The following is a 72,089-nucleotide window of genomic DNA, read 5'->3' on the forward strand; positions in this document are numbered from 1 at the left end:
ATTTGGGGGCTCATGGGCTTCTGATTACTAAACTCCTCTCCCCATCCAAGGAGTTTACCCCCCAAATGAGTCATATAACAGCCCTGTATGCTGTCTTGTCTGTCTTGTCTGTCTCCCTACTCAACCTACCTCCCCAAATATACCTACTATCCTTTCCCAACATCTCACTCTCACCTTAGAAAAAAAAAAAAAAAAGAGCAATCTGTCCCCCCCAAAAAAATTGTTGCCCCATACATAGCTGTCCATTTTGCTCACATGTCCTCACCCCTCTCTAAGGGGTTTGAGTGTCCAAATAATCCTCCAAATTCAGTATATATGCACAGCTGTCACTGTAGAGGAAATGGACAGATACGGACCTTCTTTACACCCATCCTGCACATCCCTAGCTATCGTTCATATTGATTTTCCCTCTTAGTGCCCCTTTTTCACCACTTTCCTATCACCCCTTTTTTTCTTTTCTTTTAAAGAAACTAGAGCGGGGGTAAACAGGACAAAGCCTGCTTGCACAGTGCTAAGTGATGCCTATACTGATTAAACACTTTTAAGGCTGTCTGTCAGCATAGTTAACCAGACGTTAACATTGGTTGCTACCATGCAAACCTGCTTACAACTGCCTTAATCACTCTGTATCAAACAGCCATTGTTCTTCACAGAAGCATAATAATCAGCCCTAGCACGTATTAAACCCAGGACCCTGTGCACCAAAGCCACAGCAATTTAGCACTCAGCTATCTGAGCTGTATGCAAGTAGGATGTTTTTTCAAACATATCATTCAGCACAGTCATTCAACAGTAGAGAGAAGGTTTGTTATCAAGTTTTGTACATATATATATAAATGTATATGTGTATGGAGATGCATATATATGGAGATGCATATATATATATATATATATATATATATATATATATATATATATATATGTGTGTGTGTGTGTGTGTGTGTGTGTAGTGCAGTCAGACATAAGATCCACACTGACTCTCTTACTGCAACAAATCTGTCCAAAGGCCTTATCCCTTCCTCCCCAGCAGCAACTGTTCTGCCTTGCAACAAAATAAGTCCTACCAAGTACCCTACAAACTATCACCAAAGCAATGTACCATTATACTATCTGCATTCCACAAAACAGTGATTATTTTCCAAACATATCAGTTACTACAGTCATTCAACATTAGGAAAAGGAGTCTGTAGAATCAGTCAATTCTCTACATATACATCTATATATGTACGGCATGCATATATGTGGACAAATATATATATATATATATATACATGTATATATATATATATATATATATATATATATATATATATATATATATATATTATATATATATATATATATATATATATATAGAGAGAGAGAGAGAGAGACATCTAAATTTATATCTACATATATGCATACACATACATATATATATATATATATATATATATATATATATATATATATATATATATATATAACGGCGAATAAATACACATATATATGTATATATATATATATATATATATATATATATATACACAAATATATGTATATATATATATATATATATATATATATATATATATACATAAATATGCATAAATATATAACAGCTAAAAACACATGCAGTGCTGCTGCATCCTAGAAGTTTAAATCTGAAAATACACTCACTGGAAGTATTCCTTAAAATGGGGAACAATGACATCTGTGCTGTAACAGAGACCTGGTTAAAGACAGCAGGAAGCACCCCTGCATTACCAGCCTATAACTCATTCCACACCTTTCGTCTGCAGATCCTGGGCTGAAGTTCGAAAGGTGGTGGTATTGCCATATTCATTAAGGATGCACACACCTCCAGAGTGGTAGACCAACATTATGCATTACAGATCCTGCAGGTGTAACTAACATTGAGTAAGACAGTGGTTCAGGTTGTAGCCTACTACAAGTCCCCAAACATGTCCCATGACTCACACTTCATGACCCTAAACACCCTGCAGAATGTTAGTGTCCATCCTAACACTCTCATACTGGTTGACTCCAACTACTCCATCATTAACTGGTAAAGCTACTCGTACCAAAGCACATACCCATCACATCGACCTGGTCCTTGCTAACATGGGCAACTGTTGTTGTACACCAATTTTCAACCCCTCCCCTGCTATATCTGAAAACAAATTAGTCACCTTTAGAAATCCACAGCCCATCCACCCTGGCTCCACAGGTAACCACCATAAAAAGCCTTTTCAAATCTGACTATGGCCTCCTAAAATCAGAGGTGGCTAACCTCATGGCAGACATGCAAATGGAGACTAGTTGCATGACTGCTGAATCAAACAACAATGCACTATGAACACGTACACAAATCCATGGATACCACCATACCCAATAGAACCAGGATCCTCACCTTCAAAAAAAGGAAGCCAATCTTGTGATCCTCAGCAATAAAGAAACTGTACAACAGAAGGAGGGAACTGATATGGAATAAGGTGGAGTCCCAAGACTGGAAAAAAAAACCCCTTATCAGCCTCAATTAAAAGTTGAGATCTCTCATCAAATACTACAAAGGTAGCTGTGAAAACAGAATTGGAGCACATAGTAGAGACAACCACAAGGCCTCATACAGTTAAGTAAACAATCTCCATGGCAATACCAGGACTGGTAGACAATAGTACCTCCTAGACTGAGCCAGCAAATATTGCCAATATACCGGCTGACGTTTTGAGTGCAAACTTTACCCCTCCACCCAAAAGGACCAATCACAATACCAGTACACTGCCAGGCACCCAATATTACTGCTGCACAGGTTAAAATACCACTGTCCAAGGCCAACAATACAGCTTCTACAGGACCTGACAATATCCCTGACTGTGTTCTACATGAACTACAGAGTGACCTGGCATCTCACCTGTGTGCCCTGTTCAAGCACAGCCTCACCTCAGGCTTTGTCCCTACTGAATTGTGCACTGCTACTGTCACCCCTCTCCACAAATGAGGTGCAACTACAGACCCTGGAAAATACTGCCCTAACTGCCTGACAAGTCTGTTATGCAAAGCTATTGAATGCATCATCATCATGCACCTAATAAACAGGGATATGGGAATCTGCAGACTCAGGATCCCACACAGTTTACTTTTGTGAAGGGTAGATCATGCCTGCTCAATCAACCTGATCAACTTCTTGAAGTCAGTCACCTGAGCTGTGGATGAAGGCAAGGTGGTACATACAGCCTACCTTGATCTGGTTGAAGCCTTCGATAACATTCCACACTCAGGAATCATGCAAACACTCACTAAGCTAGGCATCAACCCCCATATCACTAGGTGGGTTGCAAACAGATTTTCCCATCATAGTTTTTTGTCTGTTCCTCCTGAAATTTGTACTTTTCTGGTAAATAGCTGAGGACTAAAGTCATCAAATAATGGCAAACACTTGAGGTTAAGACTTCACATCCTTAAGAATATTCACGGTAATGCAAAATGTATTATTCTACAAACTTCCTAGGTTAGTAACAGGAATATTTAAAGTCTGTCCCTATTTATCCCCCCATCATTTTAGGTTTTGTCCAGATGTGATGCTCTAAGAGGTTGTGAGGTAGGATCACAGCTCAGGAGCCTTACTCACCCTGGGAAAGAACAGCTCACATATGACAAACACTGGGGTATCTGTCAAACAGTTGTGACTGTGCCACTGCTAGCCCAGTTAATGGGATGTTGTCCATATCCATATGTCACCTGTGAATATGAGTATGATACATGTTTGTCTTGTAAAGCTAAGAGACCTATATAGGGCATGTGCATAGTAACATACTACTGCAGATGTGTGTGTTGAACTGCATGTGATATATTGAATTGATAACATTCAACTGTACAGTGTTCTGCTGGACATTAAGCACATTTGTGACTGACATTTGTAGTCACATATGCATATACTTGTGTTATGTCAGCCAAAACCATTGGCAAGACTGTGAGCAATGACAATGTAACATAATAGCCTACTTATGACTGTTGGACCTTATTGAGGTTATCACAGTGATAGCAAAGCCTACTGTACAATCAACTTACTAATATATGGTGCAGCTATATCAATACAGTATCAATACTGATGTCTTTTTTGTCACCCATTTATGTATGCCATTGTCCAGACATGCTGCTATAACAGGTTGAGAAGTATGATTGAGCAGTAAGATTCTGGAGCAGATTGGGAATGATAGGATGCAATTGCAGACAGATGCTGAAGCATGAACAACATAATTTGGATTTCATTGCAGAGTGGAATGTTAGTCTATCAGAGTGAGTAAACACATATATATGTGTGTGTGTGTGTAAATGCCCACAGCAGGATACATCTGAAGTATTCAGGCTCAAATCCTGTACCTTGGGTACAGGTAAAAAGGAGCCTAAAGTCCCTAGCCACCATCACTTGTGAGTTTATTTCTCACATGTTTGTTCTGTTCCTCTGGTTTGCAGGAGTGGTAAAACCTTTTATTCTCACAATTTTCTAAGATTATAAAATCAGTATTTGAAATGTGTCCCTATTTGGGGGCTGTATTCCTCCATTATTGGCTTTGTTCTGTATTTTTGTGCTAAGGGGTTGAGAGCTATGGTGAGAAGTGAGAACTGAATTCACTAAATGATATGATAGCCATTTAAGTTTGTCTTCCTGTTTTTCAAGAAACTGCTGGTTTAGCTTAGTGGTATGTTTCTCTGACTATAATACACAGGTTTCTGGGTTCAAGACTAGGCAGTAAAATGCATGGTAATAGCAGCATTTTATGCAAGCAAAATTATACACACAATGTTTAAAATGTGTCCCTGGTTTTCGGCCTTTTGCCCCCCCCAATTAAAAATAAGTTCAAGAAGCTGTGCAACATGCCTATGGCTTACACTCTACTGTGATTCTGTATTTATATATTGCATGTAGAAGTAGATTACTGGTGCATGCATTTTGCTTCATTGCCTACTGGAAAAATGTTCAAACAATAAATTTAAAATGCAGTTGTGTATGGAAGTAGACTTATCATGGAAATGTTTTGAATAGGGCAGTTTTGTCATTACTGGTGAATGCATTTTGCTTCATTGCCTACTGGAAAAATGTTTAAACAATGAATTTAAAATGCGCTCTAACTTAAGTCTAACAAGTGTGCTGTATTAAACAAGGAATGCAATTTAATACAATCAGGAAGGTGAATCAAGGAATGCATGCATGTATGCATGGCCCTAAAAATGTGTTTGAAAACAGCCTAGAGGAAAGTGTGAAAGGCGCAAAATCGTGGGCAAATTTTAAGCTTTACGCTTGTTACCAAAGCTCACAGGATGCAGGCGATCAAAACAGGGGAAGAGACCAGTCACCAATGGAGTCCCCCAGGGTTTGATGCTGAGACTTTTTCTGTTCGGCAAATACATCTCAAAAGTAAAAGGAAATACCAAAGAGCTTTGACCAGCTAAGTTTGAGATGACTGCAAGCTAGGAGAAGTTATTGAATCCCCAAATGACTTAACCATCATGCAGGAAGTTTTGTCCCAAATAATAACTGGTGTCAAAATCATGATAATACCCTCTGCGAACTAATCCAATTGTTTGGCATTTGGGAACTTGTGTGTACAGTGACCTAACTTTTGACCAACATGTGCCCAGAGTCATAAGAAAGCCTTTCTATATTGCACAGCTTATAAACAAATTAATTGGAACTAGATCTAGAGATTATGTTGTTCCCCTTTACAAAGCTCTCATTATGTCAATCATTTTGTATAATGCCCGCTTTAGGATTTATCTGTACAGCCCCATGCAACAATTGAAATACCTTCAGAGATACCTTACTAAAAGGATACAAGTCCTAAACAATAGGTCTTGCATGGACCACCTCAAAGATTTATTACTATACTCAGGATCCTGCAGAGTGCTTAGAGGTGACATGTCTGGCATACAAAGCATCCTCCAACATAATACAGATGGACCTACTGAACATCAACAAATCAAATGGCATCAGAAATACTCAGTCCACGTATCTAAACTGAATGTTGTGGACAGATGGATATATATCACAGAGGCTACCACTGTTCTGGAACAGACTATCCATAAAAATAAAGCAAAGCTCATCCATCCATATTCAAATGCAACTTGGATCTAAGGATGGGTAATAGAAAATCTACTCCAGGATTTCCCCTCATGCCACTAATGGATAGATGCAGTTCCTAAATGTTGCATCCATTACATGGTCCCCTCAAATTATCTATGGTAAGATCACAGTTGTTCTCACTAGGGCTAATATACAATTGTTAGCCATTGGGATAGCTCATACTGCCCCAGTACAGGATGCAACAACCTTGACTTGTGCTGACTACTTAAATATGGGACTGTTATTCATTCACAGTTTTCAATCCCTGCATGGTGAGATCTACACAGGATGTAAACAACATGGAATGCAACATGTCAGCAACCCCCCCTCCACACACACACACAAAGGTAACCACCTTGCAATAACCTCTCCAAAGCTGACTTTGCAGCCATGAAAACAGGGGTGGATGACTTCACTGCACCCATGGCAATGTGAAATAGCTGCATGACTGTCGAATCATACACATATGCACTGTACAAGCAGGTACATGAATGCATGGTACTAGCCAGAGCCAACAAAACCCAGACACTGTCCTCCAAACACTGGAAGAGAATTTAATGGTCCCCTGCCATTACTAAAGTGTATAACAGAAGGTGGACACTGTTGCAGAAAAAGTTAGTTTCCCATGAATGTTGAACTCCCTTATTAGCCTCCAACACAACTTGGGATCCCTCATGGAATCCCCTACAGGCATCTATGAAGGCAGACATGCAGCAGACACTAATGGCAATTGCAACAGCTTTTGATAGTTACATCATCAACCTCCTCAGCATTAAATAAAAGTGCTGTGAGGTACTGTACAATGCTAATACCTATTGTGAGACAACAAATATTGTCCAGAGTCTTAGCAACACATTCACTGCCAGATTTACCCCTCTCTCCCCCCAGAAGTGAAGTGCTGAGAGTGAATTTGTTCTCACATGCTTTATCCTATTTCTATTCTAGGCATCTGTGTGTCACCAGGATGTGGCCCTGCAGCAAGACCAAGGTGTATGGTAGTGTGGTAACACATCCACCATGTGTTAGGCAGGGTACAGTTGAATCTGCATGGATTTCCCAGGTCTGTAACACAGTGATTGCATATGCCTCACATATTATAGGGCTGAGGGTTGTACATAGGTATATGATGATTTACAATATGTATTGTAGAATGGAGAATGGTACATGCTGTGGTTTGGGTAAATCTCTGATTGCTAATAACCACAGCCACAGGGGATATTCATCAACCAAACACAATGAGATTATTATTCACACACACACACACACACACACACACACACACACACACACACACACACACACACACACACACACACTCACGTACACATGCACACACACGCACACATGCACATGCGCACACACAGACACGCACACATGCACACACACACACACACACACACACACACACACACACACACACACACACACAGACATACACACACACACACACACACACACACACACACACACACACACACACACACACACACACACACACACACCCTTGCCAGTACTGTGATCAATAGGTTCATTGCTTCATAGGTGTGTAGTAGGTGAATAGGCCTGAAGGCTCTACAAGGCTAGCCCAATACCCTGGCATCAGGCCACATGACAATAGTCCCCATTGTGGCTCAGGAGTATAGTCACTGGAGTGGTCCTCAGGGTGAGCATTGTATTCCCTATCCACTCATCCAGATTTCTATTGTGGGTGGCCAGTGATGTCCACTGCTTCGCATGTATGTGATTTATATTCCATAACATGGACAGTGTCTGAGTTGTGCACCTGTCCCACAAGCATGTCCTTTGAAGTGTGGAAGTATGCTTGAGGTCTGTGGAGCATGTTGTGTGGACAGATTGGTATCTTCAGATGTAGCATTCCTGACCTAGTTTCGTGAGACATGGCTGTGCAACTGAGGTAGTAATTGCACCTACATAGACAGTATGAAACTGGGATCCATTGGAGTTATTGGAGTCTGTCCATACAGGACATGTTATAAGGCATGGCATTCCCTTTGTGAGGTATGTTTGGAGACTCTACAGTTGTTGCAAGTGTCCAGTGGGGAACATGGCAAAAGGACCACTGTACTCATTGATTGGGCTACCGAGGGGGTGGTACAGGGTGATCATGTCCATTTACTTGCTGGATGACACACAGTCAGGAGATGTAACACATCAAAGTACTTTCTGATGTCAGTGGCACTGTTGTGATCAACAGGCAGCTGACTGTCAACCTGTGTTCCCTATTCTGTTATAACAACATCAATGTTCAGGTGACTACCACCAATGTATTACTTCATGTGAGCCATGGTGTTCCCAAAGGTAATGGGGGAGCATCCCTTGGCATTGAGGTAATGTCCAGGGTTCTGACAACAATCATAGATGTCAAGTGGCCTTTGTGCATGATGTCAGCATCACATGGATTGGGAATGCTACCACCTACCTTACTGTTGTATGCAAATATTTTCAGCCAGGGTGCCTTTGTGTTCTCCTGCACCTCAGAAGGGTAGATCCCAAACATGAGAGGACATGGGTCCATACCCTGTGTGACACCAGTCATGTCTGGTCATTGGTTTGACATGGAGTCCACTGCAATCACACAGTGGGTATTATCTGTGAGGCAGTTTGCAGGAGAACTACTGATATAGTGGCTGATGCCTAGCCAAGTGTGTTTGTGTATGATTCCTGGGTTGAGAGGGGTCTCTGAGTATTAGAAGGGTTGCCTATATTGTTAACTATTCCATACTGTCACATAGTCATTGCACATGGCACTACACATTTAGGACTGTGGATTGTCTACACCAACCTCTATGGTATTTGACAACTGTTGGCCTTGTAATGTGGACATTGAGATATATACTAGGTCATCAATATAAAAATTTAGCAAAACCCACCCCCCAGTGGATCCTGTTATTACACCAACACCCACACAGGATACTGATGACAGACAGGCACACTTGCCAGTGCTGAGTTTCAAACCCATATCTTTCTATGTATTGCTACAGTGTTACACATTTATCACACGTACCACTAAGCTTATAGGATGGATGTTGTCCCAAGGTACTTCTAAGGTGAGGAACATCACCAGCCTTTGTAAATATTGGCATTGGGTGATGTAGAGGGCGAGCGATTTCCTAAAATACTTTACCCTACACACACATTTACATTTGCCAGGAGTGAGGTTCAAACCTCTATCAAACTGTGTTTGCAGACCTTTATGTCATGCATTTACCACACCCACCACTGACCTTACATGGTTTAGTATTGCCAACAGGTACTTCTAAGGTGAATAATATCTATAGGACTGCTAAAGTAGGGCACTGAGAAGTGTATTGGGTGTAAATGGGCCCAAAACCTTTAAAGTATGAACACATTTAGATATAGATATATATATACACACACACACAAACACTTGCCAGGAATGAGATTCAAACCCCTACATATGTAGTTACTGCTACTACATTGTTACACATACAGCACACATGCCATGGAGCTTATAGGTTGAACAGTATCCATACATCCAAGGTGAGTGACATCAGCAGCTGTTGTAAAGAATTACACTTTGAAATGTACTGGCTGTGTATGGACACAAAATACTTCAACCTACAGATATACGCACACATACACTTTTACAATTACCGGTACTGAGATTAGACCTCCTACCTAAGCAGTGTTTTGTACTACAGTATCACACAGTTATCACAAGCACCACAGAGCTTACGTGTGAGAGAGCTGTCCAAAACTATCTTTGAAGGTGAGTGACATCAGCAGCAGTGTTAAAGGAGGGATAAGGGAAGTGTAGCAAGTGCGAATGGCCTCAAAATCATGTCTCTACAAAGACACACACACTCTCTCATACAAACACACACATTTTCACACTCTCTCATACAAACACGCACATTTACACAGTTGCCAAGACCAGGATTAGAATTCCTACCTAAGTAATTTGCTACACTATAGCATTACCCAGTTATCGTAAGCACTACAAAGCTTATATGTTGGAAAGCTGTCCAAAGGTGTCTTTGGAGGTGAGTGACATCAGCAGCAGTGCTAAAGGACGGGTAATGGAAGCATAGTTAGTGTGAATGGCCTCAAAATCACATCTCTACAAAGACACACACACACTCTCATGCAAACACATACATTTTCACAGTTGCCAGGACTGGGATTAGAACACCTACCTAACTAGTTTGATATACTAGAGTATTACACAGTTATCGTAAGCACCACAGAACCTATATATTGGAGAGTTGCCAAAGGTATCTTTGAAGGTGAGTGACATCAGCAGCAGTGCCATATGAGGGGTAAGGGAAGTGTAGTGAGTGTGAATGGCCTCAAAATCATATCTCTAAAAAGATACACACACTCTCTCACAGAAACACACAGATTTTCACAGTTGCCATGACCAGGATTAGAACTCTTACATAAATAGTTTGCTACACTATAGTATTACACAATTATCACAAGCACCACAGAGCTTACATGCTAGAGAGCTATCCAAAGGTATCTTTGAAGGTGAAAGACATCAGCAGCAGTGCTAAAGGAGGGATAATGGAAGTGTAGTGAGTGTGAATGGCCTCAAAATCATGTCTCTACAAATACACACCCACTACCTCACACAAACACACACATTTTCACAGTTGCCAGGACTGAGATTACAACTCCTACCTAACTAGTTTGCTACACTATAGTATTACACAGTTATCACAAGCACCACAGAGCTTACATGTAGCAGAGTTACCCAAAGGCATCTTTGAAGGTGAGTGACATCAGCAGCAGTGCTAAAGGAGGGGTAAGGAAAGTGTAGTGTGTGTGTGTGTGTGTGTGTGTGTGTGTGTGTGTGTGTGTTTGTGTGTGTGTGTGTGTGTGTGTGTGTAGTATCAATGGTGTACAATTTGGTGTGTGTGCACAGACATCTGTGAATAAGAGATATCTATAGTCCACTGTGTTGTCAGACATGGGCTTCATTTCTCTAAGAGCAGGAGCATGCCCAGTATGACTTTATATATTGAGTGTGTACATCCATTTAAGGGAAAGTTGAACTCCATTTCAGGGTTTTGTGTGCTACAGCTATACCTAGCAACCTGTTTCTGCAGGATATCTGTAGCTAGGTTGCCAATATGGAGACACAGTGGGCATAACATATGGTGAATACTGTAACTATTGCTGTCTGTGGTACTTGTGTAACATGGTTGGCTGTAGCATAGATTTTCTGACATATGTACTGTTTCACACTGTGATGTATCATGTTATCAACTACTGACAGATATTCGTGGCTCACAGTTATTTACCAGGGAAATACAAGATGAATGAAGCTGAGACCAATATTCTGAGGCATATAGACTGCACATTTTGGCACACTCCTGCCATTGTGGAGGGGTAGCTACAGACAATACACTGCTGGTTCTGTGTAAATGGTCCAACACCTTGGTAGTATGCTGCCTGGTGATCCCCTTCTTGTGCTTTTCTCAACTTAATAGAATAGGCATATCCTGCTGGGGCCATACCTCTCAGTTGTATAGATGCACACAGGTTATCCACAGACAGGACTCATGTATCTGATCAGTTTACCTTCACATTGTGGTTTACAAGCAGTTTGTGGCTATTTATTCATGGATTTGCAGTCAGGGAGTAGTATGGGCAGATGTTAGAGTCTCAGACTTTACACACTCCATGACATCCATGCTTCTAAATCCCCCTATGTTATTCTCTCCTCTTCCTAACATTATGTGAGAAATATCTCTGAAGTATCCCTATAGTTGGGCATGGGGAGGCATGCTACTGGCATTTGTCAGTATGGTCTTGCATTTCTTTTCTGTTTACTGTGTTAGGTTGTTAGTTAGGACCCCCTGACATTCCATACATTGGCACTATGGGTGAGGCATGGGCCTTTGCCAGAGGGCTTTTAGCCATTTGAGAGTGCTGCAGGCCATCTGTAGCAGGCCAGTGCATTATGTCACCCATACGCTCCCAGGCTGCAAGCCAGTGGATTATCTAAGGGTGATAGTGGTAAGTGGTTGAGGTGTTCCTGTCAATCCTTCCTGTTCATATTGATCCACGAGTCTGGATGTGGTCAGGTTGCTGCTTACAGCTAGGGACACACCTGCATGGGACACCTATTCAGCATGCATCATCATGTATGTATTCCCATACAGAGATGGGTTCATGCTGTATTCATTCCCTACAGCAAGGATATGACATGTAATAAACCTGTAGCTGATGGTGGGGTGAGCTGGGTGCATGTGTGATATGGAAGAAACTGGCACCTGACTCACAGATATACCTGGCACATTCCCCTTATGCTGGCTTGTGTGTGAACATAGACAGCCTGTCATTACTTTATAACTGTGCCTTTTGTGGTCTGCCAGTTATTGACCAGACTACCAGTATTCCATACTAGAGGGACAACTAATGTGATGCTAACCTCTATGTATAATTCCAAAGTTGTGTGCAGTTGACAGTTATTTTAAATGCACTCTGTGTAGGTTACTTCCACCTGTGTACTGTTTCTATGTATGGGCCCCCATTCATGGCATGTTCAGCTTTCCGATGGTGAAAGATATTGACATCTGGACAGTGACTATGTACAACTGCTGACATGGGTGCAGCTGAGAGGCAGTATGGTTGGCACTGCAGTTGTTGGAACATGGCCCTGTCGACCACTGTACTGTACCTATGCCACTGAGACACAGCCATCCAGGCCCACATGTTGACCATTTCCAGGCAATATTAAACACACAGCAAACTTACCACACTGACCCCTACATATTGTACACATGCAACAATGTTGATTGGGACAGCTCTGACAGTCTGTGTTCCAGTTATATTACTCCTCAAACTTACATGTTACTACCTTTCTACATGGGACTAGGGGGGGGGTGCACATCTGCAGACTTTGAACATTTTCAATGACTGTACTGGTATTTTGGTTACTCTGTTGACTTCCATTTCATATTGTATTGTGACCTATCATGCAGAAAGGAGGCATATCAGTAGAGTGCACATGTTAGATTTTAATGGCATAAATTTCAGTTTCAGACTTCTTACCCTCCAAAACTAAAATGCAACTGCCAGACCTGTTGTGGTATGTCTGTGTAGGTCTGGAGGGGGGGCTGTTCACCATTGCCTTCTTTTGAGGGCCTTAGCCTTGCCTTTCTTTATGGTCATCTACACCTGTCCTGCTGAGTGAGGCTGGTGGAAGGTATGTGACCCTCAATGACATCCATGTGTGTGACCTATCGACACCCACAGTTATTTGGGCCATCACATGTACTGCGGTGGGACTTGTCACCTTGTGTAGTACTGCCATTTATATACCTTCCCCAATTAATCAATCAACCTTTAATTAAAACTAAAGAAACAATTAAGATTAAAAAAACACACATTATTTATTCATAGATTAGTACTAAGCTAATTGCCCTTCCGAGCCATTCTAAGCTTAGCCAATTATCTCTTGTGAGAATCAAACCCTGCACCTTGTGCTTGTAAGGCAAACACCTTAACCATTTGGCCACCCTCCCAACCAACCATTAGGCCACCCTCCCAACCCAAAACAAATTCAACATTAATACAGTTGATTTACTCTAATCATATTCCATCTACAGACCTAAAATTCTCTATATAAATAGTAATAAAAAAATCTTAAAAATATGAAAATATAAACACTGAATTCTACACAGTGATAAATTAATTCAATTGGCCTAAGATGTGGTCCATTTTTAAAACACTAGATATACTTATCATTTCATTGATGCTTGGATACTGAGAGGCATTTAAATACAATTGCCACCTCAGTTCCAGTACCTCCAAATGAACATCCAGTATACCTCCCTGCTTGTCTTTAAGTAATTGTTGAACCACCAAAAATTTGAATTGGTGGCCCTGATGTTCCTGTGTGTGTCTATACAGGGCACTAGTGATTCTACAGTGCCTAATGTCCGCCAAGTGCTCACCGATCATGACTTTAAATTTCCTAGATGTTTTGCCTATATAAAATATGGGACAGTTTTCACACCTGGCCATATAAATGAAATTACAGCTGTTACAATTATAGTGCCCTTGGATGTTAAGAACCTTCCCATTAATTCTGAAATTTTCCTTAGTCTCAAATATAAATGGATAATATACACAAGCATTGCATTTGTAATTACCAGTCTTTCTATTAGTTTTTCCATCCTTTTTCACACCCTCCAAGATGTTCTTTAGGGATCTATCCTTCCTAAAAACAAACCTAGGGCCCTTTCCAACCTTATGTGCAATATTACCATCAAACTGTAAAATCTTCCAATTCACTTTAATAACCTCAATGATGGTATTAAATTAAATTTTTTTGGTGGTTCAACAATTATTTAAAAACTAGCAGGGAGGAATATCGGATGTTCATTTGGATGTACTGGAACTGAGGTGGCAATTGTATTTATATGCCTCTCAGTATCCAGACATCAATGAAATGATAAGTATATCTAGTGTTTTAAAAATGGACAACATCTTAGGCTAACTGAACTAATTTATTACTTTGCAGAATTCAGTGTTTATATTTTCATATTTTTAAGATGTTTTTATTACTATTTATATAGATAATTTTAAGTCTGTGGATGGAATATGATCAGAGTAAAACAACTGTATTAGTGTTGAATTTGTTTTGACAATTAATGTCTGTTTTTTAATCTTAATTGTTTCTTTAGTTTTAATTGAAGGTTGATTGATTAATTGGGGATGGTATATAAATGGCTGGGTGTTGTGTGCATATTGTTCTGATGAAGTCTCTTTAGTGGAGTGGAAAGTGCTCAACTCGAATAAAGTGGTTATCCCATTTGGATTTGTTTTTCTTCTTGCTGGCTTTTGGATTTATTGTTTTCTTGTCTTTTTGACCTTGTGTAGTACTGCCTAGTATATTGACATCAGTATTTGTTATGGATTTCTTGCTGTCCCATATAGCTGTCAGCTGTCTGCTGCTATCCCATTCAGCCACCCAATTCCCTTGCATGTTTGCATCCATACCATGCATTCAACTACCATAACATACTACATTCAGTAATTGATAGGAAAGGTGACTTACCTTGTTGCTGGGCCAGTATTAAGGATGGTGCTCAAGGGCTGACTATGTCAGATGCATGTAGTACACTCCCAATACATGGTAAAGCACAGGTAATGTCATGTTTGGCATCCCTTTTACTGTATGTGCGAGTTGAGAGAGGTATCAGTACCTAGGTCCCTACAGTGTCAGTGTGTGTGTGCTATGCATTGCCTCTTTGCCAAGACCTGGGCATACTGGGCATGCCTCCTTCTGCCTACAGGGGCAGGCTCAAGAAGTTACTCCTCTGAGTCCCTCTGTGCCTGTGCTGGGCTTGGCAATGGTGGGGGGCTGTGTGGCCCTGCCCCATGCTGTTCCTGCTGCAGCTGTTTCTGCAGGATCATATTGTGTAGCATGGCACATACTATGAACATTTGTGTACATGTAGCTGAAGAGTACTGCAAGACTCCACTGGATATGTCAAGGCATTAGAACTGTGACTTAAGCATCCCAAACACATGCTCTACAATGATCCCTGGTTTGGGCATGTGCCTCATTATGGAGTTCTTTTTCAGGTGTGTATATATTTCTGATGGGTGTCATCAGCCATCGTTCCACTGCATAGCCAGCATCCCCCACTAGATGGCCATATGGGATGTCCCCCCTGACAAACTCCTGATATAGCTGTGAGCAATGCCAGATGTGGTAGTTGTGATAGCTTCCAGGGTTGCCAACACATACATTCATGATAATGCCCTGGGCATCGCATATGACCTGGCAGTTGATGGAGGGGAAGCCCTTGCTGTTTATGTAGACCCTACCTCACTCATCAGGTGGTGCCTTGAAGCAGATGTGCATGCAGTCTATAGCACCAGCTACCTCAAGGTATTCTGCAGTATGGTGGAAGAGACGCATACTTCTGGTTAATGCCTCACACGTGTTGAGAAAATATATGTGCTCATTGGCATGTGGTGCCATGGCATCCAGGAATTCGTGGAATAACCTAGATGCTGATGCCTGTGAGACCCCATGATATCCCCAGTTGGTCTTTGGAAGGTACCTGTGGCTAGTATTCTTAAGCCTATACATACCTTGGTATCCACTGGTATGTGTTCCCACTGTTGGTTCTGTGTGTGAGGCGGGGATGGCATAGCTGGATGATTTACTGTAGAATGTCTCTGTCCACCCTATTGAGCTCCACTATCTTCAGCTCATGTAGGGCCTGGAAGGTTACCCTGGGTCTTGACACTCTTCTCCTCCTCCTCACTGTGGGTCGGTTGTCAGCATTCTCCTCCTCACCACGCTCAGTCTCTAGCACATATTGATGGAATAAAGCAGCAGCAGCCTCTAACATTTTTAGTTAGTTTTGCCAGTTAAAACTCCCCAATCTGTGTACACCGGTGGTGTAGAGTTTTGTGGGAAAAACAGTCTGAAAGGTCTTTGCATAGTTTATAGTAGTGTTCTGGGCTGGGCTGGGTTACTGCATGTGTAATTGGCTGTTTCTGATACATTCCACTTGCCAGCTGTGCTAGTTCTCCTTGATTGTCTTCCTACTGCTGTTTCCTCTTCCCAGTTTCTCCCTATTTAAGCTCTGAGGTGCGCCACACATACCTAGTGCTGAAATGTAAATAGTGCTGCCATTTCCTATTTTTCTTTGTTTTGTTTATGTTTAAAACACGGTGCGTGGCGGGCACATACGTTTAGGCTACATACACAGTGCTCAGGCACATCTGACACACCTTCTTCCTTAGCTGTGCTTAGCTAAGGGCAAACATGGGCCACAGAGCTCCAATGAGCTTACAGCAAGCATGACACACACCCTTATGAGGTCATCCAGCTCTTAGCCTTGCACTGTTGTATTGCTGCACCTACACGGTTAGGTACAAGCTGACACTTTGAAGAAATATGTGATTCGGTATAACTCCCCTCATTTCCATACCCCAGTGTGTAGTTCATTGGTTACTGCACTAAAACGGACCCTTTCCCCTTGACAACCAATGCTCCCTTGTATTGTTTACATTCTGCATGCCATTGACAATAATGGCAAAATGCAGATTTAACTTACAGTTGAGTTTTCCAATTTCTTTTTTATTTTCGGCACAATCCCATTTGCGTGCCACTATCTTATGCTTAAACGGCTGAAATCGGCGGAAAAAAAAAGTTTAATTTTCATAATAATTAATCAGTCTTTCATACCAATGGCCTTATATTTTGCCTTTGGCATGTCTAATGTACATAATACATGCTTTTTTACAGCTGTGATGCCTCCGTTTTGTCAGTTGCAGAAATGTACTCAGTTATTTTCTGAATACATTTCTGTACTGACATTGTTCTAGCATGGAGACCCGGCAGCTTGTTGAATCACTAAATCACCTCATATGTATGGGTTTCACCAGCAAATTAGGTGATTTGCATGTTTTCTGGTTTTCTGTGCTGGAATGGTGTAGGGCCACTTGTGCACATGTAAACGACACTATCCTGAATCACTCGGCAGCCATTTTCTGCACAGGAGCTCTTACACTGTTCTTGCACTGAATTTTAGGCCAGGTAAAGTCAAGAAATGGAAGGTGTATGCCATGGATAACACCAACGTTTCTTGCTGGGTGTGCATGTGTGTGTGTGAGCGCCAGTAAACCCGAGTTAGACAGTGTGAGCGCATGTAAGTTGTGTGCATGCGTGTAAGCTTGAGTAAGCATATGTAAGGCTGTGTAAACAGTTGTAAGCACATTTGTGCCGGTGTGCACGCGTTTTAACAAGAATAAGCAGGATTTTGTCCGTGTAAGCATGTGTGTGTACGTGTTAGCTGGTGTGCGCGTGTTTGCGCTTGTGTGCGTGGCACCCCCCCCCCCCCCGAGGAAACAGAAAGGAAAAAGGAAGCACACCAAATAGTAGGGAAGTTACCAGGGAGTACTAGCAGAGCTAGCAGGTGAAAACAATCAGAATCAGGCAATTACCCAGGCAGAACACTAGCCCAGCCCAGCCCAGCCCAGCACTTAAAACACTGCAAAAAACAGTCCATTATGTTTTTCTCAAGAGACACTGCACACAGCAGTAAGCTAATAGCAGTGAAAACTAAAAAAGCTGTACTGAGGCAAAAAATATTAGGGGCTGCCATTGCTGTTATAAGGCAACATATACAACATGCTGAGGGTGGTGATGATGCAAATGCTGCTGGACAACCCACAGTGAGGAGATGGAGAAGAGTGTACAGGCCCAAAGTAACCTACCAGGGGCTACATGAGCTGGAGATAGTGGAGCACTATAGAGTGGACAGAGACCTCTTGCAGCAAATTGTTGAGCTGTGCAGGCCACGCCTCAAACACAGAACCAACAGAGGGGAACCCATCCCAATGGAAACTAAAGCATGTGTTGGCCTAAGAATATTAGCAACAGGTACCTTCCAGAGACCAACTGGTGATATGATGGGAATATCACAGGCATCAGCATCCAGGGTACTGCACCAGTTCCTGGATGCCATGTCAGCACATGTCGGTGATCATGTATACTTCCCCAATTCCTGTGAGGTATTGGCCAGCAATATGCATCTCTTCCAGCAAATAGCGGAATAGCCTGAGGTAGTGGGTGCAATAGACTGCACGCACATATGCATCAAAGCACAAGCCGGTGAGCGGGGTAGGGGCTACTTCAACCACAAGGGCTTCCCCTCCAACTGCCAGATCTTGTGTGATGCCCAGGGCATAATAATGAATGTGTGTGCTGGCTGCCCTGGAAGCTACCATGATTCCCATATCTGGCATCTGATGCAGCTGTACCAGACATTTGCCAATGGGGACATCCCACACACCTAGTGGGGGATGCTGGCTATGCACTGGAGCCGTGGCTGATGACACCCATCAGAAACGCACACACACCTGAACAGGAAGGCCATTATGAGGCACACGCACAAACACAAAATGTAATCGAGCGTGTGTTTGGTCTGCTCAAGTCACGGTTCCGGTGCCTGGACACATCTGGTGGAGCCTTGCAGTACTCACCAACTACATGTACCCAAATTGTCATGGTATGTGCTATGCTACATAATATGATCCTGCAAAAACAGCTGCAGCAGGACCAGCATAGGCCTGGCCCAAACAGCCCCCCACCATTGCCAGGGCCATCACAGGCAGAGCGTGACTCAGAGGAGGAACAGCCTGAGCCTGCCCCAGTAGGCAGAAGGAGGCATGTCCAGTATGCTTTGGCCTTGGCAAAGAGGCAACGCATAGCACATACACTGGCTCAGTAGGAACTCTGGAAACAATACCTCTCTCTGACCCGCACATATAGTAAAAGGGATGCCTACGTTGACACTACCTGCTGTCAAACATGTATAGGGAGTGTAGTATGTGCATCCGACATATGCAGCCCTGCATCAACACCTGAGGCATGATTGCCATGTGTTAAGCAATATAAAGCAGTGCTAAACAGCATTTACCACAGTAACTGAAACCTGGTTCAAGGCTCCTGAGAGCACCCCAGCCCTACCAGGTTATACCTCGTATCATGCATTTCGGCCCCAAAACCTGGGCCGAACCACAAAAGGAGGGGGAGTGCCCATATACATTAAAGACACCCACACCTCCAGGTTAGTGGCAATGCACGAAGCATCAGAGACCATCCATGTGCAGCTAACCATAGGCAAAACTGCTATACAACTTGTAGCATGCTACCGACCACCCTCGCAATCTCACAAACTCCATTCAGCCTTCCTGAAGACACTGGAGGATATGAATGTCTCACCAAATACCATCATATTAGGAGACTTCAACTACCCAAACATAGACTGGGTACATTACTCAAGCCCCAACACCCTAGCTCAAAGGTTCCTGGAATTCATCAACTCAAATGCGATGGGACAGCAAAGATGATAATAACCTGCAAACAGTATCAGCAATAAACATTGTGCATCATGAACATTTTCATAGGTTCAGAGGTTGATACTAGGCTATCTGCCCTAGGGCATGTTCAAGCATAGCCAGAGCGTTTCTGGCTGCTGTTACCCAGTCAAATCAGAACACTGTGCCCATGAATAGTAGGTCACACAAGCTAGCCCATTTATGTTTAGTGTATTGTGCCTCTGTCTAGCAGGGACCCAAAAGATATCCCATGGGTACACATACGATCACCCATCCACTTGTCAAGATGTCACCTGTAGGTGGTCAGTGGGTAGCTCTGCTTATGCAAAACTGGGACTACACTCTGCAGTGAGTGGAGCCTTACGGATAATAATCTGTCCCCCCAGCATGTCCTATCAACATCTGTGCAGAGGTATATGTCCCTGGAGTGTGTAGCTCCAAGGGAGTTGGATATCCTGAGGTGGAGCATGTCCATTAATTCTGGGTCAGATATTGCCTTAAACTATAGGCACACAACACATCCGTGTAGGTGGTAAGTGACTGAGTAGAGCTGGAGTTACTGTATCTGAACTGTGCAGGGCATCCTTGTGAGTCCCTACATCTGCTTGATGAGTAACATTTGTGGCCATTACAGTTGCTGCAGGTGTCGGGTAAGGCACAACCCAAATATGGCATAGTAACCAAGCATGGTTGTGATAAGTATAGGAGCACAATGACCACACGTGATCAACATGTGAAACCATGTGGGATATGGTGGGCTATGCAGAAGTACTGTCTAACCACTTTGGCAATGTGATTGTCGAAGGTGAAAGTACGAACAGGTTGTGTCCCCAAACCCGTAATAACTACTACCGTATGTAATGGATTACTACCTATGTGATAATGTGTGGGCATATTGTCATTCTCAAAGGGGATGACTATGCAACTAATGGCATGTAGCCATAGGCCATGGCTCAGGCACCAGTCATCCTATCTCTGTGAGACCCTGTATGAGTATGCATGTGCCAGCTGGAGAGTTGATTATGGCACCCAGTTTGCAGTCATCTGAGAACATGGGCAGCCATATCCTTCCTGTGATAGCCTGTACATCACACAAATATATACTGAACAAGAGAGGTCCCAGGACTGAGCCTTATGGGATGCCATGTGTAACAGGTGTGTAGTCAGACATGGCACCTACAACACTGAGCATGTAGGTGCTATCCCTGATCCAGGTAGCAATCCATCGTGTGAGATATGTGTCAATACTGATGCCGGTGAGCCTAAGAATAATGACCGTGTGGGGTATTGTGTTGAAGGGTTGTGCAAGGACCAGGCAGGCTGTGTGGACAACCGTCCCAACACTGATGGACCTGGTAACTGTTTAAAGAATACAAACAGGTCCAACAGGCAAGATCTGCCCACAACAATGCTGTAATGTGTAGGACCAAGTGTCTGTAGGTTTCCCATGTCTATGTGCATGAGTCCCATTACAATACGCTCCATAGCTTTGCAGAACAGGCTAGTTAGCCCTATAGGCTGATATTGTCTGTGGTCTGTTATGGCAGTATTCAGTGGAGCGGGACCACTATCGCTGTATGCCATTCCATGGGTACAAATCCTGCAGTAACCCTGATATCGAACAATGACGTAATGTGAGGGTTATGTCTGTCATGAAGGCCATGTACAACACAGGCCAGGACACTGTCTGGTCCCATTGATGCTGTGTTGTCCGCTGCGGGGAGGGCAGCACTCACCTGTTTATTCGTGATATCAGGGAGGTTACATTCTGTTGGGATGGACAGTACCACCTTAGGGGGGATGGGGCGGAGACATTTGCATTGAACCTGTTTGCCTGGATGTTGGCAATGTATGTGGGTTCAAGGTATGTTCAGTCAGTATGCAGTAACACACAGCATATCAGTGAGTATCCAGCCAGGTACCTGAATTAACTGAAGAAGGCCTTGTGAGTGTCTGATGTGTCTGATGCAATTATCCATTAGAAGTGGGCCTGACATAAATACACGAGTGATTGTAGCTGTCTGCTAGTACAGATCACAGATGCCTTCCCTGTCTGGGACTGTGCTCTATCATGTAGTAGCTTCCTCCTTTTATTGTATAGCGTATTAATGGCTGGGGTCCACCAGACAAGTCCTCTGCCATTGGAGGAGTGAGTCCAGGTGTTATTTTGAATAGCACGATCCATGCAGTCCACTAGGTGTCCATAGACTGTGTATGTAAAGGATTCAGCAGTCTGAGCCATACTTACCACTGACCCAGGGTCTCTGAAGGATACCACCATGGTATGGAGAAGTGTGATGTTTGCTTTTGGGAAGTTCACCAAGATTACCCAGGATGGGTGTGGGGACGGGATATGGATGTCCAGTGAGATAAAGTATGTTCTGTCCTTACCAATGAAGGGTATATCACAGGTGTGGAACATAGAGTCCCCATGTTGGTGATGATCATGTCCAATATGTTGTCCCCTCTTGTGGGTGTGGTGACCGGTTGTGCCATAGCATATGAGTTTACAAATTGTAGCAACTGTTGGACAAGGGTGTTGGGGCCTGAGTACTATCCCCAGTCAATGTGTGTGTATTTGACGTCACCCAATATAATGGTGTTTGGGGAGACCGTCATATTGTCCAGTGTTCCCCGGAAAGACGAGTGTGGTTGCTGAGTTTGTGAGTGTGGTCTGCCGCAGGCAACAAACCAAAAGGCAGATTTGCATAATGTTAGGTGCATATGTATGGTCTGTGATGCTTTGTGCAGTGCTACTAACCCGGAGGTATGTGTATCTGTGATGCATATGGATACTCCCCCTATTTGCGTTGGCCATTCCAAGTTATGTGGTCAGAAAGCATGATACAAAATATAACCTGGTAGTGCTGGTGTGCATGTGGGAGCCTGAACCATGTGTCTGTTAGTACACAGATATTGCTATTCTCCATACTGAGGAGATTCCTGAGTATGGTCAATGTGAGGGTAATACATCTGGTGTTGAGCAGCATTACCATCAGTGTCACATACTCTGTAATGTCTATGGAGGTGGGTCTGTCTTTTGAGCCCCACTTAAATAAGGCAGTATGGTGGCAGCAAGTGCCTTAGCCAGTATTCAAAAGTCCAAGGGTGACAGGTGCAAGCTGTCCATAGGGAAGCTACGTGGCATGTCGAGCATGTCACCCCTGGCTGACAGACACTGTATCCCCTTTGAATAACACCAATATGTTAGCCAACTGTTAAACATGATCAGTTTGTTGGTATACTGAGACATCATACTTGGTGAGTGTAAGATGCTAGACAAGGTCAGGGTCATACTGGCCTGGGCTACATGATCAGAGAGTTCCTCTATGTATCATGTCATGTGGTCCAGGGAGGAACGTCTGAGGTTGTACACACCAGCATGGACAATGATGGAGCCAGTCCTGGACTTGCTTGGAGTGACCTGAGTGCATGTGTTATGTGGCGGATCGTGGCACCTGAGAGACACCTCAAAGTGGCTATTCCCTTGTTTGGCCCGGTGAGTTTGACCTCAGTGTGTCTGACATTAAGTGTCACCCATTACAAGTGTATCAGGTGTGTTGTTTAGCCCGAAGGGCAGTGACTGTGTGGCACACTGACATTGTGAACTATGTGATATGTGGGTATTGTAGTGGGGTAGCAGTTGTTTGTGTGACTGCTTTGGAGGTCTCTGCTGCTTAGGCAGAGTGTATGTAGAGCCACCGAATATGTGTATGTGTGATAATGTGGTTTGTGTGCTGTCACTATCGGTGTATGTGAGACTGATATGTGGTGTGTGTGGTCACCTTCACCACCTGATAGACCATGCCAGTCATGGGTCGAGAGAGCTCAGCCTCCTATATGTCAATATTGTTGCATCTCTCACATATATCTGAGTGTGTTGGGAGGAGGACAGGGTTGTCTGTGTACACGAGGCAGATGTGACATTGTGTCATAACCACAATATTCATTAGCTGGACTAGAGAGTACACACAAAACCGACCCCTGGACATGTCAGTATATTATGATGACATACTCTGTAGCCTGAACACAAAGGATCAGTAGGGTGTTAAGTATGTAAAAGAATATAACCGGGATTAGTGCTCAGGTTTGTTGGTGTTTTATAAAGAGTAGCTGAGAAGGAGTCCAGACTGAGAATCATGACATGTCCTTCAGCTATGTCATAAATAGTAATGTACACTCATATATGTCCTGAGTCAGGGCCAACTGTACCTTACTGACAATGCCGACATCCTGTCAGACAGGCCCATATATACATAACCCCCTCCCACTGACGATAGTCCCTGACATCATACCAGGAGATATCACGTGTAGAATGGCTGACCAGCTCCCCCAAAGCCAAAAGCATGGCAGCAATTGGATTACAATGTTTCCCAATATGTGTCATGCATGCACTACAAAACAAACAGACCCTGCACTTGAACAGTCTGTTGAGCCTCACTTACTCCACAGGGTCTGGAACCATCAAATGTGTTACAGCAACGTATGGCACTCCTCACAAGTGTGGGTGCACAACACACCATGGGAAGTATAGTCCAGTAAGTCTATAAAGTCTGATCTGCAAGGCCATGGAGTGCATCATGGCTGGAGTCATAAACAGAGCTATTGGAAGCTGACAAACACACAACCCTACCAACTGTGGTATGTTCATGTGCAGATCATGGTTCCCAAACATGCTACACCATTTGCAAGGCAGCCACCTAGGACATACATCACTGAACAGAGCTACACATGTCCTACATAGACTTTGCATAGCTCTTCATAAACATCACAGACACATGTTGTATCCACAAAACCAACAATCTGTGCATAGATATGTGTTGACATATGAAGGGATGTCAATGTGTCCACAGATAGATAACACAAGGTGCGACTCACAGGGTCCTGTTCAAGCTGTTGATACCTGCCGGCCCACATGGATCATTCCTAGGATTGCATAAAAGAAAGTGCACACACATTCCCATGTCCAGTCTGATGATGTCAGCATCCTACAAATATACCAGGAGAACAAACGCCACCCAATAAAGCATGTCGCACACTGTGTTAATGCATATTTTTTTAGTGAAACAACATGGTTAGGTAGGGGTTTGAATCTTGCAAGTGCTGACGGTGTATGTGTGTACTTTCCTTTGAGAGGAGTAGCCTTTTTGGAGACTGGGAAAACACATTAAAAGAGGCACATCCCTCTTTGGAATGTCTGTTGATGTCAGCATCCTACAAATATATCAGGTGAACCGAAAACGTGTAATAAAGCATATAGCGTGCTGCGCTAATGCGTGCTTCTCTAGTATAATAACATAGTTAGCTAGGGGTTTGAATACTGCAAGCACTGACAGTGTATGTGTGTGATTCCCTTTGAGAGGAGTAGCCTTTTTGGAGACTGGAAAAACACATTAAAAGAGGCACATCCCTCTTTGGAATGTCTGATGATGTCAGCATCCTACAAATATATCAGGTGAACAGAAACCACCCAATAAAGCATATAGCGTACTGTGTCAATGTGTATCTCTCTAGTATCATAACATAGTTAGTTAGGGGTTTGAATCCTACAAAAGCTGACAGTGTGTGTGGGGGGTTGTATGTGTGTGATTTCATTTGAGAAGAGTAGCCTTTTTGGAGACTGGGAAAACACATTAAAAGAGGCACATCCCTCTTTGGAATGTCTGATGATGTCAGCATCCTACAAATATATCAGGTGAATAAAAAGCAACCAGTAAAGCATATAGCGCACTGTGTTAATGTGTATCTCTCTAGTATCATAACATGGTTAGCTAGGGGTTTGACTCCTACAAGCAGTGTATGTGTGTGATTACATTTGAGAGAAGGAGACTGGAAAAACACATTAAAAGAGGCACATCCCTCTTTGGAATGTCTGATGATGTCAGCATCCTACAAATATATCAGGTGAACAGAAACCACCCAGTAAAGCATGTAGCACGTTGTGTCAATGTGTATCTTTCTAGTATCATATTTCTCTAGTATCATAACATAGTTAGTTAGGGGTTTGAATCCTGCAAGCTCTGACAGTGTGTGTTGGGGGGGTGTATGTGTGTGATTTCATTTGAGAAGAGTAGCCTTTTTGGAGACTGGGAAAACACATTAAAAGAGGTACAGCCCTCTTTGGAATGTCTGCCGATGTCAGCATCCTACAAATATTCAAGGAGAACAGAAAGCCCCCAGTAAAGCATATAGGGTGCCGTGTTAATGTGTATCTCTGCTATATCATAACATAGTTAGGTAGGGGTTTGAATTCTACAAAAGCTGAGTGTGTGTGTGTGCCACAGGTGGTCAATACATTGTGGGTTTTGCTTTTACTACGTATGGTATGACATATGATTAAAACAGTATATGCATTGCACACATTGGGTATCTGCATGGCAAATGAATATGTGTACATGTGACCTCAATCAGTACATAGGTGTGAAGCCTGCATACAACATGAATACATTTGTTTCCTTCAACAGATGGTGCCGCTGCTTCTCAGATCATAGGTCACATATGTATGTATGCGACAAGCCCGGCCACTGTAGAGATCCATGGCCAAGGTCATCTGTCCCACACATACCCATGACATGTACTATAGAGTACTGTGAGTGAGGGTAATTGCCTGGGGTATATGTCAGACATGTTCATACACAACAACGACTGGCAGTAATGGACAGTCATTATAGGTGTACAACAGCCCTGTGGATATGCATGCAGGCCCTAATGTGTTATGTGAAACACCGATGGACCCCACAATACCTATGGATATGTGGATACTAAGGGACAGATGACATAACATGTGTCTGTCTGTACACATTGGTACCCAACATACATGTTGAGGGCTACCACCTATGTGGTACTGTCGGGATAGTATGTCTAGAAATGTGGGTGACTATGCCATAGTCGGCTTACGACTATACAGCATGTATTGGACATCAGGTATCTGTCTGTATGATAACCTTGTGTAGGATATGCATCCCATCCAGGGAATGCAGAGTAGGCCAATGCATGCATTTCCAGATGTGGATGGACATATCTCTAGTGTGTTTGCATGTACCTAAGAGGGCTATATGCCACACAGGTGTGGTCCCAGGAATGTTTGGCGGTCAATACCACTGGTTACTGTTATAGTATAGTACCGGAAGGATCCAACTGTTACTGAGTTCCCTACAACTGTGTGTCATTTGTCAGGACATCATCTAATGATTGGTTATAGTCATGCTGTTAAGGTGGTGTATACTACCAGACTGCAGATCATTGACAGATATCAACAGTATCACCCACAGCATAGTGTCAGCCCATGTCATACACACATGTGTACCCATGTTAGTATATATCTGTAGTAGAATGCATACTGGCCATCAAAAGATACCATGAGATGTTAGCAATGTGTACAACAGGGTGTGTCGCACATCCCATGTGTCCACTATGCACGTACATGCAGAAAGTGCACACACACCATGTTCACAGATGTACACCTGCTAATTTGTAATGCACACATCACACACGTACTGTCCACTCACTAACACATGCTGGCAACACTGTACACTTCAGCCAAGTGGCACATGGGTGGGCAATACATACTCAGACCTAACACTGGTGTAAACAATGCTACAGTGACTATCAGAGCTGTGATGCATAATGCCTGCTCAGATATAACTACAAGGATATCAGTACACTTTCCTGTTGGCAGCTTGCTACTATTTCTACACTGCTATAATGTCACGCTGTGCATCAGAACCATGTTAGCCTATTCCTGCATCAATGTGACAGATGACAGGAGGTGGCACATGTGTCATCATATGCACAGAGTGTGTTGTTGGTTTGCCAGAGACCAACATTGACCCATCCAATCACATGTCTGTGGTGTGTGTGTGTGCGTGTGTGTGTGTGTGTGTGTGTGTGTGTGTGTGTGTGTGTGTGTGTGTGTGTGTGTGTGTGTGTGTGTGTAAGGGACAACAGTACAGTATGGGCCAATGTTGATCTAATGTGTGTGTGTATGTGTGAGCCCTAGTTGTTTGGTTAATGTGTGTGTCTGCATGCACACAACTCCACCATGTGGCTGCCATATATGGGTGGTTGTGGGACAGCCACAGACTGTACCTGCTAGGCCATACAGATCACTATCTCTGGCCAAGGACATGGTACCTGTGCCTGGCAGGGTTGCTACGGGCAGTATCGGGTACCAACCCTGACTGGGTGCTATCACCAGAGGCAGAGGTATGATGACTGGACCCATGTCCCTACTGGGACTGGCCAGTGCTACATGCACGTGGTCTAGTAGGATGGTCGGGCTGGTACTGCCACTACGGGAGCTGCTGTGATCCGTGGTCCATCCGTGATGACTGCCAGCTGATGCTGTTGCTGGCATGTATCCGCGTCGGCTTCCCATCCATCCCGCATGGTCCTGGCTCATATCTAACACATTGTAGAGGACATCTAATGTCTCCCTCCAATGGCTATCAATGACCTCGGTGTAATTCCGGATGGCACCAGCAAGGTCACGGATGCTGTCACTGATAGCAGTGTAATGGGCTGTCTGCGCCCTTAGTCCCTGTCAGGTGTACCATTCAATATGTGCCTGTGCCTGCATTATAGTCCGTTACATACTGGAGGTTGTAATACCTCTGGGGGCACGTCTGCCAGGGGCAATATGACCAGTGGTGCTCCCCAGAGAACCCCTGGACATCTGCCTATGTGGTACTGTTCAAGTAATTTGGCTATGGCTACTGTGAGGGGATGCATGTGCCATGGGTACCACACTCTCCTGGTCAATGCTGACTGTATGCTGCCCCTCAGCTAAGGCCATTGGTGATGAGGGATGTATTGGCAGTATGAGTGTGCACATAGATGGGGTTGAACCCTGTGTACTGTCGATTGGTGGACCAACGACAGACCCTGACAGACCTTCCTGTAACACAATACATGTCTCATCATCTCCACTATTAGTGGCAGTGACATCAGGTTCCCTGCTGCATTCAGACACCCCTAACTCAGCACCTGTGGAAGGAAGACAGGAAATACACTTCACAATCTGTACATGATGTTAGCACACATGCACACATGCACACATGCACACATGAGCACATGCACACATGCACACATGAACACATGCAGACATGAACACATGAACACATGCACACTTGCACACATGAGCACATGCACACATGCACACATGCAGACATGAACACAAATTCACTGCTCACCACAGCACATACACACACACCAGCAATCCAAAACATACACAATAGTGGGTGAAGGTGGGTTACAGTATCACAGGGCAAACAGCCACCTCACATGTCTCAGCATGCAGAATATGTGTTGCTCAAGACCATGCAGTGCAAGTGTTGATGGCCCTATTTAATGACATTATACATGGCTGTGATGCATGTGTATAGTTGTTCAGTGATTGTCTACACCCTGGAACACAATGTGTACATGGACACAACATTGCTGTGCAAGTATTATCTGCTCTGCAATGTCCTGTGCACCATCACTCAGTGGTATACATACCATTGCTGCATGTGTTATCTGTGTTACACATAGATTGCCGTGTCTGCTTACAGTGCCTGTGTCCATAGCGAATAATAGTGGGCACAGGTGTAGCAAATGCATGCAATGTACAGACATGGGATGAGTGCTGCATGTAGATGTGAAGGAATCCCAATGCTTGCCATGGCCATTGTACAGTGGCTATGGTGAGTGTGGGACATATTGCAGATATGTCGATGCCAGCCATGACATGGCATGCTACATGACTGCAACATTAAACACCACACATACCCAATGTGTGTGTCATGTGAACTATACACGCAATAGCATTCCAGGACATATATGTGACTCTTTGTACAGATGGTGACAGCTGTGCATATTGTGTATACTGGCATATGTAAGCACACACAACATGCTATGCATATTGTGTATAGGTGCATATGTTTGCACACACACAACAACAATAAGGTGCAAAGCAAAGACCGCTATGTGTAGTACTGTGGTCACTGTAACTGGATGGGGTGTACTAACATGTGCCATCATCATCATCATCAAGCATCTTGTGGTCACTCATGGCTACTACTGTGTGACAGACCACTGCCTAGCATGCTGTACCTGAACTGCAGTGCCGTGGCTACTTCACTATTACACAGCCACTTTGTATATGGGTGAATGAGGTGCCCAATAGGGAGCATTGCCTAACATGACTGTGTTATGTGTTGAAGAGTGTTGCACAGCCCCATGATAGGCCTCTACCCCTGAGGTACATCATGTGTGTGTAGATGACATGCAGGATACTGAGGTGTGACCTTACAGTGGGTGTGTGGTTACGCCATATGTAGCATGTCTTTGTGTATTGCGTATGATAAACATGTTATGTTGTGTACAGGTGTTGCAACTATGCCTATCCAATGTGCAGTACGGGCTTGCCACAACTGTGTCTTATGCTCTGTGTATTGCATGTCAGTGAGGCAGCTACTGACATTACTGAGCTGTACAACATCTTACAGCAAACAAGCACAGCATGCATTATGTGTAAGTGTGTTACATGTACATGGCCTACACCTCACCTATGACATGCATATTTCATTACCAACATTGCAGTTATAACACACTCACCAGCATTGATTGGCTGCCCTGCTGTCACACCAGAGGGACCTACAAGAAAATGAGAGAGTTAGTCAGTGGCCACAACTGTGGCATTGCTACAGTGGGTATGCCAAACTGCAGTATAACAACAGTCAACAGTCACAGGTGTAGAGATATTATTTGAAATATCAGTATTGCACAACACTAGACCACAGAACTGCTAAACACACAGTACACATCTCACATAGACATAATCTAACAATACAGTTAACTGTCGTCTACAGATAGGGCATGTTACCTGCTTGCTCTGGGTGGACGTGCTGGGTGGCTCCGGCCTCCATGACAACACATGTCAGAGGTTGATGTTGCTGTTGTCCAGGAGCCATCACGCTTAGGAGCAGCCCTCCACTCTGGTGAGGGGGGGATGAATGGCCACCCCACCACCTGTGGCATGCTGTTGTCTTTGGATATCAGACGCATGCCGCCAGACATGTCTAATTAAATCAATGCAGTGATGGCATACCTGCTCATATGTCTGGTTATGCATGCCTATGTCATTTACCCGACGAACAAGTTCCTGCCACAGTACAGTCCACTCCTGCTGGTGCTGGCTGCTTCTGGAGAACAGCATCGTGTACTGTTGCAATAGGCTTTGTAGTATCACCTCCTCCTCATCTGCTGTGTATGATGGATTGCGTTGGTGGGCCATTTGGCTGAAAAAGATATGAACAATATGTGTGAGCGAGTCCTGTGGCACACTTTACACCTTTAACCACAGATATCACTTTACTGACATATATACCATCCTATTGTGTGTCAGAGGTTACACACATTCAATACCACTTATTGGTTCTCAGGCCACAAGTAACTAACAGTGCCTGGCACTCTCTATATATCACACCACTATACAACAGTACCCAACACACTGTTTGTGACATATTGCACAACCTCAAGACAGGGGTGTATATTACACCAATGCACGAAGAGAGATGTCATCCATTGCAATGGATGTAAAGTACAGGTACAGTAGTACCATTCAACCATCCTAGTCATTGATGCCATAGCCCTGCCTAACAGATGTGTACAGTTGTTACTATAGGTGGCATACTGCTGTAATAGAGTATATATGTTGCTGGATACACACGTATACCCTGTAACACACATATGATTGCAGCCATTGTACAGGCATGATTACACACACATCAGACAAACATGCAACACACCACTGTATGCCAACACAGATGAGCATTACCTGTGTACCATACAGTACTGTGTGCCACTACTTACACACCCTTATGCCTGAGTTTTGTCTTCTGTGCAGACTACAGGAAACACAGATGACAGTGTTTCCAAGCAATGTGAACACACACCATACTGTGCTGTTTAGGCCTACAGCTTCTGCTAGTACTACAGTTCATATGGGAGTTGGATTCACCAGCAGTACCACTCACTAAGCATACATGTACTGCTTTAGCCTACAATGAGACACCACATTTGTCAACAAGGAACTACGTCACATCATATGCTGCACTACTATGTCTGCCTAACAGTACATTACAGATCATTTCCTGTACTCACAGCTAGGATAGACACTACCATGTCAGATACAACTTCACACTAAGCTATCACACCTTTACAGACCTTGCACACATTCAGCGTTACACATATTCAACCTCACATAACAGGTATTGCATTGAGTACATGTGTGAGTGCATAGTGTCATAGGTAGGTAATATGCTATTGGCCCTAGGGCCTACGGCAGCCTAGCCATATGCTACCCTGGCCTTTGACACACATGTACTTTGATTTCACTTGCCCCTGCCAACCAGAACCACAGAGGTGTTTCCTGGGGTGTATTAACAATCTCCCACACACTCATCAGGGGTATTTATAACAACTGCTAATGAGGAGCCTTGTTTGCTATTGCTAGGTGGTCTATTCCGGTGTATGGCATATCTCTGAGATGGGAACCTATCCCTTCAGTATGTGCTGTTTAGTGAGCTGACAAGGTTTAGGGCACTAGAGCGTTTATCCTGGAGGGATTGTGATATGTTGCCATGGTGGTTGTCACCCAGCTATGGGTGTGACATACCTCTGTATGTCCGGCAGAAGTCACCACTGTGTGGCCAGTATGCAATACAGTGTAGATGTGGTTTTGTGAGTCAGTCTGCATAGGGCATCTGTTTGCAGTCAGTATTACCCTTTGGGAGGTATGTCTGTGGCCTTTTCACCTGGTGTAGTTGTCATGTGAGGTACATACCACACAGGGCATTGTGATGGGTAGAGGGAAACACTGCCCTATCTTTCTATAGATGACACACCTGTTGTCATGACACATAACACACAGACTGATTACAGGTGTAGTGTGGCACTGTCTTCATCAAAGTGGAGGCTACTGTCCACCTGTGTCCCATGTTCCCTTATCACACCTTCACTGTTAGGTAGATCTCTACATATGTGGTAGTTAATGGGTACAGTGTTTTGGAAAGGAGGAATGGCACTGCAGTATCAACACTTGTCTACAGTCCATGCCTTGGTCACCACACACCTGTTGCAGTACATATGACCCCATGTCACTCTGTCTCTACCTCTCTCTCTATACGGCTATATATATCTATCTCTCTCTCTCTCTATATATATATATATATATATATATATATATATATATATATATATAGATAGATAGATATTATATATATGCATATCTATACACATACATGTACACATCCTTTGCTGTACAGATGGATGTACATATAGGCACATGTACAGTCCACCTTTCGTGGTGGAGATATCACTTATGCAACAGTTGAGGGATGTACAGTTATGTGATTATATTGCACAGTGTTGTGCAGAATGCATGTGGGTATCCTCAGCTCATGTAGCATTAGCAGGCCTCACTGGCTGTAACACAGCAGATCTGACAAATCAGTCCCACAGCATTTAACCACCACATGACATATATCAGCACTGCATGCTGTTTTCTAGGCCACATACTATGACCTACATAGATATATGCACATATCAACCTTCAATGACAGATATCTGTCCACCCTTCACTAACAGTTGCAGTATGTCCCTTGCCCTATGCACAAGTGCGGATACAGATAGATACATACTGCTGCCACACATGGATGATTTGCAGTGTGTAGAGTACTCTTCAGGAACATCTCCTACATACCAACACATACATGTGAGTTACATACCTTACCTTTGTATTTCCCTGCTCCGTGTGTTACAGTTTTGTATGTTTTTTTTTTTTTTGGTTGTTTGTTTTGGGTTTTCCCCCACTATTTCGGTTTATGTCTCCATTTCTCTCTCTCTGTTGTGTCTCTGTCTCTCTCTGTGTCTGTGTCCGTGTCTCTCTCTCTGTCTCTCTCTCTCTATCTCCCAGCACCTGCAATGATAGAATTGCATGTGTGGACTGCAGGTACAGCCTGCTTTTCTAGGTATCTGCACTTGTGCATGTGACAGCCTCTGCACCAATTGCTGCCCACCATTCAGTAATTACATGCAGCCTGCTGTGTGGTGATTGCATTACTCACTGTGATTGCAGCCCACTGCTATAAAAGGCTAGGTTAGGTAGGTGTATCCCTTTCAGCTGTCCAAGGTGCGGCCCATGCTTGTTTGCTCTGGACACCGTTGAGTCAGGCAGAAGGTTGGTATATGTCTCTTATCTGAAGCTGGGGTTGTAGCCAGTTATATGTATGTTGTACTCAAACCTGAATGTTGATGCTTCCAGTACACACTTCTCAGTGTAGACATGTACTCACCTCTCCAAATGCTAACATAGGACACATGAGAGTATGTACTTTATTTCTGACTTACACAATTAACTGCCATACAAATGTGGTTATTGCACTGTATTCCTGTGGCCAGTATTTATCGTGGTCTGATACTGTGTGGTGTTTGTAAGGTGCTACTGTAACATTATTCCCTGCTAGGATGGCTTGTTCTCCTTTCACAGTCATGTCATGCAATTCCACAACAACTGCTGGTAAAGACCCACAGAATAGGATTTGTGTTATACCATTCCTGATTTCCATTTACATTCCCTCATTGTAATGCATGATATATTTATTTCAGAACCAAGCTATTTATATATCTGCTATGGCTTAGTGGTAATTCATGAAGTCTATTGTGTCAATGGTCTGGGGCTTGAGACTGGCAGAGGCTTTTTCTTTTGCTGCTCAGCAGAACAAGGGCCCTGCCATAGAGTGACTAAGGCATTTTTAAGCAGTTGTAAGCTGGTTTGCATGGGTTTGCGTGATGCTTTGCGATGCTTAGCTAAGTGCACACATGCACACACTCGCTTAAACCCGCTTACTACTGCTTAAAAGTGCTTAATCCCGCTAACCCCCGCACTGATTTCTTTGAAAGAAAAGAAAATGGAGAGATAGGAAAGTGATGAAAAAGGAGGCACAAAGAGAGACAGACAGTAGGTAAACAAGCTTGGGATGTGCAGGACGGGTGCAGGGAAGGTCTATAGCTGCCCATTTCTTTACCAGCAACAGCTGTGCATATGCAATACATTTGGAGTGATATTTGAAACCTTCCACCCCTGGGAGAGGGGTGAGGACAACAAAGTATGTTGTAGTGCCAAATATAATTATCAGTTTACATGTCCAATGGACATGTGTGCGAAATGGGCAGCTATGTATGGGGCATAATTTTTTTGTGGGTACAGATTGCCCATTTTTTTTTTTCAGGTGAGAGTGGGAAGTGAGGTAGAGGAAGTAGGTATGTCCGGGGAGGCAGGTTGGGGAGGTAAACAGACAAGACAGACAAGACGCATGCAGGGGCGGTGTATGACACATGGGGTGGGTGAACACAATTGATGGGGTCGGATGTTTGGAAATCGTAAGTCCATGAGCCCACAGATGGTAACAGTGGAACTGAAATCCCCACCCATGGGCAGTCACCACTGCACCTTCACAGCCCCGAGGGTGGCTGGGCTGGGGGCTGCATAGGACGGGCAGGCTCACCCTAGAGATGCGCCACTCTCACCTCGAGCTGGCGTAGGGGATCAGCGACTGAATGCTGGATCTCCCTACGCACCACAACCCGGACCCTTCGAAGGGTGACAGGTGGCCCTTTTTCCGCCCAAGCTTGCATGGGGGGGTGAGCCCCATCCTCTGCAGCACTTCCACCCAAAGTTGGCACAGGACCAATGGAGGAGGGGAGCCTAGGCTGGGCACCGGACCTGCTGGTGCCAGGTGCACTCGCCAACTGAGGAGGGACAGGTGGGTCCGCTGGGACCGGCCTTCCAATACGTTCTGTGATTAGGTGTGTTTAATTACAACATAAACAACAGCATTCCAGATTAGTTGTAACAGCATGCAGTAATATTCCCATTAACACAACACACCAAGGTTCCAACAGTTGAACAGCAAGCATAACACATGCATATATTGAACCACAGTGGATATTCCAACAGCATGCAGGGATGTTTGGTAGCAACAGGTCACCATGATTGTGGTGTTTAAACAGGGCACATGCATCAACATGAATGCAAATATTTATAGAACAATAGGACATATGTCCCAACAAATTTTAAGATTACACATACCCATTGAGGTGTGGAATTGCATGGTTTATGCACATACAGTAGGGTGTAGAAAAAAACCTCGGTTAACATCTTATCATTACCTTTTAGTCTACACTACATTCCTAGTGACTGCAGGTGTCTATCCCCTACATGTATTATTACACTTGCCACCATACATTAGGTTGTGTAATGGGTTTGGCTAGTCCAATATATGCCTGACCTATATCTGACATACTAACTGTCCAGGATGCAGATGTTACTGCTACATATTTCTTGATTGCATTTCTATTTCTTTATCTACATATCTGAGATGTTTTCACATGACATTTTCACTTAGATTTGTACAGAACCCAGCATTTCTTGACACACACGCACATTTCTGGGGATAAACTAACATGCTACACGTATGTCAGATTTACTTATGCATGCCAGCCAGTAACTGACTGTTGCAGACTGTATATATGCTTCACAGCTACTAGCACTTCCATCACCCACTTTATATGGGACTCTGGGTTGCCAGCACTTTTTCAAACAGTACTATTTGTATAATGCAAGAGTACAACAATATTTCAAACTCTGTGACACAGACACACTCCGGGTTTTAAACCTTTATTAATGGCATTACACACTTTTCCACAAGCTCACTCCTTTATTTGTTTTAACGGTGCATATGGCAGACATGTTCAAGACATATTATACCTTTATTAATAGGTTAGAACACACTTTTTTCAGGATCACTCACTTATTTTATATGACAGTGCCTGCAGAGATAGTATTCCAGACATATGTTACCTTTCTTAATGGGTTACTACACTCTTTTTCTGCCTCTCTGACGTTTTTATCTGACAGTACATGCAGAGGACTTATACAGGCAATTTTATGGCTGTATTATTGGACTACAACACTTTCGTTCATGCTCTCTCCCATATTTTATATAACAATACATGCAGAATGATCACTAACCTGCCTGGTGGCGCAGTCTTAGCAGCCTATCAGCATAGGCTTGCTGATTCGCAGCACGGTCACCTGCAGCTGTAAAGTAAATGAAGGGATACTGAGACATACCTATCTGTTATACATACTCAGTTATCAATTCTTACATATTGCATTCCATGGCTACATATTCAGTTGTGGGACATTCTGCATCCCACGGGCCTCCTGTATCCATTGGTTCAGGTGGTCCTGCTTCCGTCTCTTCAGGTCTGCATGGTGGTGATGGACCTGCTCACCAGTCTGAGGAACGCCTGTGGCACTTGTGAGGTCATGAGCTAACCGGTTCCAAGCCTCTGCCTTGTACTCCGTCCTTTGGAACTGGCCCTGCAGGAGTCTTGACTCATCATGGTGGACAAGGAGTCAAACCATGTATTTCAACTCCTCGATGCCCCAACGTTGCGCTCGGCAGCATGTTCCCTCTCCGACACCAGCCATTCTAACTGCAGATGTGAGCTACAATCAGTTATGGAGTGTATTCCCGCCTATGGGGCTTAAATATGCCTCATTTCCCACACTTTTTTGTGATTGGCCATTTTTTTTAAATTCTCGGCTGACTGGAGACTTGCTTAGTAATGGTTAAACTACCATTAGTAAGTATATGTCTGTTAACAGTGGCTGTTTCTTCTTAGTTATCATGGCTTAGTGGTTCTGTACTTTGCTTGTGATGCATAAAGTCCTGATTCAAACCTTGTCATTCATTTTATTTTCATACTGTTCAGACAGGCTAGGGGGTGTGGCTGCATTTAAGCAACTTTGCTCTACATTGCTCCTTGGTGCCCTATGGTGCCCTGGTTGGTGCAGCGCGCATGTCAGTGCAAACAGATTGCACTGGTTAAAGCGTTATTTCACCAAGGCCACCTGTATTGCACTGGGTTAACCATTATTAAACTATGGGCAACTCTATTGCGCTGGGTGAAGCACTGCTTAGCTGCAGGCAATTATATATCAGGATCATTTAAAATATTTATTTTGTTCACTGATACATTGACCATTTCACTGCGTTTTACTACTATTTACACATATTTTTGTCTGGTATTATTTCATATACTGATTTAAAAATAAATACAAAGGGGAGTGGTGGGACTCGAACGAAGAATGTCTCTTCTTTGTGCAAACGCTCTACCATTACACTATTGCTATTTGGTGTGGTTTGCATAAACATTCTTTCTTATGCTCTTCCATGTCAGAATTGCTAACTCTAGCTAAGCAATGGGCACACCCATGCACACAAGCGCAAATACGGGCAGCTATTTCGGGTATTTAAAAAAATAAAATTAACTTTTTACTTTTTTATAACTGTGATTGGGGTTTACAATGTCAGGGAGTGTGGTGTTAGGTGCAAGGACATTTGAGCGGACTCACTGTTGTGTATTTGCTTTTACTTTTCATTCACTTGCAGGGGTGTGGACATTTAGACTGTTTGGCAATCGGACACGCCCCCTGCTTTCTTACATGGTCCATGTACGAATTACGGTTGGGGTCAGCGTGCCCTCATGCATATTCATGGCATGCTGATGTCATACCTTTCAACTGCAGCCTCCGAGTAAGACTTATTAAGTCTTACATGGAGGATTCATTAATCCGGGGGATAGACAATTATAGCATTACTTGTCCCAGCATTTATCTCATTTGTTATATTTATTATTTGGACCACACCCTAAGACAGTTGCAGGCATGGAATTTCCAAATGGAAAGCAGATTATGCACTTCCATTTTCATTATGAATACAGGAGTTTTTCATTGGTACTGTATTTACTAGTTAAACAGTGAGTTTCTACCAGCCATCTTTTTCCAGAATACTGACAAAGGCTGTCAACTGCCTACTAGAGTATATAGGTAAATTCTTAGCATTACCAGATATACTGCAGAAGTGTTGTATCTTCATGCAGACTTGTCAGAAGCTGGTCAGAAAGCTGAATAGCAGGCAGTGTAGCATAAGGAAATACTTCAGCTACTTAGATATCAAGTCTACCTCCTAACAAGGCCTGACAGGATAGCACCTTTGTGTAGAAAGATATACCATTCAGTCATTTGCCAGCTTGTCTGTAATAGATATCAAGGGACTGTGCATAATACACACAGCTGACAAATGAGTTATACTTTCATAGGGTCGACTGCCAAAGGGAGGTCTTTTTAGTAAGTATCAGGAAAGCATGCTCAGCCTGTGATGCAAAGGAATGGAGCCACAACTGCAATGCAGGAGACCTGGGTTCACTTAGTGAGCCTAATCTCTGAGGAACCATCTCGTGGCTAGAATGGCAATGAGTGATATTTTGGCAGCTTGACTATTCAAGAGAAAAGAAGGAGAATGATGACAACCTGGGGCTTCGACCTTGACCTAGATAAGGGGAAGCAATGCTGGCATTTTACTCATGGACATAAATCTATGTTGTCAGCACTGTAGTTCTGATATCAGCTGGGAGAAAAGGCAAGGTATAAAACAAAATATCCAGTCTAGCAGAGAATGGCAGCTTATCATGGACTGGCTATCACTATTTGTAGTGCCCAAATGACCAGATTTTGTGCTGCAGGTTTTAGGTGCAAGGAGTGGTTTGATGGTCTGCGTGGGTTGAAGAAAAAATGAACACTAAAGTAATATATGTGCATATGTGCACACACAAGAGTGTGTGTGTGTGTGTGTGTGTGTGTGTGTGTGTGTGTGTGTGTGTGTGTGTGTGTGTGTGTGTGTGTGTGTATGTATGCATCTGTTTGCACATGCACACACATGTGTGTGCATACATGACAGTGTGTGAACACAGGTGTGTGTGTGTGTGTGTGTGTGTGTGTGTGTGTGTGTGTGTGTGTGTGTGTGTGTGTGTGTGTGTGTGTGTGTGTGTACATACATGAGTGTGTGTGTGCAAACATATGTGTGTGTTTTTATGGATATGTGTGAAAATTTGTGTGTGTTTTTATGCATGTGTGTGCACATGTATATGCATGTGTGTGTGTGTGCATGCAAGCATTTATACAAACTGCATCAGCAGCAATGTAGTTGATATGTTTGAGGCCATTTAGAGAATGCTTGTATTAATAGCACCATGTGTATGAAATGGTTGTATAACAAGGGGTTTCATGCTCTTTATTGTGCTGCCTAATATTGCACTGTGATATGCAATGTCTGACTATTGTCACAGAAATGTGTTCATACTCATTTACCAAGGTAACTACATAATGCAAAGAGCAGCATTTAGTATTAAATATTGATAAATGGCATCTACTGTGTTTAGGTGTATGCAAAAAATGTAGTTGCACATCAACACAGGAAGTGTAAAAGCATCCATCTATGTGCTCTAGTTACAAGCACAATTCTCTGTCATCTGCAAAACAGAAGAAAATAAACTGCTGATGCCTGAACTAACTGGAATACAAAGCATTCAAAAAGCAGTACATTTTAACTGTGTTCACCATACAGGGATGGTGCTATGACAATTGAAACAATAATTGGCAGCTATATAAATAGGCATAGCAAATCAGAGTGCAAACTTTGGAAACCTTCATGGAATGATGCTTTTCCAGGTAATTTCAGCTATCATTATAGCAATGGATTAGGACCCTTATCTGCTACCTGCACACTTAAAGTGAGACAGGACACATGTAACAGGGTGCAGAACTAAATAACAAGAATAGTAATTGAGGTGCTTATCTAACTGAAGAGATAATACAGGTATTAGCTATCCCTAGCAGGTAAGCACTTGTGGGATATTTCAGATAAGGCTAGTAGAACAATTACCCCTTGTGTAGTGGTACGCTGCTTGTTCATATATAAGTGTGGATGGAATATCCATTAGTTCTAGCACCAGCATTCCTAGGTTGGCAATGTGCCTATCAGGATGGTGCTGAGCTTGACAAGCAGGATGCATCACCCAAAAGGCACATGACATCCACTGAAGATGGCCTTTATGGGCAGAGAGATAGGTGAAAGGGAAAGAGATGGGTATACTAGCCTCCCAATGCCTGGCAAGCCCCAGATATGGCAGTTGTAATATACCAAATATGCAATATGTAGAAAAGATAAGCTAATATGCAACTCCACAGCTTTTCTAACACCTGAAAACAATAATTTATACTGACTGAGGCACAGCCATTGAATGTTGTACCTCAGGCTGTGTACCATATCTCACAAGATAAGCTTTGCAATAGTCATTATTTGTATGTTAAACATAAAAAACACACAATAGCGGAAACACATTCATACCGCCATCCATGAATGAGATATTTTGTAAGGAAGACCTACATTTCTACTACTTTTAGTGTTTATCCTGAGCCCTATGCCATGTTATTTCATATCTCCTGCTCTTTTGTTATTCTTAATCAATTTGTTGAATTTGTGAGATACTCTTATATCTTATGGAAAAGGTCCACTTGTAAATAGTATATCATTGCATTATTTATGGCGGTATTGTGCATCACACTTAAGCACAGACATTTGTGCCATGATATAATATAGTGCAAACTTTGCTCTGCTAGAAGAAACTATGTACCATTTCCATTTTTCCTGTTATTACAGTAGAGCCAGGGTAGGACGTGCATAATCTCTGTTTACATTTGGCTGTCACATTGTCAGTTGGAATTGTGTTTTTAATATTTCCCACCATTTTGTGCTATTTCCTGAACCTGGCACTCTGATTCTCTCTGGGCACTTTCAGTTTGCCTCTCTGTGATATCCTGCAGTAGTCTAACTTTCCATTCATTTAGAATTTGTGCAGGTTGGCATCAGCACCATCCAATGCAGGACATTTATGTGCAAGTATCACATGACTTCTAGCACTTACTGATACTCACTGTAACATACCTGAACACTTCCATGTTACCCAAAAGGAACTATGGATATTTGTAATGAACTGCCTGTCAGCACAACGGTGTTGAAAGACAATCCAGCCCCTATACCTGCAATAATGGGTATATCAATGATCTAAAGACTTTGCCAGTTAGGTGTCATAAGCATCAGATTCACCACCATGTCCAGTGAACATGCACAATTGTTCACTGTTTGGATCCACTATCCAAGTGAGATAAAGCTTAGCTAAATGATGTTCATGTGTGCTGTAACCCTCACTTGGGGTGTCATTTCAGCACAGTGAAAATTAATCAGTAAGATGACAAAGCTTTAAAAAGAAACGTGAGAACAGCAAAAAAGAGCTTCCATGAAAAAAGCAATTTTTACCAAAAATCAGGAAACACGTTTTTGTAGAAAGAAACAACCAATGCTCTAATAGAGGACCAAAGCCTCCATAAATAAATAAATAAATGCATAAATGTTCACCTAAGTTCACATAATCAGGCTTCAACACCTCTGGGGGCAGGGCTTGGATGAACAATACTCCTGTGCTGCAGCCAGTGATTAAAAGACACTTCCCCATATTTATAAACATATAAAAACATATCCCGCCCCCACATTTACATATAACTAAATTACACAACATCCATCTTCAAATATGTACCATAATGTGTTCAGCGAACTGTGTCAGAACCACTGTTACTGTAAATTATGCCTTTGAGCTCTGTGGGATTCAGTAACATAACACCTATGACACCTCTCATTTCAAGTACAAAACTGACTTCTAAATATTCAATATCCACCATTCTGCAAATGGTCTGTGATGTCTTGATATTTCACATGTGTATAACCATAACAGCATATCCATTCTAGACACAAGCACACTGCTCTGTATTATATGTTTATACTAGCATTTCCTGCAGACTGATAAGCCTTGTTCACCCCTTTCTCTGAGAATGACCAGTCAAGAACAAACTGAGAAGCTCTGACAGTCAAGACTAAAATGAAAAAAATGAAAAGGAAATCTGAGCAATGCAGAAGAAAGCTCCATAGTGTTAAGCTAGAGGGACATTAAATCACTGAACAGGGAAGAGCTGAAACTAGCACCCTTAACTAATATCAAAGACTAAAACAATACTGTTTTTTTGTACCTTGAAAAGTGTTTTTACAGAATACTGGAACTGTACATTCAAATAAATTATTTAAGTGATTTTAGAAACTTTTGGTTCGAGTTGTCTGTTTCAAATACGAATTGGAGTTTTACTGTGTTGTTCGCTTTCCAATACATACGCTCATTTTTGCTTTTTTAATATCAAAGACTAAAACAATACTAATTTCATGAAATCTAATCATACCCTGACTTAGGAATGAAGTTGTTTCCCATTGTGGCATCAGAAACCCAAAAGACCTAGAGAAATTAAACAGAGAAAAGAGACATATATGGACTTGGTGTATGCTGTGAATAGTGCATATTACAGAAATGAGTGAATGGGGTCTGTCTAACAAAGGGTTTAAGAAGTTGCTAGAAGTACCTACTACAAGTGAAAGACTTGAAGCTGCCTTCTATGGCAACATTATCAAGAAGGTTACTAGAGAGCTGAGGAGTGATACTGTGAACAATGCAGAGACAACCTTATAACTTCTTTCCTGCATTAATATACTGGCCATAGGTAACCTAGATGAACAGGATATAGACAATATAAAGTAATATATTAGGAGAGAAATCCTCATGATCAGATGGTAATCTCACAACTGCTTTGGCCTAGATTTGTTAAAATAGTAGCAAAGAAAAAAAATGAATGCCTATTCAGCACAGAACATGTTGGTACTTGTATTGTAAGTACATTAAAGCATTGGATAGACTGATGCATTTCTGTTTACTTTTGGAGCCTTTGGGTATGGCTGCAAGGCAAGCAAACCTATTAGCCATATGGTATTTCTTTTGATACTTAAACTGATGCAATTGATTGTGTAACAGAAATCAACATAATTAAATATATCATGTCTTACAAGGATTATGTTCCGCATGATTTTGTAATTGTGAGAAGGCAAGATACATTGCATTTTGTATTAACATACATTTGTATGTTGTACTATGCAGGTGAGCCGAAGAAGTATTATTTTTCTGGAAAAGGGAGATGGATGTTTTCTGTCTGTCCAAAATTAAGATGTGAAAGATGGGTAACATTTTCACATGAAAAATGCTTGTAATAAACTACGTATAAACTGTAATTCTACAGAATATTTTTTGGAAAGATTGTCCTGTGGATAAGGAGAATGTTGCTGATACAATTTAGAAATGTATACAGAGTTGAATATACTGTAGATATCAAAATAAAAAATTGTATTTCAGTGAATAGGAAGATATGGAGGAGTTCAACTCAGAAGGAGAATCTGAGAATCAGAGAAGTATGAAACATCTAGAACGGTTGCAACTAAGTAGGGCAGAGGACTGACCTAGGTAGAAGGATCTACACAGGAAGAAGAGAGGGTATAGATCTGTTAAAATGAAGGGGCAGATGAAGACAAATGTAGAATTAGGAAGCAATGGAAGATTAAAAGCTTTCATCCATGCATGTTTACAGTTTCATGAATAAAGTCCAAAAAATATTTTCTTTTGGAATGAGTTCAACTATATGAACCTCATTGTTTACAGAACATTAGGTTTATTTCACGTGAGGAATTGGAACAATTTAAAATTAAATGGGAGGCTGAAGTGTAATCTTTTTGGGAAGCTGAGTACTCAGGAGTGAAAACTGATGTTGCATAAATGGTCAGAAAGAGAATTAGATTAATTTATATTAGAAATGTGGATGGTTTTAGTGAAGTATATAAGACTCATTCATATATATCTATATGTATATGTATATATATATATATATATATATATATATATATATATATATATATATACACACACACACACACACACACACACACACATATATATATATATATATATATATATATATATATATATATATATATATATATATATATAGGTTCACTTTATAATTTTGAAAAACTGAAATACCAAATTTCAATATTTCAAAATCATAAAGTCAAAGACTCAAAATCGCTAAAGTGCATAATCGCAAATTCGAATATCTGGAATTCACAGTTATGGCTTATGGCATGTGGCATGCGGTGTTGGGAGTGTATCGTGGTTCGTGTCATGTATGGATGTAGGTGCAATTGAAGGTAAGTGTTTTGTAAGGGTTTTGTGTGGGAGTCTGAGTGTGTCTGAATGTGTGTAAGTGTTGGATGTGTTGATGCATGTATATGTGTGATGTTTGTGTGTGTGCAAGGGACTGTGAAATGTGTGAGTGTCTGTTTCCTTTTTGTGTCTGTTTGTGTGATCTCGGAGTTAGTATATATTAGTAGGGGGTGTAGGGGGCACAGCCTCCTACATGGTGGGTGCAGGGGGCTTGCTCCCCTGCTTACATACAGTGTAGGTTTGTTTGTGTTTTTGTGTTTATGTGTGTTTTGTCTGTTGTAGTGTGGGTTGGACGATGTATGTGTTGTGTGGTGTATGGTGTGTTTGTGTTCATGATTGTGTGCTTTTGGGATTATGGACGTTCGACTTTATGATTTCGAAATACTGAAATTCGGTATTTCAGTATTTCGAAATTATAAAGTGAATATGTATATATATATATGGGTTCATATGAATCCATCGACAGCCGAAACATCGACGCTTACCTCATCGACACCAAAGTATCGACCGTTCAGAACATCGACAATCCAGGTAAGCGATTTTCCCCCTTACAGGACCCATGGTAGCACTTAGGACCCATGGTAGCGACTGTTGAGAATTTGCGTTGTCCATAGCGTCGCACTAGCGAAACAAGTGCTACCATGGGTCCTGTAAGGGGGAAAATCGCTTACCTGGATTGTCGATGTTCTGAACGGTCGATGCTTTGGTGTCGATGAGGTAAGCGTCGATGTTTCGGCTGTCGACGGATTCATATGAACCCATATATATATATATATATATATATATATATATATATATATATATATATATATATATACACTAGTTAAGAATAGGTTCATTACAGGCCTTCAACACAATCTCACCCCACCCACAGTTTCTCTAGCTTTTCAAGTACTTGTGATCTTCAGGAAATCCTATTTAACGGTATCATAATCAGTAAAAGAATGCCTTACCAGTGGACTGTCTACATATATCAGCTTAAGTATTTTGACATCAGATTCAAATTTTCCATTCACTATTCATTCTCACACCCTGTACCAGTAACCTCTCTTTATATATAAATGGTCCAGTAATTTTTTCATGTCTGATCTGTTTCTTCATATACGTGATTTGTAAGTAGTAATTATTCTTCATTTACTACCCTCATATATAAATTTTCTCAAAAAAATGCATCCATCACCATATTTCCTATTAACATTGCACCATTCTTTAATCCAGTCAAAACGTACATATAGGTTTGTTTTATACTGAACCTTTCCTTACCTTATAATTTATGCAGCAACACACTTTAATCAAGTCCAAACACACACATTTGTGGGAAAAAATGTTTGTCTTTAGTTCATTTGTGTTAGGCACATTACATAAACCAGTTCTTATATTACATATATGCTGATAAGAGCAAAGTAAAAAAGAACAATTTCTGATCACTGTACTGACCTGCAATGATGCATACATACCTATGAACATATCAGTACAGCGATCTGAAATTATTCTCTCGCACTTTGCTCTTATGAGCATTCAACATTTGATGAGACACTCATATACACACACACACGCACACACACACACACACACACACACACACACACACACACACACACACACACACACACACACACACACACACACACACACACACACACACACACACACACACACACACACACACACACACACACACACACACACAATAATAAGTATTATTATTTTCTTGCTGCAAACTGCATTTTGACTGTAAAGCACAGTTATTGTGTGTCTTACATAGAAGAGTTTTGACCATAAACATACTCATTACTTATTATGAACACTGAAGCTTCTTCACCCCACCTCACCTTCCTTTTTTGTTGTCTGGTTTACTTTGTTCCCCTCATGTTTATTTAACACTGTCAGTTCCATAGCTTTTCTCCTTGTATGAAGATTTTAAATGTTCTGAAGAAATGTGGTTAGCTTAATCACCTGTGGCTACTGAATTTTTATTTACTTCAGCAAATTTGCATTTCTTATGCACAGTATCCATGTTGCTTGACAACTCACATATTTTAATATCAGATTTTTTCTTATGGTTTGCATGTCCATGCACTACACATCAGAAAGACAACCTGTCCTACTCTGCATGGCCTACTAGCCATCCAATTCCCATTAAAATAAGGTTTGGGTTAGCTAGCATTAAAATAAACTCTGATCCTGTAGCCCTCAAATCTCTCACACACAAGCATGCACATACAGACATGCACAAACAAATACACACATATGTATAACATATAACACAACATTTTAACACTTTGTACTTATAACTGCAAGTCTCATATCCCATTTCATAAAAATTGTGAACCATTATGTCCAGTAAAAATGTCTGTGACCAGACAAAATTGTATTATTGCACTGGCATTATTATAGTATGAAAATGTAACTTTTAATATCTTTAGTACTGGTCACACAATTCACAGAACATGAGCACAGCTGCATATTTATATGACAAATAATTTAATTTCTTCTACTCATTAAGTTAAACTTTAAATTAATAAGCAAACAGTACTGTCCCCCTATTAAAAAATATTCTCGTGGCTCAAAATGCAAACTATGATCTAAGAAGGCATGATGTCACACAGTTTGTAAGACCTTACTTTATTTTAGCCTGCGGAGAAAGAGCTTTATGTAGAACAGTCCCTGCCTCATGTAATGAAATACCTAAGTAACTAAAAACTCTCAATAACCTCTTACTATTTAGAAGGCTGGAGCTTCCCTGAACTTTTGCCAGGTGGAGGGATGAGGTGATGGACACGTCAGTAGCCATTATTATGGTAGTTTGGACAGTGTGAGAAAGAAGGGGAGGGTTTTGGTGGGTAGTTGTGACTTGTAGGGTGATGGGTTCATGGACATTGAAAGGATTTTCAGCAGGTTGCAATAAAATCTGGTCACACTATGTATACCATTGTTCTTGTTTTCTTGTGCACAGGGATCAGAGGGAAAAAGCTAATATTTATCTTTCAAATTCAATAGTGTTATACATAGCAGCCTCTATAGCAAATTGGCCAGTTCATTAAATTAATGTAAATATGTACCTATATTAATATCAAACATTTTTAACATGCTAGTTCTAAATGTTAAAATTCTATTCAATCCCAGCTAAATTGAGTGTTGTTCTACACATGAACTGACACACTTCTGTTGTAAAGTTTCTAACAGCTATTTTTTTCAGTGATGTGGTCACAAATACTGTTGGCATATTACACTCCCCACTATAAATGCTGCTCTTTTACTTGAATTTTTATTGATTGTTTTACCTACACAACTGACCAACAACATCTGTATGATTAATATGTCAAAGTATCCTTGTAATTGCTATTCATGTGGAATTTTTTTTCTTTGCATGTATTTTATGCATATTCTATTGTACTATATAAAATCATCTACTACAGTCAAGTCAAATGAAATGCCATTTTTAGATAGTATCAGCTACTTTGTATTTGCAATGTGACCAGGGTAATAGCTGGCTAAAAGCTAACTATTCTTGATTATCGTACCAATTATATCATTGAATTTCTGAGTCCTTTATTTTTTACCAATGTTTCAAAATATAACACAAATAAATAATAATTAAACTTGTCTATAACTAACATAACATTCTGTGGAAAAAATTGTCTTATGTAGTTTGCACAAATCCAGTATGACAAGCAAAAATGAATGACAGCAATTGGTTAGCATACTCACTTTGGATATACTACAGGGGGTTAAGTTCCATGTGGTTGTATGTCATCGTCTTAATGCCAGGGACTCTGTCATCGGGTAAGGGAAGGCAGCCATAGAGAGAGACAGTGGAGCTGGAAGACTTCACAATAATACAATATCAGAGCTTGAGTGAAGTAACTGAGGTAGGCAGCCTCAGGGAGGGAGTGAACAGATAGGTTGGAGTGTGGCTTAAGTTTCAAGCAGTGATCTGGAGTGGGACTTAGGTTTTTGGAGGGGGTGACTGAGAGTTAGGGAGATAAAAGGAGTTTAGAGACAGGGAGTGACTGGGCACTTTTAAGTTTAGGGAGCTCAGAGGGAGTTTCAGGTTTAAAGAGTGGGAGGGGAGTTTAGGGTTAGGAAGTAGGAGGGTGTTTAAGATAGAGAATGTGAGTGAGGTTTGCTTTTAAGGAATGATTGTGGACTTTAGGTTTAGGGGTGATCAATGACTTTAAGTTTTGCAAAGGGGAACAGAGTTTTGGGTTTCTGGAGCAATCATGGACTTTAGGTTTGTGGAGGAGTATTGGAGTATTAGGTTTAGGAGGTGATTGAGGCCTTTAGAATTAAGGAGGAGAGAATGGACTTTTAAGTTTAGGGAATGATTGGGGCCTTTTGGGTAAAGGGGGTGGAGTTTTAAGTTTAAGGAATGATTGAGGCCTTTAGCGTTAGGGGGGGTGGAGTTTTAAATTTAGAAAATGCTAGGGGGACTTTAGAGGTGAGGTGGTGGAGTTTTAAGTTTAGGGAATGATTGGGGACTTTAGGGTTAAAGAGAGAGGTGGAGTTTAAAGATTCGGGAGTGAATGAGGCCTTTACGGTTAAGGAGGGGGGATGGAGTCTTATGCTTAGGGAATGGTTGGAGACTTTAGGTTAAAAGAAGGGTGTGTGTGGAGTTTTAGGTTTAGGGAGCAATTAGGAACTTTAAGACTAGGGAGCAGGAGAGAAGTGCTGCAGTCAGGGTTAGAGACTGGGTGGAACATTTTAGGGTTAGAGTCAGGGCTCTGGTACTGCTACTCAGGTCATCAGGGTTTGTGATGGCGTGGTTAAGAAACTGAGTAGGATCAGGCTTGTGAGATCTAAGCATTAGCCATTTAGATCAAGTGATAATGAGTAAGTGTGTCTTGATCTATTTGCATATCTTACTGAATTATGTTTCTAATACCGTTAAGGTGCATGTCTCCCTCATTTTCCAATACTGGTTCCACTTCATTGGCATCACATTATTTAAAAGTACACATATTTGATCACTATGGTACAGAGATGACTGTGTGTGTGTGTGTGTGTGTGTGTGTGTGTGTGTGTGTGTGTGTGTGTGTGTGTGTGTGTGTGTGTGTGTGTGTGTGGAAAAAGGCCCTTTTGTCTGCATTGTTTCCTTAGTCTATATAATATATTAGCTGGTAGGAACTCCAAGCTGTTAAAAGCTGAGGCATGAATCTAAAATATGTTTTTAGACATTACAAAATTAGGTCTTTGCAGTTCTTATTCCACACTTTTAATGGCTAGAGAATAACACCATTTGTGAGGATAGAGCATGAGTAATGAAGACAGTTATGATGATATGGCATCCGTGGTAATTTTGTTATTTAGCCGAAAGGTCAAAATGCCAGGTACATGTAACTTCATTTTTAGAGAGGGAACATGCCAGAAATAAGTGAGGAGGGAAGACAAGTTCTCCATGAGTACTGGGTGATGTGGCTAACTTCTTGATGGCATCGTTTGGCTGTGGGCTTAGTAAGAACCTATAAACATATGACAGACAGGGCTCTGCCTCTGAAATGAATAATGTTTGCAAATATGAAACAGAAAAGCACATGTAAAGACACACATCTGAGTTCTAGTTTCAATCTTACTGATCAGAGACAGTGCTTGACCAAGGGACAAACAAGACAATGAGCATAGTAGAATAAAGCAGTTTGGCTTTCAATGCATTTTTGAAAAAGTTAGTAACTGGAATGTTTTAATACAATGTATTCCAGCCCACTAATTTGCTTTCTGTAATATTTTTGATACCACATAAAGAAAAATATATTCATCTCTTAAAATGAGTTTCTTTGATATGATGCAACATATATTTTGCTAAATGTGGACTGCCAGGCCTACGTCATGATTTGAATGTGTTCCAAAAAGCTTTACATTTAAGGAGTATCAGTTCCATGATTGTCTGCAGATGCCTAAGGTTTCCATTTCCTTCATTTAAAAACACCTAGTGAATGTCATTCAAGCCAACGGATCTGTGTAGCTAAGTTAAGAAATGCTGTTTTTTAGAAAGAGAAACAAAGAAACAACCAAAAGATGGCATCTTTGAATTACTAGTCTGAAGCTTCATTATCTTTTGTGTTCTGATTAGGTTCATTAGGGCATGTTTAGTGTCAGTATTACATGATTATTATTTATTGTTATCTGATAACCAGGTGGACAGGCTGGTAAGCTAACTATTTTCAGCCATGATCCTGTCATGCAGGGGTATTATAAAAGCAAAGCATACATAGCAGCAAGATTATTTGCATTTACAATAAAGGAGAATATATAACGTTTATATAAACACTAAAAATCAGTATGGTAAATGTTTTGGTAAAATAGGCTTCAGAGGACATAGTGCATTTGAACAGGTGCTATATCCAGCACTTTGAAAGCATAAATATTTGAACCATCTTTTCCTGAAAGGAATATTATAATATGGTGTTTCAGAATACATGCATTTGGTTGAAGTAACTACCTCCAAAAGTCATTTTTTCTGAACCTGAATGTCGAATTTGTAATTGGCGAATGGTCGGAATGTCGTACGAAACATCGGATTCGACATTTCTGACCGCTCTACCACCTAAACAAGCGCTACCATGGGTCAAAAAGGGGGGGATATTTTGTGTTTCGACTATCTTCGGTTCAAACATTTGAGAACCTGCCGCACTGCTTTCGACATTTAGCACGTCGACAAGGTAACGGTTGGCTAAATGCGTGCATACTGATGTTTCGACAGGGAAGTATGACATTTCACTCCTACTGGTAAACAGTGTGCATTGCCTTACTTTTTCAGCAGTCCTACTGTTTTATTCCAGTGATCTGCTTAGTGTAATAACTTTGAAGTCTTTCTGGCTTCCTCATTAGTACAGTGGTGAATATCATCACTGTCACGTGGGAGAGCAGGGTTCGAGTAGATGAATGCATTAGCCTGCTAGCCTAGTGAGTTAAGGCTGTGAACTATTATCAAGCTGGTTTCTGTTGGACTGGGTTTGATGATCTCAGTGTTCATTTGCCTGCTGTGTGACATGCAGCAAGTCACTTAACCAGACAGTGCTTTATGCGATTGGGAATTTTGGCTTGGCTCAATAGTGGTCTATTACCAATTCATGTGAAACAGAGCTGTTTCCTAAGCCTGTGCAAATGCAGTTTGGACCAATGGCTGGGAAATCACAAATTCACACCTCACTTGTCACCTACGGCCCTTATAGATAGGGACAGTTTGTAGATGCCCTAAGGCACAGGCATGTACAAAAGCCATTTAACTCATGTGTATTGGTAATTGGAAAAATTGGGGCATGAGTGGCTAGGCTTAAAACATCTCTAGAGCTGTTAGCCTAGTGACTTGCTATGATCCTATGATCTGTGCAGCTGAGAACAATTATAAACACAAGCAGCACCACAGTATTCTATATCACATATCAACACCTCCTCATATAGAGGGATAAGTACTCTTACATCCTTACCACAAATGCTGCATAGAATGACATTTATTACAACTCATCACTCTCTGAGGGCTAATAATACACTGTACTACAATGAGCTCTGGGATTATGGGCAAAACTGGAAAAAGATAAACCTGTTACATGCTGCTGCACTAGAAGAACCAATCATAAGACAGCTTCCCGAAGTCTGTGCCTTCAACTCCTCATCTGATGAACTATACAGTTTTAAATCAGCCACAAAAAGTAGATAAATAGTGTTTACACTTGGTTGTTTTCTGGGAGACAAGTAGTAACCATGACAATTTGTTACGTAGACAGCTTAATGGGTTAAGGGCAAGACAAAAGAGCAGCAGTGACAAAGAGTCACCCTAGGCTAATAATTTGTCCTTTATCATAGCTTTGCTGCAAAGTGGTTTGCCACTGTTTCGTAGTCACTTTAATGTAATCAATATATATGGTGTATCTTATACATCTGTAAACACACCTTAATCCATAAATGTAGGATGCTATCAAATGTTTTCTTTTATAACTATCCATGCCATACCTAGATTTTCCCCTTTTTACAATTCTCTGTTATGGCTTTATTTAACAACAAATTATCTTTTTTTCCATATGACTTTCGTTGCCCTTTTGTTATATTGCCATAATTATTTTTTTAATCAGTATAAACTCTGACTGCATCAATTCCAGTATACAGTTTCTACATTGATGAAGATCATGATATTGATCTATAGATTTTAGGATGACTAGTAGGTTCAATCTTAAGGTGGAGAATATTTTTTTTCTGTTATTAACTAGGCTGGTATCTGTTTGGGATATGCATATAAGAAATCCTTAGCACTAGGATAGCATTAAACTGATACAAGCCTTCTATCTTAGGAGAGAGACTTTTGAGTGATTAAGTATCAGTTTTCTGTACTTTCTTGCTGTACTTAACTGTTTTCTGCCTAAATGCAGATTTTCCAGCATTTATTGTGATTTAAAAGCTTGTTTTTTTTCACATATTGCACTTATTTGACTGCCTGCACTTTTAAAAAGTTCTTTTTTATTTAAATAATTTACAACAGAAAAGAAAAGTTCACTTCCACAGTACCTTCAAAAATGCCTCCGGTTACCACCAATAAGTGCCAACGACTGCCAAATAATCTGATATTCCACAGTTTATTGAATCAAAGCACTGACTGATACGACAAACAGAAAGAATCAAACAAGATACAACAAAACGAAACAGAGTTAAGCGCTTTCAACCATAATAACTGGTCTTCATCAGAACTGTAGTGTTTAGTTTAAATTATTTGTTTAACTGTTGTAGGCTACACACTAAAATGTGATAGTGTTTTCTGATCATTTGTAGTCGTTTAAAGCTGTTTTAAGTGTATTTTTTACTGTTTTTGCTTTATCTTTAAAAAAAAAAAAAATAATAATTGTTTCCCGCCTTTCTAAGCTAGTATAGTCCACTTTTCAAGCTAGTGCTGAATTTAGGGCTGTGTTACTAGTTTTTGAGTTGCTCATACCTTACGTGGATAGAAGGAAGTTTTTCTGTTCACCTTTGAGAGAGGGGAGCTTTGAGCAACCTATCTGTCCCTGGAGGAGTGGTTCCAGCCCAGAAGTTAATAGTGTATTGGCCATTTTGGGCTAATTTCTCTCTCTTTCATTTCCCTACTAAAAAAAACATGTTTGCACGGTTTTGCACACCGAGCAGTGCCGGTTAGCTATGGTTAAATTATTCCTGGCTCTACTAAGTCTCTCCTTCAGTTTTCCCCTTGAAACTAGTCTAACTCTCAACCTCAAAAATCATCTTACAGCCCAGCACTTGCTCAGACCTAATAGCAAGCAGTAAGATACCCTGACACTGATTGCCCAGCAGGGCAAAGCTCTTTATTCACCCCTCACCAACCGAGCGACTAAGTAGCTCACCCTACTATTCAGGCATGACCAAAGAGCAACTTCAGGTGCACACTCCAGTCCAGCTGGTGAATCTGGGTATCCTGAGGCAATGTTACAACTGCCTCATGTACACAGACAACCCTCTCCTCCTACCGCAAAACACTAACATATGTGAGAGATGCAATTATACAGCCAGACTAGAAGCTAAGCTGTCTCCACCCAAGACTGGAACAGACAGTCAAGAGGAGAAGGTTAACACTTGCACCACAACTCCAGCCGCACACAGACCTACTAAAACAGCACTCTAGCAAAAAATACACATAAATACAAAAAAAAAATCATACTTGGAGGCTCTAACTAAAAACCTGCAAAAGCATCAGAGACCTCCAAAGCAGACATCCAAATAACCTGCACTTCCCGTCACAAACCAGCCAACACATAAAAGACAAAATTGGTGTGCCGCACAATCACAGCCCTTAAGGCAAAATAACATACCTAACACACTAGTAATATGTGACTATAGCAGACACACTGACGTCCCACTAACTAGGCTGGACAAGCAGAAGGTTACTGTTAGCTGCCTGCCAGGAGCCAGAATCCACCACATAACATAAGCATTCAGGTTACTCCAGAACAAGTACAAATATGACTCGGTCATTGCTCATGTTGGTGTGAATGACCTGAGACGTACCTCCCTGGACTACATGAAAAGAGACATGGAAGAGCTCTCTGATCATGTAGCCCAGGCTGGTATGACCCTGACCCTGAGTAGCATCCTGCCCTCACCAAGAATGATAGCTCAGTATAAAGAAAAAAATGATCAATTTCAACAATTGACTAGGCTTCTGGTGTCATTCAAAGGGGGTCCAGTGTTTGTCAGCCTGGGACGACTTGCTCGACAAGCCGCGTTGCTTCGCAAGAGACGGCTTGCACCTGTCACCCCTAGACTTTCAAATACTGGCCAAGGCTCTTGCTGCTCCCATAGTGCCTTTTTTAGGCAAGGCTCAAAAGTCAAACCCACCTCTGTAAACAGCACAATTAAAAAAAAACTGAGGGTTATGCTACTCAATGCCAGGAGTTTAAATCTCAAAATGCACACGCTCAAAGCCCTCCTCAGTATGGAAAACGTCGACATCTTTGCAGTAACTGAAACCTGGTTCAAGGCTCCACAGAGCACCCCAGCACTACCAGGCTACAACTCATACCACACGTTTCAGCCACAGAACACAGACCAAAACACAAAAGGTGGGGATGTATCCATATTCATCAAGGATACCTACACCTTCAGTTTAGTGGTGCAGCATGATACCTCTGAGATCATCCATGTGCAACTAACGTTGGGAAAATCTGCAATGCAAATTGTGGCCTGCTACAGATCACCCTCCATGACCAGGACTCCACCTTTCTGGAGACACTGGAAAACATGAAGGTCCTACCAAACACCCTGATACTGGGTGATTTCAATTACCCTACCATTCACTGGGAAAACTACTCAAGTACAAATTCTCAGGCCCAGCGCTTCCTGGAATTCATCAACTCAAATGCCCTGGATCAGCTGGCAAACTCCCCTACCAGAGGTGAAAACATATTGGACCTAGTCATCACCAACATGGGTGACAGGTATTTCACACCGGAGGTCAACTCGTCACTGGATAGAGCAGACCATAAACTAATCACTCTGGATGTCCACACTCAACCACCACCCCCAGCTAAGGAAACCACAGTAAAAAACTTTTCCAAAGCAAACTTCACCTTACTTAAGACAGAGGTGGTAAGTTTCACAGCTCCCACGCTAAAGGATAACGCTGCCCAAGATGCAGAAACCTTTACAAATGCACTCTATGAGCACCTACAAGGATGCATGGATCGTGCCGTGCCATCCATCACAAAACCAAGACTCAATCCTCTAAGAGAAGGAAACCTGTTTGGTGGACCCCTGCAATAAACAGGCTATACAACAGAAGGATGAACTAGTTAAAAAAAAAGCAAATCACAAGAAAGAAAGATATCCCTGATCAGTATCAGTAAGAAACTGAGGTCCCTCATAAAATCATCCAAGACTAACTTCAAAAGAAAAATAGCCAAGGATTCAAAAGATAACCACATATAGCTCCTTTGTTTTGAATGGTGATGTCACTGTGAATATATACATAGTAATTTCTTGTTTTTTTATTTATTATATTTATAATTAAACCTTTCATTGTGGCTGATCTTTGTAAAGATATTTAAGTTTTGAGAGTATTTGCATATTTATTTGATGACATTGTATGGGCCACACCTAATACCTTTGCTCTTGGTCAAACTACAGTTTGTATTATTATTAATTTCACTTAGTATATTAGGTACCCTTGTAAGGGCCTTAAGGTAGCTGGCAGCAGTGTCTGGTGGCAGTCATAACTACCTTATAGACTGGATAGAAGGGGAATAGCTATTAAATCTGTGCCAGCCTTTCCCAGGTATGTCTGTGTGTGTGTGTGTGTGTGTGTGTGTGTGTGTGTGTGTGTGCATACAAGTGTGTGTGTGTGTGTGTGTGTGTGTGTGTGAGTGTGCGTGTGTGTGTGTGTGTGTGTGTGTGTGTGTGTGTGTGTGTGTGTGTGTGTGTGTGTGTGTGTGTGTGTGTGTGTGTGTGTGTGTGTGTGTGTGTGTGTGCAAATCAAACCTCCTAGAGTGTTTGTGTCAGCTACTTGGCCAGGGACACAAAGCACTGGCGGGACAGAGAGTGTGCTGGAGGTCTTGGCTTGGACACTCAGCTGAGATCATAACTCTATAGCTGTGTCAATGGTGAGTCTCACTGGAGATATGAAGAAAGAGGGAGAAACCAGCCCCAGAATGACTGTGGTCTCTGTGTGCTCTTAAGGGAAATTGCACTTGATGCAGAGAGCTGCATCTGGAAATTATGTGTGTGTACCTGTTATCCTCCCAGTGAACATCCCCCACAGGTGCTAATGGTCAGGATTGAGTCTCCTTGATTACTGGCTCAGAGGAGGTGGGTTGTCACATATTTATTGGCTGACAGTGGTGGGATATCCATATCACATATTGGTTGGCAGTGGTTGGATATCCACATCATACCATAAATTATTTAAATAAACTTGCAGATGCAAAATAACACCTTGGTCTGTTACACTTAATTAGTTCGTGTGAACCTGCATAGAATATGATGTCTAATCCATTACAGTTAAAATATCTCACACCAGCACAGTAAAAGCAGATAGGTCTCTTGTAGGCCACCTTCCCAGAGTCAGTAACAAACTACCTTTTCATATAAGACTACTTAATAAGTTATTTGCATTTATGAGGAACCTCCAATGACCTGGTGCAGTTAATGTGTGATAATGTAACCTGAAAGTTTAGTATGATATCTGCTACCTGGCTAGTTGTAATTTAAAACCAGCACATATTACACTATTTTCTGCCTTGTCAATTCACCCTAAGTCAATCAAACTTTTACACTTTATTTATATCACATAATATGGGAAAACACTTAATATATTATCATTTACATACATGGTGCTTATTGCTGTATATAGATCTCAACATACATTATTCCCTGGAGAATGAGCACAGTGGCATTAAACAAACTTTACTAAAATCCACTGTTGCTTTATTTGCAAAGTCCACTGAAAAAGTAAGAGAAACAGACAAATGCAGGTTCTCTAAAACAGGACTGGAAACAATCACACATTCTGTTCCTGGGTGTGATATACTCATGACAGTATGCTGAAAGGCATAATAATGTGGCAAGACTGTTACACTGGGAATTGTGCAAACTACAGCACAGAAGTAACTGAGAAGCACTGGAAACACGAACCATAAAGCATTACAGAGAATGATGACATTTACTTCACATAGGATCACCCATTAGCAACAGTTATCAAAACAGATGTGAGAAAACTACATATAGCAGTCCATGAAAAAAAAGACAAAAGTTGCATTTATTGCTGAAATTGTTCCACCAAGGTATTATAGTATCTTACATAGAGAAAGACATACAGCTATAAAATACCAGGATTTGCAAAGAAAAATGAGAGAACTGTGGATGAAACCACAACCAGATAGTTTCAATTCTAGGAGTGGCAGGTCTAATAAAAAATAAATTACAATGTGCTATCAATACATGTAAACCTATATGAATTACAGAAGGGGACAATTCAGAGCACATTGTGGGTGCTGAGGGAACACTCTAGGCTAACATCAAAGACTGAAACAATACTAATTTCATGAACTTTAATCATACTCTGATATAGGAATAGGGTCCAGCCTAATCATAGTATTAGAAACCCAAAAGGCTTGCAGAAATTAGAAGAAATTCAGTTGCTCTCTACTTGTTGTGATATATATTCCTAGTTAACTATATTTCTAGGGTCATATATTGGTCTTCGTGTGTATTCGTGCTACAAAATATCATACTCTTTTGTATCACATGTGGATGGAAGTGATTATATCTCTTTAACAAAATAATTGCATGATGTGCGTACTATTTAGAAGTGAATGACTTTAATCTTTTGGTTGGATGCCCACTCTCTACAGCTTAACTGTAACATATATTTTACTTTAAAAATAAAAGTTATATCATGTCTAAACAAATCAGTATCATGAATCTTTTCTACTTGATTGCCATCTGAAAATGGATTTTTGCCCAGAAAAAAAAAAAAAATAGTTATCAAAATAGGAAGTTCATAAAATAAATACTGTATGCATGTCTGTATGTAGACATCACTGCTTAGATATCTGTCTCTATGAATGATTTCAACAAAAAAAAAACAAAAAGTAATAGTATGAAGTCCTATATAAAAAGACCTTGGCAGTGAATTGTATTTGTATCAATTTCATTCAAATCAAATAAGCTTTATGCAGGTTAAGCCTGTAACTTTACCAAGTATGTAATGTCAGTCACTGGTGTTTCGGTATATTGGTTAATAACATGAGTGCTTGCTAAGCGCTGGTTTTATATTGTGCTTATCAATGTCATGCTATGTTATGATAACTTGCTCTGTACATCTCTCTCTCTCTCTTTCTATAGACATATATATAGTTATTTATTTATTGACACTGGTTTACCAGGAAAGTCCTCTGGGTCAGAAACCCATTTTCAGTGGAGGTCTGGGGAGGAAAGCTCCACAAGTGTTACAAGTAAAATGAATATAAGATAAGTAAATCAAATATTACATGTACAAAAGGAAACATATACATTATTATAATACAGCTCAGAGTTTACATTATTAAGCTTTAGGAGTCACTAAGTACAGGTGGAGAAGTTAGATATATACAACAGTATAGATATGCAACAGTACCATCTGTAGTGTGTGTTAATGTAAAAAATTAATAGCTAGGCAACACAACTGAAGTTATAGAAATGGTTATACATTGCACAATACAAGAATTAGTTAAAGGACTGTTTTAAGGTGGTGTGTTTGTTTGGCAGGGGCAGGAAGGATTGATTAGGTTAGGTAGTATGATCTTAGTACTGACTTAAAGGTTTTTATGCAGTCAATTTGAGTTACTTGGGAGGGTAAGGTATTCCATAGCTTGGCAATGCTATGGGAGTACAGACATTGTCCAGCTCTTTTGTTGGGTTTTGTTATGGTTAGCAACTGTTTTCTTGAAAATGTTAGTCCTCATGTAGGAGTATACGTTTCTTTATTGCATTGCGAATATGTGGCTCAAAAGTGAGTTTTTCATCAATTGTTATGCCTAGCAATTTAGCTGTTTTCACTATTTCAATTTCTGTACCATCCTTAGAAAAGATTTTGAAGTCTATATATGGTGATTTTGCAGAGAAAAGCAAACATTTATTTGGGGGGGGGGTTAACAGGAAATGAGCATTATTAAGCCAGGATTTGATGTAAAAACCTTTTGAATAACTGTAAGGAGAAATTGTTGGAGGTGGATATCAATGAAGAATCATCAGCATATTGGATGAGATTTTGTATTGGGGGGGGGCTTTGTGAAGATCATTGATAAATATATTAAAGAGGAGTGGCCCTAAAATAAATCCTTGTGGGACTCCTATGTTGTTTGCTTGATAATCAGATTGTACATTATGCCATCTTACTGATTGTTCCCTGTTGTTTAGGTAGGAGGTAAACCAGTTAAGAGATTCAGGGGACCATCCTAGTTTTGAAAGTTGGATTAATAGCTTAGTATGTGATACTGTGTCGAAGGTCTTAGATAGACCCAGTAAGATTACTGAAGTAGGGTGACCAGCATCTATGGCCTTGTTAGAAGTATCAGAAAATGAGAGCAAGGCTATGAGAGTGCTCTTCCTGGTTGGAACCCATACTGGGTGGGGACCAGAAGAACATTTTCAGAGAGGTGTTTAAGTTATTGTGTATGAACACATTTTTCAAAGATTTTTTGATAGTGGAGAAAGTATAGAGCTAGAGCAATAGTTAGAGAGATCATAAGAGTTTCCACATTTGTGTAATGGTGTAATAATGGATTTTTTTCCACAATTGGGGGACATACGATTCTGAGATAGAGTGATTTATAAGAATGCTAATAGGATACGTGATTGCGCTTGTTGCTAGTTGTAGATATTCTGAGGACAATTACCTGCAGAAAGTGAGCAAAGTTTGACTTTGTTTAGGTGCTTGAAAATCAGAGAGGTGGGTACAGGCCGAATAGTAAAAGAATAGACTGAATGAGTACTTCTAGCTTTGTCTACAGAAAAGGGTCTGTTGTTTTCAAGAAAGGAATTAGCGATATATAGTTGGCTTGAGTTTGAGTCTGGTGAAGAGTCTTTGAGTGTTTTTGAATGGTGGAAATGAAATGGGTATTGAAGTCATTGGAAATTTGTTGTGGAGTTTTATCAGGTGCAGTGGATGGGTTTTGTGTGGTACCAGGATTTAGCAGGGTGGAGACAGACCACCAAAACATTTTGGGATTATTATATGAGGTAGATAGCTTAGAAGAAAAGTAGTACTTTTTATCTTGTATCACTAACTTTTTAGCTTTGTTACGGAGTTGTTTGTAGTTATGTTCATTCTGTTTAGTTTTATTTTTTAGCCATACTTTCCATACTCTGTCTCTGAGAAAGAGATTTTGTTCTTTCTATTTTGTTAATCAAGGGGCATGATTAATTTTTGTTCGCTTGGTATGTACTGGAGCTAGGCTGCTGAGAGTATTCAGAAAGAGTTTATTGAAGTACTTGACATCCTCATCTAAGGGGAGTGTTTTTAGTAGGTCCCAGTTTTGAGCTTTTAAAATGCTTATGAATTTATTTTGGTTGAAGTGGGTGAGATTCCTGGATGTTCTGTAAGAGTGTGTTTTAACTGTTTGTGGGTGAGTCCTATAGGCATGTGCTGGTAGGTAGTCACTTAGAATGGTAGGTAGGGTGCCTGAGTTGGGGTAATTATGAGGGTGGGATACTAGTATCCAATCTAAAGTTGACTCAGATACTGTAAATAGATCATGGGTAGGGTATTGATGAGTTGTGTGAAGCTATGCAGGTTTATACTATTGGCAGGAGAGGGGGGAAATTAGGTTTAGCCAATTAATGTTGGTATCTCCTAAGATTATGGTTTCATATGAAACATTTTGGTGTATCCAGGATAGAATATCCACTAATATGGGGATATTGTGACCTAGGGGAATGTAAACTACTACAATGCATAGATTGTTGTTACTATTAATATGAAGTGATGTCAGTAAAAGTTCTAAGACTTTAGAAAGCGTCACAATTGTAATAACAGGCAAATAAATGAAGACAAAAATCATACTATAATAATTTTCAGAATAACATTAGACTCAACTCTAAAAGATTATGTACAGCCATTAAAGAAATCTTGCATCTTGGCCAACAATTCTACCCTAACCCCTCTCACAATAACTCACCACTCAAAACCACAATACATTTCAACTCTCATTTCATACATAGTGTAGCATGATCTCTAACCAAGGATTCCCTAGCAGCTAATCCTTGCCCTGCTCAACAGCAATATTTCACCATATCCACTTTCACCTTCAAGCCTGTGCCCACATCCTATACAAAACTACTCTTAAACAAACTCAAACCATGCTCTACATCAGCTGATGACCTTACGTGAGTATCTTAAAATAGCAGCCAGTAGCATTGTCTTCCCTGTCTCAATCCTTATAAATAGGCCAGTCCAGGAATCCTACATTATCTCTCTCTTTCTATCTCTCTGGAAAAAGGTCACATACTATCCTTATGTACAAAGGAAGAAATTCAACAGAAGTTGCTAATTTTAAACCTATAACAAACTTATCTTCCATCTCCAAAATACTTGAAAAATGTATTCAAAAACAACTGCTAAACTATCCCCTACAGTTAGAACTCCTATCCCTCACACAACATGGCGTACATCCTTCCAATAGTACTGACACTGCACTTCTAAACTATATAGATATTGCCAATAAAGCTAGAGATAATGGCAAACTAGTCTCCTCCATATTTATAAACGTGTCTAAAACCTTTATGACAGTTTGTCAAAACAAACTTCTACTTCAAATGTTCTCATTAGGTCTCTCTCAACCCTTCAGTGGTTCAAAAGATACCTATGCAATAGGTAAAAGTCAAAAATGGGACTGCATCATCTTTCCATACCTCCCAGTCACCACCAGTGTAACACAAGGCTCTATACTTGATTGCCAACTGTTTAACATTCTCACCAACACCCTTTGCACATTTATACAACAGGCCGCACTAATACATTATGCAGATGACTCCACATTAATTTGCATATCCGAAAACATGTCACACCATCAAAAAATTACTCAGGAAGCTTTAACACCCACTGAAATGTGGCTTTGTAACTCACAACTCATACTCACCACTAAAAAAAACACTACTACAGTTTTTCCCCAAATCCATCTCTCATGAAAAAACAACATCTAAAGTCCTCTGCTTTGATAATACAACTATTGGAGTCACTTCTCATAGTAAATTATTAGGGATGATAGCGGATGATAATCCTAAATTCAGGCTGCATATACCAAATAGCATAAAAACTCATCAAAAACTAGTGAAGCTTTACTGAGCCAAAAACTTTCTCACAGAGTCAACTAAAACTACACTTGCCACTACTAATCTCCTTCCCACAGTTCTTTATGATGCTCCCATCCATACTAACCCTCAGGCATCACACAAATCAAAACCTGAACAATGCTAGAACAAAGATGCTAAACTTGCAGCAAATACCCCTTTTCAGGAACCACCACTGTATAGCACTAAAAAGCCTAAATCGGTTAGACCTACCCCATTAACTTATATATAAACAGCTTCTTACTACCTATAAAATTATCCAGCATCCATCTGCTTGTCCAGCACTAAATAACATTCTATGCAACTATGTTCCCAGTCAGTCATTGCAATTCAGTGACCAAAATTACCTGTCCCTCCAGAAACCTATTATGTCTGCTGAACATTATCCATACTCATATGATGTTTGCAAGGCCTGGAACTCCTTACCTGCATCCACCAGGTGAATATCCTCACTCCGATCCACCAAAGCCATTTTGAAAGGTCTCATAGACAAAAGCTGTCTCTGTTATTGTTCAGCATTGGGAAAAACTATACCCCTAAATGTGTACAAGTGCCTATTCATACCATGCACTCTCCATACTCTCCCTTCTTCACTCCCTCCCTTACTTCTATCAGTTTCTCTCCCCTGGCTTTTTCTCTAAATATACCATAAGCCTGCTTTTCTCTCACTTTATATTGCAATTTTTGTTTATGTTATACTAACTTGCCTTAAATTTCTCTATAAATGGGATAAAATTCCTCTAAATATTAAATTATTGTCATATAACTTGCATTTATTCTTAAGCAATGTTTTCATATTATGCCTAATTTGGTATAATTATTTCAACTGATGTTTTTTGTATTATTTTTGAAGATTGTAAAAATTATTGTTTTTAAAATGTTCTATATTACTTTGGAACTTTTATCCCTGTAACTCTGCTGAAAATGGGCTACTATCCAATTTGACTTTGCCAGTAATCAAATGTCAATAAATAAATAAACGCATACATACATAAATACATACACAAAAGGGATTTATTTTAAGAGAGATAAAGAAAAAAAAAATCTCTCACCAGCAAACTATCCACCAAAAGGGATTATCAATTCACCACCTAGTACTGAAGATGAATTTAGCTGTGGCCAGTGGAATTTGTACACTGTGACTTTATACTTATGAAGAAACTGTGCTGGTAGTGGGCGGATCTAGTTTCTTCACTGACATGGAGGTAAAAGTAAGTATAATAACTGTTGCATGATAAAGTAACAGCATAACCATTTTTGTCTAGTGATTTTTCTACACCTCTAGCATTGTATTTGGGCAATAAAATATGCCTGGTCATTGTTATAACTTGGAAGAAAAAAGTCTAGGACACCTTAAAAGATATAGTAGCTTTAATTAGTAATTAAAATTCCAAGAAAATTGCACCAGTAGCTGAAGCAGTGTACAAATTAGAGTCTCTGAGAATGTTTTAGCTGTACATTAGAGACACCAATGTTTGGTGAGAGATCAGAATCAACTTGAACTTCCTGTCATGACTGCAGATATATACATACACACACACATATGCACACAGACACACACACACACACACACACACACACACACACACACATGTGTGTGTGTGTGTGTGTGTGTGTGTGTGTGTGTGTGTGTGTGTGTGTATATACACATACACATATATCACATTGGACCAACTTAAGTTAATCACTTAATACCCAGGATTATGTCGGAAAGAAAACATGCAATATTTAATAATTGAATGTAACTGAATATACTCTTTGCATACAATAAACCATAAAACTAAAGTGATGATCTTATGTAGACATCAAACCATTAAACTGTTGCATCCACACCAGAGATTGTAAAGACGTTCCACATGTGTGGTGGCAATACATTTTGCTTTAAATTTATGCAATGAAGACTAATGCATAGCAAGTGTGTAAATGAGGATTCAATGAAAAGACACATGAATCTTAAAACACTGTGGCTATATTACTGGATCCAAAGAAAGTTATTCAGGCTGTATGCTGTACGCTGTTGTGTTATTCTGATTTTGCAGACTATTAATGAATCCCCAGCTGCTTAGCTAGAAGTAAATATAATACGTGCTCCACATCACCTAAATGCAATAGAAAATAATATAGTCATTTGCATTCCGCAATTTATTAAGTAATGTTAAATCAGAAAATTATTTTCTGTAAACTATTTATACCAGTCAGATAATTCTACACCTTATCTATAACTTTCTGAGTGTACATATGTCTGTAATATCAGGTGCAGCACACTGCCAGGAGGTGAAACATTACCCCTTTTTAGGAATAACCTCCATATCAGCCCCTGTACCAAAAACACCACACCAAGTGATTATGGTGTAAACTGGCAAGCCACATAGCTTTCAACCTCAACAAATCTGCACAAAACAAATGAGGAACAGATTTTAAATGCTGCATATATAAAGTTGCAAGAAGAACAGCTTTTGTGTTGCTATTCATTTTTGGATGGATATCAAGTCTGAAACTCAAACATATACCATTGTTAGCAACTTCAGTCCTCAATGATTTGTCAGGGAAAAAACTAATTATGAGGAGCAGACCAAAAATGCAATGCCAAAATCTGGACAGTCTGTGAAAATCTGTTCAGCTAGGAGGTATGTCAAGCCATATCCATTCCCTTGAAATGCTGAGGCATATTCACTGTAATGGCTGCATCCTCAACCATTCGGAATAAATTTAAATCACTGTAAAGTAATATTCCCTAGTGCTTCAAAAGTTACAGTGCTATATTAAATATGGGGATGTTCAACAATATCCTTCTGATTCCACCAAACACTGACATTATTTAAATGCTTTTTAGACATTAGTTACTGGAACATTAAAAGATGCTACCAAATCAAATTTTATAGGATAAACTATACCTTACCAGACCCTATAATAGACAGTAGCCCAGCAATCATATCAAAGTCTTTATCCTTCCTCAATTCATTACTGATGAGTATCCAAGCACATTCTCTCTAAAATTGGCTACCAACAACCCTTCTCCCCAAACTATAACTTTCTATGCATAAGATAAGGGGCCAGATTCAGGAAGCCTCCATGTAAGAGTTATAACTCTTACACGGAGGCTGCAGTTAAACGGTGTGATGTCAGCATGTCATGCATATGCATGAGGTGCATGAGGCATGCTGAATCACACCGTAACTCTTACACGGTCCGTGTAAAACAGTAGGGGGTGTGTCCGTAGGCTAAGCCCTGAAAGCGGACACGCCCCCGGAAGTCTAGAATGGCTGAAAGTAAACAGCCACGTGAGAGGCCATGGAAATGTGAATAAACACACTACACAACACATGCCCCCACAGACCAGCAATGTAAAAAGTGAACAGATGTTATAAAATGAAAATAAAAACTGTTTTTTTTTTTAAACCCCGTAAATGTTTGCTACTGAGTGCGCTCGTGTGTGCGGGTGTGCTACTAGCGCAACTGCAGTTAGCAATCAGTGGAGAAGGATATAAGAACTAAATATGCAAAGTAAGCCAAGAAGTAATAGCATAGCGGTAGAGTTGTCGGCTTAAGAGCAGGCAGGCAAGGTTCGAGCCCACACAACAACCTTTTTTTTTTTTTGTAAATAAGCACTAAAAAGGCCCCTGACAGTATTGTACAAATGTAAAAGTATTTCCTTTTGTAAAATGGAATGAAATGGAGCATATATTTTCAAGTAATACAATAATAAAATTATTTAGAAATGTAGTGATAGCTAAGCTGCTGTGAGACAGTGTGCCTGTAGCTGAGTAGTGTTTCAAAGGCTGCAAATTGCTTGCCCGTAGCTAAGCACCGGTTTAACAGGCTCAAACTGTGTGCAACTAGCTGTGCTTAGCTCAACATGCGTGTTACTAGCCAATTAAGGTTTATCCCAGCGCACACCGTTTGCGCAAAGGTGCGCGTCGCTCCCACAAGCTAACCGTCGGTGCGCATGCGTTAGCTCCGCGCAAACAAGCGCAGACCTGGTTTTAAGTGCTTAAAAGTGCTTTTGGCATGTCTGATTGACAGGTCCTCAACTCATTTCTAGACAGTCATGAAAATTAAAAACCAGTGGTCAGATTCGAACCCAGGATACCATGCACTATAGTCAAGGTACTAAACCACTAAGCCATGACAGCAGTACTTAAAAATGCAGAAATAGCATATATATAGGATATAATCCAAAATGGAGCATGATAAAGCAGTTTCTGTGAAGTAGATACAATTCCAAAACGGCCAATCATAGAAATGTGTGGGAAAATCGGCATATATAAGCCCCATAGGCGGGAATACACAGCAGAAACGATTGTAGAATAGACCTGCAGGCAGAATGAGTGGAGCAGGGGAAGGACGTTGCTTTCGAGTACAGCGGTGGGGCATTGAGGAGTCCAGATACATGGTCTGGCTCCTAGTTCACCATCATGAGGCCCAACTTATGCAGGGCCAGGTCTCATGGGGAGCATACAGGGTGGAGGCATGGGACCAGTTGGCTCATGATCTCACTAGTGCTACTGGGATTCCACGTACTGGTGAGCAGGTCCGTCACCACCATGCGGACCTGAAGCGACGTAAAGAAGACCAGTTGACCCAATGGATCCAGGAGGTCCGGGATATTCCCAACGCCCCACTACTGAGTAAGTTACATTTTACTTATGTATGTAAGGAATTCAACTAGCTGATACCATGGAGATGTGTATTCCAATATTACTTGTTTTGTATTACAGCTGCAGGTGTCCGCTCTATGAATCGAAGGGCGCATGACCGCAGGCTGGTGCGGCTGCGCCACCATGCAGGTTAGTAACCCCACCTAGTACTTGTAAATAAATATTATAGTGTAGCACGTAGTAGAACACTGCAGTGTATTGATTAAAAGTAATAGAATGTGCAAGCAACAAGTGAAAGTCTGCAGGTATGGCTGCAACAAGTTCATCAATATGCAAGTGAAACTGGAAATATAATTGATAGAAATAAATAGTTCTGTAATACAGATGTCCCACCATTAATTAAATGTAGTATAACCTGCAGTAGTCTCAAGAGTACAGCCTCAGAAGCTGAGTTAATCACATGTGAGATATATCCCCTGTTGAAATGCTGAATCATGACAGAAGTGAGGCTGCTGGAAAGTATTTGAATCACCACAGGTCTAATATGTGAAAAAAGCCTAGAAGTACCAACCCGAGCTGTGAAATAGCAGGATGTGTGAGAGTGACTGAAAGGATCATGTATCAATAAATAACGTAGTAATAACCCCTGAACATATAAGCCTCAGTGTGGTTCTACAGAACTACATGCATGTGGGAATTAAAAAGTAACATCCCAAACTGATTGCAGTGTGTTTGAATCTTGAATGTTTAAGCCAAAATCTGTATATGGTGATGACAGTCAACAATTTTCAGATAGAATGAATGATTGTCTGACATACTAAATAGCCATAGTTGCCCCCTGCCCTGTCATCAAAGTGTAGCAGGAGGATGTATCTGATCAAAGTCACAATAACTAGGATAGTGCTATATCTGTAACAGGTCTAGCATGACAGTCAAAAAAGAATCATTTTGAAACTATCACCCACAAGTTAATTGTGTTTCTATTACAAATGTATATTAATGTATAATGTATGAATGTGTCATCATTTTCTTTCCCCACCCCACCCTATAATTGCAAATTAAAAAACTCACTAAATATTGGTATGTGAACATTTCATTAACCATGGACATTTGTCCTGTTTCAAAAATATATGCATGTCTGTTGTTGCATGTGCCCTGTTCATACCTGCAAACCTGATGGCATGTTGCCATTAATCAACCCTGCATGTTGTTTGATTGTGTATTTCCATTCAAATAATGCATGTGATATTAATATGCCCGTTGTTCAATGGTGTTAATATCTGGGTGTTTGTTTAATGGGAATACCAATGCATGCTGTTACAACTAATTTGAATGGAATAATATGCTGCTAACCCAAACTAACATAACATACTCACAAACCTAGAACGCTTGGGAAGGCAGGTCCCAGCGGACCCACCTCTCCCACCTCAGCTGGTGACTGCACCTGGCACTAGTGCCCAGGCTGGACCCTCCTCCGGTGGCCCTGTGCCACCTTCGGGTGGAAGCGCTGCAGGGGATGGGGCCCATCCCCCCTCTGCAAGCGTGGCCGGAGGAGCCTGTCTACTCACCCTCCAAGGTGTCCGGTCTGTGGTGCGAAGGGAGATCCACGACTCTGTTCTTGGGCCCCTACGCCAGCTTGAGGCCCGGGTGGCACAGCTAATGGGCATGCCCGTTGTCCCGCCTGCACAGCCCCCAGCACAGCCCCATCCTGGGCTGTGAAGGAACAGTGGCAACTGCCTATGGGTGGGGATATCAGTTCCACTGTTGCCATCTGTGGGCTCATGTGCCCTGGATATCCCAACCTCCGTCCCCGTCAATTGTGTAACCCCCCCACATGTGTCATACACCGCCCCTGTATGCGTCTTGTCTGTCTTGTCTGTTAACCTACCCAACCTACCTCCCCAGCTATACTGACTACCTCACCTGACATACCACTCTCACCTGATAAAAAAAAAAAAGGGCACTCTGTACCCACAAAAAAATTACGCCCCATACATAGCTGTCCATGTTGCACACATGTCCACTGGACATTGAAACTGTTAATTACAATTGGCTGTACAACAGGTATCAATGTTGTTCTGACACCTCTCTCAGGGGTGGAAGGTTCCAAATGTCACACCAAATTGCATACAAATGCACAGCTGTTGCTGTGAAAGACATGGGCAGCTATGGGCCTCACCTACATCCTTCCTGCAAATTCCAAGCTTGTTTCCCTACTGTTTTACCCTCTTTGTGACCACTTTTTCACCACTTTCCTGTCACCCCTTTTTCTTTTCTTTCAAAGAAAATAGCGCGGGTGTGCACTTGTGTGCGTGGAGCTCACCGCCAGTGCGCATGCGTGAGCTCTGCGCAAACGAGCGCAGACCTGGTTTTAAGTGCTTAAAAGTGCCTTAGGCACGTTTGATTGACAGATCCTGTACTCAGTTTGAAAGAAAAATAAATTCCCACTGTCAGTCTCGAACCCAGGACCTCAGTAACACTAGTCTGCATGATCTACCACTAAGCCATGACTTTCATACAAGAATATAGTGCTAAAATAAATATAACATGTAATAGTAGGAATCAATATAAAGGCAATATAGGATGTGTACTACCCAAAGCATGTCAGGTAGAATTGTAATGCCTGAATTACTGGATTCCCATACTAGTTTAGTGTTAACAGAAACAGCCCTGCTAATTGGTAGCTTGTGCATAATAATGTAAGGTAATGTACATATATGAAAGTATGTATATGTACACATACATATACATATACATATATATATATATATATATATATATATATATATATATATATATATTAATACATATGAAATATAGTGGTAGGTGTCAGTATTCATACACACTCACTACAGGAAACAGTGAAGATAAATGCAGCAACCAGAATCTGCAACACAGCCTGACTCCTGTGACTTACTAACCCTTTTAACTGCTTAAAGGTGGCTTCAGCACTTTGATTGACAGGTCCTGTACTCATCCTGAAAGAAAAAAAAGTCCCACTGTCAGTCTCAAACAAAGGACCCTGGGAACACTAGTCTGTGTGACCTACTACTAAGCCATGACTTTCATACAAGAATGTAGTGCTAAAATAAATATAACATGTAATAGTGGGAATCAATATAAAGGCAATATAGGATGTGTACTACCCAAAGCATGTCAGGTGGGTTTTTAATGCCTGAATTACTGGATTCCCATACTAGTTTAGTGTTAACAGAAACAGCCCTGCTAATTGTTAGCTTGTACATAATAATGTAAGGTAATGTACATATATGAAAGTATGTATATGTACACATACATATATATATATATATATATATATATATATATATATATATATATATATATATATATATATATATATATACATATGAAATATAGTGGTAGGTGTCAGTATCCATACACACTCACTACAGGAAACAGGGAAGATAAATGCAGCAACCAGAATCTGCAACACAGCCTGACTCCTGTGAGACCTACTAACCCTTTTAACTGCTTAAAGGTGCCTCCAGCACTCTGATTGATAGGCCCTGTACTCAAAGTGAAAGCAAAATAAAAGCATACTATTAGGCCCTACCACAAGACCAGTGTAACACTAGCCTGTATGAGCTACCAGTAAGCCATGACTCTCATACAGGAATATAGTGCTAAAGTAAGTAGAACATGTAATAGTAGGAATGAAGATAAAGGCAATATAGGATGTGTACTACCCAAAGCATGTCAGGTAGACTTATACTGTCCCAATTACTGGATTCCCATACTAGTTTAGTGTTAACAGAAACAGCCCTGCTAATTGTTAGCTTGTACTTAATAATGTCAGCTAATGTACATATATGAAAGTATGTATATGTACACACACACATATATATATATATATATATATATATATATATATATATATATATATTTATATATTAATACATATGAAATATAGTTGTAGGTGTCAGTATGCATACACACTCACTACAGGGAACAGGTGAGAGGAATGCAGCAACCTGAATTTACAACACAGCATGAAGCATGAGAGACTTACTAACCTTCACACTCACAGAACACTGTCGACAGCATACCAGCATGGTCCACGCCCTTACAATCTGAAAGGGCAACGCCTATCTCACATACCCTTTTAT

Source organism: Protopterus annectens, chromosome 8.part0, assembly GCF_019279795.1.
Source record: "Protopterus annectens isolate FY-2018-M chromosome 8.part0, PAN1.0, whole genome shotgun sequence".
NCBI classification, from domain to species: Eukaryota; Metazoa; Chordata; order Ceratodontiformes; family Protopteridae; genus Protopterus; species Protopterus annectens.